The sequence below is a fragment of the Notolepis coatsorum genome (genome assembly GCF_963971535.1).
Source record: "Notolepis coatsorum genome assembly, chromosome: 18".
In the NCBI taxonomy this organism is placed as follows: Eukaryota; Metazoa; Chordata; class Actinopteri; order Aulopiformes; family Paralepididae; genus Notolepis; species Notolepis coatsorum.
The window spans coordinates 72,457,068-72,518,599 of NC_140182.1; the positions used below are offsets into that span (position 1 = coordinate 72,457,068).

The 61,532-nt window shown below is 43.0% G+C and overlaps 1 protein-coding gene and 1 long non-coding RNA gene across 2 annotated transcripts; both read left to right on the forward strand.

Annotated features, from left to right (window-relative positions):
* Positions 1-24,961: 24,961 nt before the first annotated feature.
* On the forward strand, positions 24,962-52,371 carry LOC311245621 (ADP-ribosylation factor 4-like). The gene is made up of 6 exons (XM_084335530.1): positions 24,962-25,173; positions 26,909-26,989; positions 34,579-34,688; positions 36,426-36,497; positions 47,467-47,592; positions 50,077-52,371. The coding sequence occupies exons 1-6, from the start codon at positions 25,107-25,109 to the stop codon at positions 50,161-50,163; spliced, it is 543 nt and encodes a 180-aa protein (XP_084191656.1). The 5' UTR covers positions 24,962-25,106; the 3' UTR covers positions 50,164-52,371.
* A 5,540-nt stretch (positions 52,372-57,911) lies between these two features.
* On the forward strand, positions 57,912-59,756 carry LOC311244756. The gene is made up of 3 exons (XR_014620718.1): positions 57,912-57,960; positions 58,133-58,241; positions 59,291-59,756. It is a non-coding gene; the product is annotated as an uncharacterized lncRNA (long non-coding RNA).
* Positions 59,757-61,532: the final 1,776 nt, after the last annotated feature.

Below are 61,532 nucleotides of genomic sequence, written 5' to 3' on the forward strand. Positions count from 1 at the left end.
GGGGAGGGCCTGGGGTCCTCACCAGGGGGGTCCCCATGGGCAGTAGGCTATCACACGTCACGTTTTTCACCGACGCCTCCCTCGCTGGAGACGCGTCGGGCCAACGCAGTAGGGGGCAGCTGGCAAACCGTGCTGCCCGGTCTGCGCTACGTTCAATGTGTTGGTATTGAAAGCGGTCCTTCTGGTCCTCAAACGGTGTTGATCAGGACGGACAATACGACGTCAGTGTCGTATATCGACAGACAGGGAGGAGTACGCTCCCCCCGTCTGCACCGGGCGGCGGGCGGCTGGCTATGGGCGTTCTCCATCTGCGCGGCCTGAGGGCTCTCCACATCCCCGGCAGGGTGAATGTGGGTACAGGTGTAATGTCGCGGGCGGTCCTCACCCTGACGGGTGGGGATTACGTCCGGACATAGTCAGGCAGGTCTGGGGCCGATGCCGTGCCGCCTGGGATTCTTTCCCCCATACATCTGTTAGGTCAGTTGTTGGGGCGGGTACGTTGAGGAGTGCAGGTCCTTGATCCTGATTGCGTCGGACCGGGGCGCAGCTGTGTGGTTCCCGGTCCTGATCCAGCTCTTGGTATCCCGTCATGGCCTGTTCCTTGGTCATCGCGGGCCCTCTCTCAAGCGCATGGGTCTCTGTGTTAGTTCCCTGTGCTGGGCCAGCTGCTGGTGGATTGGCTGGTGAGAGGGTGAGTCTGGAGAGGATGGATCCTTCTGTGGTTGGTACCATCCGGAACGCGCATGCTCCTTCCACTATCGCGGGTTACACGGGTAAGTGGCGTATTTTCCAAGAGTGGTGCAAGGCCACCCTCTTGTGAAGTGTTTCCTGCTTGGCGTTGACGCCTTAAGCCGGTGAAACGCTCTTTGGCTCCGAGCTGGGATCTTCAATTGGTCCTCGTCGGTTGTCCTTGGCCCCGTTTGAGCCTCTTGAGCAAGCACTGTTGGAACGGCTGTCGTTCGAAAACTGCGTTCTTGCTGGCCATCACATCCGCTAAAACGCGTGGGTGTGCTTTGTGCTCTCTCGGTACGGCCAGAGTGCCTGTCTTTTCGTTCCGATAGCGGTGCCACTCTGCGGCCTAATCCAGCCTTCGTGCCTAAAAATATCCTGAGTGTTTTCTGCTCCAGGGATATTATGGTTCAGGCGTTTCATCTGCCTCCTGACGCTAGTGAGTTGGAGGCGGGCCTTCACCTGTCATGTCCGGTCCGGGCTTGGGGGTTACCTCAGCCGTACTCAGGGCCTCAGGGCTACCGTTCAGTTGTCTGTTACGGTGGTTCTCGTGCTGGTAAGGCACTATCGAAACAGCGCCTGTCCCATTGGTTGTGCGAGGGCATTGCCCTTTGCTACACGTTGGCCGGGCTGGCTCCCCCTGGGGGCGTCAGGGCGCACTCCACTCGTGGGGTGGCAGCCTCTGCCGCTCTGCTGGGTGGGGCCTCGGTGGAGGACATCTGTGCTGCAGCTTCATGGTCCTCCCCGGTCCCTTCGTAAGGTTTTACCTCATGGACATGACCGAGGGTTCTGTCTCCCAGGCGGTTCTGAGGTCTGTGGCCTCTCCTGCTTCCCGTCCCTTGGTGGGGTAGCAGGGGTGTGTGGGTATGGGCCACAGTGTGTTGTGTCACACGTGGTTCCGCCTGTGCTGTGTGTTCAAGGGGTTCTAGTTCCCTCTTGTTCGCACTCGGGTGGAGTTGACTGCGCCCCCTCTTCATTAGGAAGGATGGGGTGACGGGACTCCCCTCCCCCTTGATGTGGGCTTACGGGTCCTCAGGGGGTGCATCTGTCGGGCCTCGCGTCCGCTCTACCCCATATCTCGGTATGGCTTAAGAGCGGGACGCGATGCCAATACAAAATATAACGACAGGTTATGTATATAACCTAGTTATATGAGTACTGGCTAAGCGTCCCGCTCTTAGCGTGCCCTGAGTTCCCTTGGGGAAACTTTTCTTTGGAAACGATTTTTTCCGAGGAAGAGTGAGTGGTGGCCATGCCCAGTACTAATATAGTACGGCAGTAGGGGCGGGGCCTGGCAGGTGCTGGGTGTATTTTGGTTTATTCGTTGATGGAGTACAATAGGTACATGAGATGAGGTATATCTCGGTATGGCTTAAGAGCGGGACGCTTAGCCAGTACTCATACAGTCGTTAATTGCCATGCGGCATGGCAGGTGTGGGGGCTTGATTGCCACCTGATTGGTGTCAGGTGTGCAGTGCCTTTAACTAGGCTTGGTTTCCTGTGTTCAGGTTATTGTTAATTTCATGTTTTCCCTCAGTAGTAGAGGAGTGTCCCAAGTACATGTTTCTAGGGTTTTCTCTGTCTATAGTGCTTTTGGTTTCTTGTTTGTTTACTAGGCAGTGGTGGTTATTTTGGGGTCTTTCCCCATTTATTTTATCCTGGTGTTTTGTGTTTTATATAGCTTTTCTTTTTATTTATTTCAGTGTTCTTGTGTTTTCACTCACTCTATCTCATCACTCTGCAATTCTAGTGGTTAACTTTAAGATGCCCTCCTTTTGTGTGTGTCTGCGTATGTATCCTACCACACATGCCCCCCCCCCCCCCCCCAATCCTGACAACCTCCTCTTTGCACTGCATAGGTGCTAACTACACTAACTAAAATGAAAAGCAACGAGTGGCTCTTAGGGTTATCGTTAAGCTCTGACTGTGTTGGAGATGGAATGAGACTGCATGACTGCATCTCTGTTGGAGATGGAATGAGACTGAATGACTGCATCTCTGTTGGAGATGGAATGAGACTGAATGACTGCATCTCTGTTGGAGATGGAATGAGACTGAATGACTGCATCTCTGTTGGAGATGGAATGAGACTGAATGACTGCATCTCTGTTGGAGATGGAATGAGACTGAATGACTGCATCTCTGTTGGAGATGGAATGAGACTGAATGGCTGCATCTCTGTTGGAGATGGAATGAGACTGAATGACTGCATCTCTGTTGGAGATGAAATGAGACTGAATGACTGCATCTCACCAGTGCCAACGGCAGGGTGTGTTCACAGATGGCTCCACGACCGACATCCAAACCCCCAGCCTTGTTCATAGCGCTGGTGAACATCAGGATAAGAACAGCCAGGAGGTCTGCCAGGGCAAGCTGCACCAGGGGTTGCACCTACACACACACACACACGCACACATTTTAATGATTTATTTAAAATGATTTATTTATATCCACATAAATACAAGTCTGTCAAGGACATAAACACTAATAATAATGATAATGATAATAATAATAATAATAATAATAATAATAATAATAATAATAATAATAATAATAATAATAATAATAATAATAATAATAATAATAATAATAGAAAACATTATTTTTATAGCACCTTTCACACAATAATAGCATCCCAAAGTGCTTCACAGCAGTGTAGTCACAAAATAGACATAAGAAAATGAGCATACAGTTGGCATAATAATGCAATCAGATATTGAGAGACAGTTAGTTACAAAGGGACACACACACACACACGCATGGACGCACGCACACACACACACACACACACACACACACACACACACACACACACACACACACACACACACACACACACACACACACACACACACACACACACACACACACACACACACACACACACACACACACACACACACACACACACACACACACACACACACACACACACACACACACACACACACACACACAGGGGTTGTAGAAATATCTGAAACCAATCTGAGAAACCTACCTTTTTTAATTTGTAATTTATATTCAATTTACTCAATATGGAATATTCTTTAAATTATGGGTTTCTGATATTGGAGATTTGGAGGTTTTAACGGTATATCTCTGTGGTGAGAGGAATGGAGGTGTTGTGTGTCTCTGTGACAGACTGTATGAGGTACTGTGTGTCTCTGTGTCTCTGTTATAGACTATATGAGGTACTGTGTGTCTCTGTGTCTCTGTGACAGACTGTATGAGGTACTGTGTGTCTCTGTGTCTCTGTTATAGACTATATGAGGTACTGTGTGTCTCTGTGTCTCTGTGACAGACTGTATGAGGTACTGTGTGTCTCTGTGTCTCTGTTATAGACTATATGAGGTACTGTGTGTCTCTGTGTCTCTGTGACAGACTGTATGAGGTACTGTGTGTCTCTGTGTCTCTGTTATAGACTATATGAGGTACTGTGTGTCTCTGTGTCTCTGTGACAGACTGTATGAGGTACTCACTGTGTGTCTCTGTGACAGACTGTATGAGGTACTGTGTGTCTCTGTGTCTCTGTCACAGACTGTATGAGGTACTGTGTGTCTCTGTGTCTCTGTTATAGACTATATGAGGTACTGTGTGTCTCTGTGTCTCACACACACACACACACACACACACACACACACACACACACACACACACACACACACACACACACACACACACACACACACACACACACACACACACACACACACACACACACACACACACACACACACACACACACACACACACACACACAGTGACTCACCTGTTCCTGCAGATGCTTCCATCTTGCAATAGAAACCACCAAGACAGAGAAACTCCCAATCAAACTGCAACATAAAACAATCCATTGTAAACATGCATGATAACTAACCATCTGCTGTAACTCTATGTTGTGTCTTTTATATCGACGGTGCATCTGTAATACATTTTGGATTTAATTTAATTGAATACAATACATAGGGCACTAAACCTTCAGCTGAAAAGGCTTTTCCATTCCAAGCCAAATCAAGATGATTTTATAGAATTAATCCGTCGGCGGACCGCAAATGACATCTGGTCATAAATCAATATCTCCAGATTGCCTCTTTAACACCCCGACCCGCCGAGGGCCAGAACCAAGGGTCCCCTGTAACGCTTGGGTTCCCTGGCCCCGCCTGAGAACCACCCACCATTCTGACACCTGTCACTGGGCTTTCCTGTCACTTATCTCCCTGTAACTTGTCATTATTATCTTCTCTCCTAGACGCCCTGCGTCAGTGTACTATCTGTTGCTATTACTCTAGGTGTACCGTTCTACAAATAGATAGAACCACCATTAACGAGTAAACAACCCTCTCTGCCTCTACTTATTACTCCACAAGTGGAACCTACCTATCTCCGTCGTAACAGTTCCCCCCCCACCCCGAGCCTGTGACCCTCCGACACAATCAAAGGGGGCCCAGAACACAAACATAATGGGCTTCCTGAGCCCCCTCCATCTCCAGGCCCGGCAGCCGCGAACCCCAACCCCGGAGGACCCGGAGTCCGGCGCCCCCGCAAGCCAAAGCATCACACCACTCTATACATTGTTAATGTGGTAAATTACTATTGGCCCATTTCCAGCAACCATCACTCCAGTGTTCTAATGGTACATTGTGTTTGCTAATCGCGTTAGAAAGCTAATGGATGATTCGAAAAACCTTGAAAACCCTTGTGCAATTACGTTAGCACAGCTGAAAATGAGTTTGCAGGGGGCGCCCTCGTGGCGCATACCATAGTGCCTCGCGCACCTACGCGGCCGACCCGGGTTCGATCCCAGCTCCCGTCGTTATTTGTCGCATGTCCTCCCCACCTCTCCTCCCGTTCGCCCTCTCCTCTGTCAGTCCTGCGTGGCCAATAAAAAAGCTGTAAAAATGCAAAAAAATTATAAAAAAAAAAAGAAAATGAGTTTGCTGGTTAGAGAAGCTATAAAACTGGCCTTCCTTTGAGCTAGTTGAGTATCTGGAGCATCCCATTTGTGGGTTCGATTATACTCTCAAAATGGCCAGAAAAAAAGAACTTTCATATGAAACTCGACAGTCTATGCTTGTTTTTAGAAATTAAGGCTATTCCATGTGAGAAATTGCCAAGAAACTGAACATTTCATACAACAGTGTGTACTACTCCGTACTCCCTTCAGAGAACAGCACAAACAGGCTCTAAACAGAGTAGAAAGAGAAGTGGCAGGCCCCAGTGCACAACTGAGCAAAGAAGACAAGTACATTAGAGTTTCTAGTTTGAGAAATAGATGCCTCACAGGTCCTGAACTGGCCGCAAAACGCCAGTGTCAACGTCTACAGCAGGGAGGGGCAACTGGCGGCCCGCATGGAACCGACGTTCCATGTGGCCCCAGGCCAATATAAAAAAAATAAATAAAAAAATTATAATATTTTTTTATTTTTTTATTTTTTTTAATTTTTTGTATTGTATTCGACTAAGAAGAGTTGGCAGTCGACTATGGCTCCTTTCGATTGATTAGTCGACTATTTGACTAATAGGGGTCAGCCCTAGTGTGGACATATGAAACGCTGTTGAAAGTGCCGTGCAGCAATATGGGGGTTTTGATAAACTGTCGGCTGTTGTTACCGATGGAGCACCGGCAATGAAAGGAAAACGCACAGGATTCGCCGGGCTTCTAAGGCAGAGTGGCGTTGAGTGTCCAATGCTGCACTGCATTATACATCAGGTAAGTTCGCTAACATAATTTCCATCTATTGTGGGTCACTATAATGACCAATGCGAGTCGAGTGTAGTCAAATTATATGCGAGAGTCGTTAAATAGTTTTTATTTTTTTTTATCTGATATAGGAGGCTCTCTGTGCCAAGAAGCTTGACTACTACAGCCATGTTATGGATTTGGTTACCAAGGTTACCAATCTAATTCGTGGAGGCAACAGGTCACTAAACCATAGAAAGTTTGTCTCCTTTTTGGAAGAGATGGACACTGATTATGGCGACTTGCAGCTACACACAGAAATCCGATGGCTGAGCCGTCGGAAAGTACAGGAGCGACATTGAAACACTGCAAATGCAATTCAATGATCGGTTTGAAGATTTCAACGGCATGCAGTCACGGATAGCGCTGTTTGCCGGCCCCCTCACCGCTACGGTGTCAGAGCAGCCCCCACCGTTGCAGCTTGAACTGTGCGAGCTACAGTCAGATCCTTTTTTTCAAGCAAAGAGAAATGAGAGGGGAATTTCGTTTTGGAAACTGCTACCTGAGCCCCGCTTCCCACTCCTCAGGGACTTTGCCCTCTCTATGGCCAGTATGTTTGGGAGCACATACATATGTGAGAGCAATTTCTCAAACATGAAGCACATCAAGTCAAAGTAGAGAAACAGGCTGTCGGATGAAACATTATTTCATCTGATGCAGATTGCATGCACAAACATTGAAGTTGACATTCCTGCTATTGTGCGCCAAATGGAGAGACCACAAGTGTCTCATTAAAGACAGGGGGGAGGAGGAGATGATGAAGAGGTGTAGAGGGGGGGAAGGAGATGATGAAGAGGTGTAGAGAGGGGGGAAGAGATGATGAAGAGATGTAGAGAGGGGGGGAGATGATGGAGAGGTGTAGAGAGGGGACCATTATTATTATTATTATTATTATTATTATTATTATTATTATTATTATAACCATTATTGACCCACTGTGGGGCGAGGGTGAATGTCATGCCAGTTTGATGAAGGGTCAATGGGAGGCATGTAGTATTGCACTTTACTTTACTTGCACTTTACTTGTTTACTTTTGTAGTGTTCAGATAACACTAATAACACAAACACAAAGCAGCATTCCTGCTGCATTTCACTACAACAGTAAATCAAAAGTGCAATAATAAATGATTTTGTTAAATGTATACACTTTTATCCTGCTACTAAACAAAACATTCCTGAGTGCTTCATATCCATAACATGCATTTCAGTGTTATAATGTTTTGTTTAGTAGCAGGATAAAAGTTTATACATTTAACAAAATCATTTATTATTGCACTTTTGATTGACTGTTGTAGTGAAATGCAGCAGGAATGCTGCTTTGTGTTTGTTGAGCAGTGGGCTTTAAGTTCATACATTTATTTTATTAGAAGCCTTAATTATAATTGATAATTTTTGTATATATTTGGGGTTACACAGCAATACTTTTAAATTCAGCTGTTTATAAATTCATAAAGTTGAAATTGCATTACTAAATGCATTTGAAATGGAATAAAAACAAAGTTACAACAAATTATAATTGTTTAATACCTTGTGACTATTAGGGCTATTTGAGTGATGGGGTACTACTGGCGGGACTGCCGATAAACAATGCGGCCCCCCAGATTGATTGTGGACATTTTGTGGCCCTCACCATATACAAAGTTGCCCACCCCTGGTCTACAGTGAAGAGGTGACTCTGGGATGCTGGCCTTCTAGGCAGAGTAGCAAATAAAAAGCCATATCGGAGACTGGCCAATAAAAGGAAAAGATTAATATGGGCAAAAGAACACAGACATTGGACAGAGGAAGATTGGAAAAAAGTATTATGGACAGACAAATCGAAGTTTGAGGTTTTTAGATCACACAGAAGAACATTTGTGAGACGCAGAACAAGTGAAAAGATACTGGAAGAGTGCCTGACACCATCTGTCAAGCATGGTGGAGGTAATGTGGTGGTCTGGGGCTGCTTTGGTGCTGGTAAAGTGGTAGATTTGTAGATAAAAGGGATTTTGAATAAGGAAGGCTATCACTCAATGTTGCAACACCATGCCATACCCTGTGGACAGTGCTTGGTTGGAGCCAATTTCCTCCTACAACAGGACAATGACGCCAAAGCACACCTCCAAATTATGCAAGAACTATTTAGGGAAGAAGCAGGCAGCTGGTGTTCTGTCTGTAATGGAGTGACCAGCACAGTCACCTGGGCCCTCATTCATCAACGTGAATTACGCACAGATATGTGCTTAAGCTGTGCGTACGACCATTTCTAAGCCTTGTGAGTCCCGCACACAAACATGATGGAATTCAAGTTCATGTATTGAAAGGCAGGCTACATCATACATGCAGTGAGATTCATTGTTCTTGTATATGCTCTCGTATTATTGTTTATATAGGCTACCCAATACTGACATCAAAATAGATTGTAGTATGCCTCTAGAAATCATATGCAGCAGGTAGAAAATTTACGGAAAATCCATCGCGATTTGGAATAAAATTGAGGAGAACTTTAATCCCTGGGTATTAATCAAACAAAACGGGAAAAGGCAGTCATATTCCAGCACGGTCTTTATTAGTGTTTGCGCTGCCCAGGCAGCAATGGTTAATAGATATCATATCCGACATCACCGTACGTGTACACGTCTGTCAGCCTGTCTCATAACACGCTTCCCTCGGCTTAGTCCATTTTTCCACATTTCATGGGGGTATTCCATTACCGTATTGTTAATCGGGGCGGTTCTGGTATGCAAATACTTAAAACAGTGCACGAGCTCAAACGTAGGATCAAAGTCATATTTATCAAGACAGGTGTGCGTAGAACCTGTGTACGCACGTGTGATAAATCCCGTTTTTTTTGTGCGTGCACAGATTCTAAATTCCGTGCTTAAGTATGGAAATAGAACACTTTCTACGTCACGTTGATGAATGAGGGCCCAGATAATAATAATAATTTAGGACCTGCTCAGAGGTCATCAATCGGCACACATGCGATGCATGCATGCAATTCGTATCTGCGATTAACCCATCCCGTCGTCCTTCCCCCCCAAGGGCAGCCGGGAGCAGACAGGCGTCAACGTGAGCCGCGCCAGGGGACCAATCCAAGTGCTCCTGTCCGTCTTCGTCAAGGACGCCACAGCGTTAGCGATCTATTGTTGTGCATGTTTTTCCATTGGGTTTATCTTATCGGGGGGGGGGAAACCCTTGCAAGCACGGGGAGAACATGCAAACTCCACACAGAAAGGCCTGGGAGATACCCCACCTGGGTAACTGGCATCATGGAAACCTGGTCCCCAAGCGGGAATCGAACCCTGGACCTTCTTGCTGTGAGGCAACAGTGTTAACCACTACACCACCGTGCCGTAGTGGTAGATCTCAACCCCATTGGTCTGCATTGCTGTAATTGCTGCAAAGCGAGCATTATTTAACGAAAGCAAAGTTTGAAAAATTGACAAAATTATGATTTCAAAATAAAAATCATTATTTCTAACCTTGTCAATGTCTTGACTATATTTTCTATTCATTTTGCAACTCATTTGATAAATAAAAGTGTGAGTTTTCATGGAAAACACAAAATTGTCTGGGTGACCCCAAACTTTTGAACGGTAGTGTATATACATGTGCGAATTAGCTATAATAAGGTCATTTATAAGCCTGCTATTCTACATTCTATAATAATACTGTATTTCAAATTGCATTGGTCCGGATGGGAGAATTCAGTACTGTATCTACAAAACCTTCTGTTTAATTATCTTCCCTTTATTAATTTCCTTCGATTTTTTGTACACATGATCTCAAGAAGGTACTGAACGGGATTTTTAATGTTTGGTCATTATTAGCATGGTGTTATTCACTGTCAAAGATGCAAAGAAAAATCATAATTCATATTCTCCTTTGTTTCATCACAATTTAAGGAAGCCTAGTAATAGACACAATATTTCTGACACTGGGAATACATTCACTGAGGTCCATAGATGTCCCTAGATACCAAGAATATGCAAATGGTCCTTGTAGAAGTGGAGCAATATTCCATTTACTTAGGTATGTATTTTAGGCGGATTTTCAAAAAATAGGCTCCGGGTGGAAGAGGTTAAATTGCCAAGTACATTTTTAGCATATGCCAGGAATTTGGCCTCTGCATTTAATTCATCATAAATATTTAGGAGCAGTGGGCGTTTTAATGCCAGTGCCTTGCTCAAGGGCAATGGCAGGAGTAAGATGAGATAAGATAAAATTCCTTGGGGAAATTTGGGCATCATACCAGCATGGGGGAAGGGGGAGGGGAGGTACAGGTATGGGCAGGGAAATAGTAGAAGACATAAATATAGCCAATAATTTAGATCTGAATATAAAAATTGAAACTAAATAAACAGTATAAACAATATAATTAACACTTTGGGTGCCGGGAACCGCCTTTAGACGTCATTCCCGGCCATGCTCAAGTTGCCGGAGGACGCTTTACGTCGTCCTTATATCAATATTTCAAAAATCTGCGATCGGATTCATATGTCCCCTCCGCTGGCCTGAGATCCACCAGCAGGACCCACTGAGCTCTCTGGCGGTTCAGGAGCGCCATCTGGTGGCCGATCGGCGCAATCGCTTAAACAGGATGTGCCATAGAGGTTGTGCTAGACGTCCGTATTGCTTCCGGCCACTCGGTACATGTCCCGTGACTCTGGCTCGTCACACTACATAGCGATCGATTGCCAATAACTCGATAAACAACATGATTTGGACGTATATACCATTATACAAGCTGGAGATGGACCGGGTAAATCGCCATCCCATAATGATAGAATTTCTACTCTACGATGATCGCCCAACGGCGCGCGGAGACTGGGGTGAGTTTGAGCGTGTAACGTTACCGTCTTCGATACTAACTGCTATTATCAACATTTGACCCACATTAGATGATTGGTATAACGCTGCCCACGGAATTATAAACGCCCCCTCGCCCATCCGGTCAACATCAGATGACGTGTAGTAACTTCTAGAAGTACGTCTAGTTGGAAATTTTTATATCGCGCTGATTGCCATCAAACTGTATTTCATCATCAATATAATGCATTTGGGGCTATATATCACGTTCTGGAGAAAGCTGCAGAAAGAGATGAAAACATACTTATACATTAGAGTAGACCATACTTTACTATGAATATGTGAATGAAAAAGTTTAACGTTGCTACACAATGAACAATACATATAGGACTTTGAATGGGCCCTAATAATGGCAATGTAGCAATAGAATTTAAAAAGTTATAGCCCTGCAAAGAAGGGGACTTTCTCCATAGACAAATAGCGCTGGCAATCTATGGTATATCATGAATTTAACCTTAGGCAGCCAAAGTGTTAACTCTGAATATTAAAATATGAGAAAAATAAACAGTGTAAACAAAGGTGCAGATGAGAGTCTGTATGCCCTATCGGTTATATTATACGTTACAATGAATATAGGCAATAAATACGTTGTAGTCCGTGCAGGTTTTGGAGAGTCAGACACTTAGTTGGTCAGACATTCCTAGTAGTTCTCAAGTTCTGCAGCCGTTAGTTGGCAGCAGTCCAAGCCCACGGTTGTGACACATTGATCTAGTATTGGCTAGACTTGATGCCTTGATGGGACATGCATGTTCATATTTGCCTTTATGGCACTAGTATGTACCTAGCAAGAATGTTTTTAATGTGTGGGAAGACACCGGAGTAGGCCCAGGGAAGGAAACCCACGCAAACACAGGGAGAGAAAGCAAACTCCACACGGACGGATAGGTGATAGAGAGGTTGGGGAGACTTGGGACACAGCGCTTGACACACACACGCAGCATGAGAAGAAGGAGCTAAGACCCTGTGAGACAACAGCCTCTTGTCCAGTAGCTAGTCACCAGGAACTGTCCAGTTTGATAGGTGCTGAAATCTAATAGCACAAACTGTCCTATGTGCTGATGCATGAGACATACATGAACACGCACATGAATGCTTGAAAATCTCAAGGACCTTAACCAAAAAGAGGAAAGTTTAGCCTTGTTGTGCTACCACCTACACCATCATTACGCGTATATATATACTGTATTATATATCTTTTTAATTTATGAAACATTATGACAGATGTCTGTTTACACTGCACCTATGCCTGGGTTTAAAATGCATGTTCATCACCTCACCATAAACATATCAGGAATATATACAGTATTGTATTTGAGGTTATGAATAACTGATAGCTGATAAAAGACACAAAGACTTACCTGGGAGAGAGAGACACTAGATACACAGTAGAGAGAGCACTGATCTGAAACACACAATTCAACTGTGATTTAGAGAATCTAATATTTTACTCAGTTACTATACAGCATAGGGTGCTGGATTCTCTACAATAGGCTTTACTTGTAAATAAACCAATATAGACATCATAGTGCAATATTATAGTGCTTACCTGATCTGCACTTAATCTACCTGTGTCGTTGGACGTCATGGTAAATATCCAATAATCATCAGCAGTCTAAACGTGCACTTTGATTTGGACAAAGTAACCTGTATCAGTGATGGGCTTTCATACACTTGTGTGCAACAGCAGAGCCAGCCCTCCACAAACGCCTGCACCTTGGACTTGAGAAGTCACATGCATTCGTCTATACAATCCAGATTAACAATGTTCACTCTCCTTTCAATGTGAATGTGAGTGTGTGTGTGTGCATGTGCATTAAGATAACACATAAATGGAATTTCATTTTGACATAGTCTTTGTTGACAAACTGACAAAAATGTAATAATAATAATAATCATGTAATGGTGATTTTTTATTGTTTAGCCTTGCAATGTTTTATTTTTTTTTATCCACTTTTTCTCCCATTTTCTATTATTCTCCCATCCCAATTTCGTATCGTCCAATTCAACCCTCCCCTATCTCGAATGCTGTTTCATGCCTCCCACAAGCCGGCTGTAATGTGGACGAAGCCATACATTGCACAAGTCCCCTCCGGTACTCGAGGTGGCAGCCATCGCATCTTTTCACCTGCACAGCGCGATCTTTCAGCGTCAGGGGTCTGCGCTTTTGGAGGGATGGCGCCCCCGTCGCTTCTTGATTCTACTGCGCAGGCGCACCAACCGACCTGTAGGAGTCGCTGTCCACAACGTCCGATCCCCACCCATCAGTTTCCCACCCCCTAATACTGCCAAATGTATTAGTACGAACGACCAGCCAAACTGAAAGCAATGTGGAGTGCTGGGATAGAACCCAGCGTCTCCAGCATTGGAGGTGAGCGCCTTGCCCACTGCACCACCTAGTCGCCCAGCCTTGCAATGTTTTTGAATCTTTTTGCAATACACGTCTTTTCATCTTTAAAAGCCAAGTCGTCATGTTTCTCTGATATAAGCTTATCCACTAGATATCTGATGGACAATAGCGCCCTCCTTTGTCTCTCATGCAGTATCTTGTTTGCTCATCTACTGCACACGTTTTCAAGGTGGCACAGAATGTCTGTCTGTCTGTCTGTCTGTCTCCCTCCCTCCCTCCCTCCCTCCCTCCCTCCCTCCCTCCCTCCCTCCCTCCTTTTCTGAAAATCTGCCTAAAATACATACAAGTAAATGGAATATTGCTCCACTTCTACAAGGTTGCTTTTTTTGACCTAGAGGCCTCTGACAAGCCTCTCAACGTTCTCTCCATCCACACCGACATGTGGCACTTCTGTAGCCACACATGGTAAAAATCGCAAAGCGGCCTCGCTGCCGACTGGCGCCAGCCCGCTAAGAATCGTGGATAGGTGGCCCGGTCCCTCCCGCTGTGCATTGCAAACCCTGGCTTCGCCAACAGTGCGAGCAAGGTATCTCGTGGGGTTGGGATTCCGCACCCTGACTCTACCAACGAGGCAATTGCACACAAGGGGGGACCCTGACAGAAAAGGGCAGTCTGAAACGGGGGGAACGACAGTCATCACTCCTGGTAAATGAGGTGGCACCCCCACCGAGCATTGACCCGTTTTAGCAAAGCGATTAGCTTGCTGGGGATGGCCTGCTCTACGGCTGGACATGCATGATGTGTGGCCCTCACCCTGTCCAGGGTGGGGGAAAAAACCACACACCGTAGCCCTGTAGTGATATTACTATCACCCAAATTACACGTGCCTGACGCACTGCCGCTGCTAGGACTGGTAGTCCGAACGGGGGGAGGCACAAGCGGAATACCCGGCCTGGCGAGGGCGGGCTGGGGGAACCCGCGCTGTAACGCCACAGGCCAAGGGTTCCCATTTTGACTAAATGTTTTTCTTAGAGACAGGGAACCTGCTCCGCCGTCACATACAACACCATTCCTGACAGTACAACATTCTCATAGACAGACCTAGGCCTAGATAGCTGCTGGGTATCAGCCCCTGTCTTCATGAGAAGCGATATGTCGGGCCGCCTACGCTTCACTGCGAAAACACGGCCCGACGCCAGAGGAGACAGAACAGAGCCCTGTGTCCCTTAACGTAATGGGGGGGAGTGAACGGAGAGCGTGCTAGACACAGCGAGATGGCGACGGTTACTCCTCGAAAGGAGGCGCGTCCATCTAATTCAGCCGATCCCTCGGCCTCCGGGGTCTGTCGGCACCGTGAGAGCCTGTCTCCCTGTGTACAGGTTGTCTCGGGTGGGGGACACATGGCCACCGGTCGGGGGTCTCGCAGCAGTCGCTGACGAGACCATGCTCTCACCCCTGGCTGTGAGGTGTGGGGCGGCGTGGGTCCCTGGCCATAGGGACAAACTAAAAGCCCATCCACGGAGAGGGGAGCCCTGAGGAGGAGAATTCTCCTCTCCTCCTCCAGGGGAGACTGCTCTAACCACAGATGTCTGTAAACAAGGGTCGACAGCGTCCTCACTCTCCCTGGGGTTATAGCTGCGTCAAAAGCTGTATAACCTCAAAACCCTGAGCGAGGGTCTTGACGTCGGCCGTCCCCAAGACCCCATCGCCCGACACCATTTTTGACAGAAAAGCAGCCAACTGAGCAATATTATTAGTTGCCGCTAATTCTGTACTGCAGCGATATAAGCTGCATCAGCCCACTCAACCACCTGCCAGGCCGATTCGCCCCTTGGCGTCGGCTTCCGGGCGGGGCGCCACTCTACCATGTCCGGGCAGAGGACCGAAACCAACTGATTCTCTAAGCGTGGCACACCAGTCCTAAACCCTGTCATCAGGCCGTCCACCTGTGTAAAAGGTAGATAAGCCTCAGCTAAACCCTGTTACACTGTAAAAAAATTAAAAAAAATCACAGGAAATTCACTGTACCATTTTACAGATTACCTTCGTTTTCTTTCTTTTTTTATCCACTTTTTCTCCTCCTTTTTCTATTTTTCTCCCATGCCAATTTAGCCGTGCCAATTCTCCCCTCCCCTGTCTTGATCGTTGCTTGCATGTGCCCCGCAATGGCCGGTTGTAGGGAGGATAGAAGCCCATCATGTCCCCTCCGATACATGTGGAGGCAGCCAGTCACATCTTTTCACCTGACAGCGCGGACTCTCATTGGCGAGGAGTAACGTGTAGGAGGCTCACACTGCCAACACCATTTTCCTGACTTTGCTGTGCAGGCGCCCCAACCGACCTGTAGGAGTCGCTGTTCACAACGACCAGACTACCACCCATCGACTTCCCTCCCGCTAACTCTGCCAATTGAGTTAGTATGACGGCCGGCCCAAGCCGGAGGCAACACTGACAGCCGGATTCGATACCGGTGTCTCTTGCGTTGGTGACGAGTGCAATGTCCGCTGCGCCACCCAGCTGCCTCACCTTTGTTTTTTTATACTTTAAGTGTAAATGCCATAAAAATACAGTAAATGACCCTTTATCAAAATATTAACCATTAAATAAAGGTCGTAATCTGCAAATGTATTTGATTTTACAGTAATTTGACAGTAAGTATATGGCAACCATTGATGCCAGACATTTACCGCTTTCTTGCAGCTTTATTTCTTACAGTGTAGACACCGTCTGCGATGTAATGGTTAAGTGGAGAAGCCCAGAGCACAGCCTCGGCGTTCCCCCGCACGGGAGTGGAGCCCCGAAAGCAACAGCATTTAGCATTAGTGGCGAGCGCCATGATACTGGGAAAAGCACTCAATAACGTTACACATTGCCCCCCGCGCTGCACACACACTGCCCGTTCGTCTCAAGGGACAGTGGGCGGCAGTGTTAATACTAGAGGATGCCGTCACCAACCCTACCTTAGCACGACTCAGCTCAACTACTGACCGTCGTGCAAAGTTGAGCATCGGGTCCTGAGCATCGGGTCCCCCCAGGGCTGTGTTCTGAGCCCCCTGCAGTATTCACTATACATGACTGTGTGGCCAAGTTCAGCTCCAACTCCATAGTGAAGTTTGCGGACGACACAGTGGTGGTGGGGCTGATCTCGGACAACAACGACGAGAAGGCCTATCGGGAGGAGGTTGAGGTACTGGAACGCTGGTGCCAGGCAGCCTGCTCCTGAACATTGGTAAAACCAAGGAGCTGATCGTGGATTTTAGGAGAAAACAGCAGGGGACACACACACCACTGAGGATAAACGGGGCTACCGTGGACAGGGTGAGCAGCTTCAAGTACCTGGGGGTCCACATCTCAGAGGATCTGACATGGACAACACACATAGACTCAGTTGTAAAAAAGGCGAAGCAGCGCCTCTACCACCTGAGACAGTTAAGGAAGTTCAGAGTATCGGGGAAGATACTCCAGTCCTTCTACTCCGGAGCTGTAGAGAGCATCTTGACTGGAAACATCACTGCCTGGTATGGAAACAGCAAGACACAGGACAAGAAGGCCCTACAGCCTACAGAGAGTGGTACGTTCAGCCGAGCATACTACGGGTATTGCACTACCACCCCTGCAGGTCCTATATAACAAGAGATGCAAATCCAGAGCCTTCAGAATAATGAAAGACCCTCACCACCCCAACAACAGCCTGTTCAAGCTGCTGCGGGCAGGCAAACGCCTGCGAACACCAGCAACTAGGACAGAGAGACTTCGGCTCAGCTTCTTCCCCCAGGCCATCAGAGCCTTGAACACTGAACTATCCACACACAAGCACACATGAGCACACACACAACACACACACTGTACACGCTCACACACTAGCAGCCACTTTAACATGCGCACACACACACTCATGCTGCACACGCTCACACTTATGGTCACTTTACAAAAGGAAAGATCACTTTAAAAATAGTATAGTATAACTTGAGATTGTATAATATAGCATTGTATAGCAGTGTACATAAAGACCCAGTGCCTCATCCGTAGCTAACAGTGTATTGCACTATCACAGGAGGACCTAGTATGTCTTATCATGCTCTGTAAAAACGCATGTACATATTACCGATATGCCCTACTTTGATTACTTGTATTATTGCACAATGTCGTTCTATTGGATTCTTATTATATTATTATTATTGTATTATGCACAATCGTTGCGGGCAAGACCCCCCGCATTTCACTGTATACTTGTATGCCGTGACAAATAAAACTCTTGACTTGACTCTTGACTTGACTTGAAGTTCACCCGACCACTGTCACGGAACTGTGAAGAAGTCCAGCGTCGAGCCGATATCCTGGACGCTCTGAGGAAAAACCCGGGGGGCTGGGGAATTCCGGCGGTAATCCGACGTGCTTTAATTCCTAAACTAAACAACAAACATGTCCACTGCTGACAGGTGCCTATGAGCAAGAAGTCACGTGTGAAAACAGACCACACCCTGTGTTTTATGGAAACATGGGAGCAGGTGTGGCCACGGGCAGATGCGGGTGCATGTGAACATTTCAACACGCGCACAATATGTGCACAAAAGATGATTATCTCAATAAGGCTGGAGTGAGACGCGAAAGCCAGGATGATATATAACTACAAAATGGCCGACTTTCGCAATAAAAACAACAGAAAAACGAAAACTAAAATGTATCTAATAACACTTTAACCTATTGGTATTTGGTAAACTAACGTATTGATGATAATATACATTATAACTGCTGTTAGGCAACTACCGCCCTGTTTCTATTCTTACCTCCATCTTGGAAGTAATGGAAAAAATTTTATACGAACAGGTCGAAAAAGTACCTCGCGGGAAAAAAATCGAATTTACGAATTCCAATCTTGCTTCAGAACATCCCACTCCACTGACACATGCCTTCTATATTTGAATGACCACATCAAACAAGAGGTGGACGCAGGCAAATATTGTGGCATGGTCATGCTGGACCTCCAAAAGGCCTTCGACACTGTTAATAACTCCATTCTGATTGACAAGCTAAAAGCTATTGGTTTTGATAGTCTATCAGTGAGCTGGATCGCCTGGATGCAATCCTACCTGGAGGGGAGAGAACAGATGGTGGAGGTAAACGATACACTACCCCCCCCCCCCCTCCCAGTGAGCTGCGGTGTTCCACAAGGAAGCATTAGGACTCCCTACACTGGCTCCCAGTCCCAGTTAGAATATATTTCAAAATCCTCCTCCTGACCTTTAAGGCACTATCGGGTACAGCACCCCTATACATCACCAAGCTCATCACCCCCTACTCAGCACCCAGGTCACTAAGATCCTCCAACCAGGCTCGGCTGACACATGCCTTCTATATTTGAATGACCACATCAAACAAGAGGTGGACGCAGGCAAATATTGTGGCATGGTCATGCTGGACCTCCAAAAGGCCTTCGACACTGTTAATAACTCCATTCTGATTGACAAGCTAAAAGCTATTGGTTTTGATAGTCTATCAGTGAGCTGGATCGCCTGGATGCAATCCTACCTGGAGGGGAGAGAACAGATGGTGGAGGTAAACGATACACTACCCCCCCCCCCCCCCTCCCAGTGAGCTGCGGTGTTCCACAAGGAAGCATTAGGACTCCCTACACTGGCTCCCAGTCCCAGTTAGAATATATTTCAAAATCCTCCTCCTGACCTTTAAGGCACTATCGGGTACAGCACCCCTATACATCACCAAGCTCATCACCCCCTACTCAGCACCCAGGTCACTAAGATCCTCCAACCAGGCTCGGCTGCCCCCCCCCCCCCGCACCAGACTCAAAAAGAGAGGCGATCGCTCCTTCAAGGCTGTGGCCCGCAAAATGTGGAACCAGCTACCCCTGGAGATTCGATCTGCCCCCTCGCTGGAGACATTTAAGGCCTGTCTAAAAACCCACTTTTACTCCCTAGCCTTCAACAAACCCTGATTTTCCCACACCCTAACTCACACTCTCATGCAATTTTATCCTGCCCCCTCCCCCTTGTATCTCTTCTTGTGCTCCTCTGTCCCCTGTGTGCTATACTGTACTTTGTGCTCCCCTATCCGCGTGTTGGCCTACTGTTGTCCTAATCTCTGAATGTACCGTCTTGTCCTGCTGTGCCTTTTTGTATTTTTGTAATTTTGTATTTTATATTATGACATTTTATGTTTTGATTGTACAGCACTTTGGTTGGCTCTTGAGTTTTTAAACGTGCTTTATAAATAAATGACTTGACTGTTACTGTTCCTAATTTATGCAAAAGTGTTCGCGGACGACTCAGCACTACTGGCCTCGGACAGGGACAAGTTGCAGGTTGAAAAAACCCTCAGCTCTGAACTCGGAAGAATCTGCACCTGGCTCGCTGATAACAAACTATCTGTGAGGATTGGTCCAATACCGCACGCTTCCAGGTACCAATTACCTTCACGCACCTGAAGTGAATTTCAAATCAGCTCGGTGGAGCCCTTATATACTCTGGGGTTCTGTACGTTCTGTGTCGGGTCGTTTTGCTTACCACTACCTGCTGCTTGTTCCTCCCGTGTGTTTCTCCGTCGTTTCTCCAGAACGTCTTTGGAAGTCGCCGCTCTTGCTCCTCTCTGCCATCCGTGGATCTGTGCCTCGTAGATCGCTTTGCGCAATTGCGCCTTGGTGAGTTTTTGGAAACATACTTTTTTGGATGCTCTGTTTTTTCCTCGCATTTTCTGTTTTTGTGTGTTTTGGTAAACACTGAAGATGTGTCGCTTGTGTTAGTACTGGACTCAGCTAATAATACTGGACTGCCTCGTATTCCATACGCTCGTTTGTTGACATTCTCTCTCTCTCTGTTCCTCCCCGAGTGGATCTGTTCCTCCCCGAGTGGATGTCCAAGTAGCTGCAGAGCCGCAGAGTCAGAGGCGCAACGCCACAGTGCCGTCTCTGCTCTGAGCCGAGCTGCAGAGCCTACTCTGCCCAAGGGCATTCTCCCCTTATGCTTTTTGTTGTTTTTGCTCTTCTCTGTTTTGGAAATAAATACGCCCTGGTTTTTGGCTAACTCTGAACTACCTGTCTGTGCCGTGCTGTTGGGGTTGTTTACAAACCATAACATTATCATTACATGATATGATTAAAGTATTATACAAAGACCCATCGGCCATGATTACAACAGGTACAATCATCTCCAAAATCTTTCCGGTATCACGCTCAGCCAGACAGGGTTGCCCTCTTAGTCCCGGACTATTCGATCTATCATTAGAGCCTTTAGCACAATATATAAGACAATCCCAATCCATAGAACCAATCATAATCAAGGGCACACAACACAAAATTAGTTTATATGCGGACGACGTAATACTGTTCATGCAAAACCCCAACACAGCATTGCCTCATCTTCTCAAGCTGATTGAGGACTTTGGAGATCTATCGGGATTTAGGATAAATTGGCCGAAGTCGGCCTTCCTCCCACTTAACGCCCCTGCAAAAAGAAACATAACCCTCCCAAAAGAGATACAGATGGTAAAACGATTTAGATGTTTGGGAGTTGAGATATTCCCCACCATAAGCCAAACGGTGAAGCACAATTACATAAAAATCCAAAACAAAATCAAATACGACCTTGTCAGGTGGTCGAAACTTAAAAACTCATTACAGGCACGTATATCAATAATAAAGATGGACGTCCTACCTAGAATCAACTTCTTCAGCTCAATGCTACCGTTACCCCCTCCAAAGGGTTACTGGAAAGAATTACACTCCTCCACATACAAATTTATTTGGAATAACAAACCACCACGTATAAAAAGATCCACCGCACAGAGAAACAAAGCAGACGGAGGTATGGCATTTCCAGATTTCTACCACTACTTTAAGGCGTACACTTTAAGACCACTAACAACATGGTTTGGTCCCCAAGCATTAGTATCCTGGAGAAATTTTGAAGAAAATATTGTAGCTCCACATAAGCTGAAGGGCATAGTATACACCAAATTACCAATTAAGCAATGCGAACGGAAATTTGGCCCCATAATCACTCATGCGATCCGGATATGGCGCGAAACACACAAAAAATATTCTACCCTACATAAATGGCATAATCATACTCCCTTATTCAATAACAATGCACTCTGGATAGAAAAACAACCTATAAGATTCCCTAGATGGGAAAAGCAAGGCATACACTCATTAGGAGACGTCTTCAATAAACAGGGTTTTTGTAGTTTCAATGAAATACGCAAAAAATTGAATCTCGCCAAGTCCACATATTACTTTTACGCACAGTTATTGGCATGTTTGAAGGCTCACGGTGTTCCATTAAATATACCAATTGCACACCACAGATACCACAAATTCTTCTATGAAAGAGAGACATCAAGAGGTTTTGTTTCAGATTTTTATCATCAATTACTAACGTCCTCATATGAAACCCTCCACCTAGACTCCGTCTGGAGGAGGGATATACCAGACCTGGAAAGTGATTTTGATTGGCAAGAAGCCTGGGCAAATATTCGATTCACATCAAGGAACCCGGACCATCAACAAATCAATCTTAACTATATTCACAGGACATACTTGACTCCTATAAGACTGAAAAAAATGGGTCTTATACAAGACTCCAAATGCTCCTTATGTACAAATGGGGACGAGGGGACATTTATGCACATGTACTGGGACTGCCCACCAGTTAAGATATTCTGGAAAGAGGTGACCCAGCAACTATCAAATCTCTTAACTTGGAATATACCTGTACACCCCTCTGTACTACTGCTGAATGATGTTTTTGAGTGTGCAGTACATCCACAGCTAAAGAGATTGGTTTTATCGGGTATCACAGTGACTAAAAAGCTGATAGCATCACGATGGTTCCAACCGGAAAAAATGTGCCGAAAGGTCTGGATTATTACATATCTCGATGTGATCTATCAAGAAATATCTACAGCAAGAATTTTGGGTCTCAATGAATCCAAAATGACATTGTGGTTAGAAGTGGTGGAGAAAATAAAAGCTAGCAATGGTAATGTCTGGTTAGGAGCGAGGGAAAATGGATGGATTATCCAATGGGGGGTCCGGAAGGGGGGGGTACGAGCTGGAGCATATGTGTGTAGGTTTTTAGATAACAGGTATTAAGGGTATATCCTATATAAGACAATTAACTAAAATGTGATTTCATTGGATGTGCACTGACAACTAATGCTTGTATATCTTATCGTGTGTTGTCATGTTTGTTTATGTGTTTGTTTAAAAAATTATAAAAAAATAAAATACAAAAAAAAACACTATCATTACACCTGGGCAAAACAGAATCCATTGTCTTCGGATCAAATAACAAACTCAGCAAGACCAACGGCTTCTCTGTTACAGTGGGTGACAATATTGTCGCAAGGAAAGATGAAATTACATGGGTTCCATCCTAGAGGCAAATCTTTCCTGTGACAAAATGGCAACCAACAAACAAGATTGTTGTACCGGATCTCCTCTCTGGTAAACAAGAATACCCTGAAGACTCTAACAGGAGCACTCATTCAAGGGTACTACGACTATGCCTGCACCTCATGGTACCAAAGCACCTCAAAGGCACTAAAAACAAGATTACAAACATCACAAAACAAACTGGTCAGCCTGCTGCTTGCTTGACCTTACTCCTAAAATCCACCTCACCCCTGCCCATTTTGACAACCTATGATGGCTTAGAGTAGACGACAGATTGATTGATTGAAAATTGTATTAACAGATTGCAGAATGGGTACAGTACAGTACAGCTCAATACATACAATTGTTAAGGGGATGCAGACCAGAGAAAGACTTTCGTCTTGTTTACATCAGGGTCCCCCATTTTCAATTCATCATAACATATATGACATACACGACATACAGATAGACAGTACTGCTACATCTATACATTTATGACATACCAGATTTGCAAATACAGTACTGTTTGTGATACAAAAAGAGTCCAGAAAAGAGAGTATATTTGACGTAGAAACTGTACATTGGAGGAGGTTGGGTAGGTGGGGTGGTACAGAGTACAGCAACTTGCAATGGGCCTGGTCTACAAGATACACTACACCACTAAGGTACCCATGTACACGTCGAAATACTTCCCAAAGGTCAGTGAATACCACGACCACAATACCAGAGGGAGTTCCACAAATCATGTTCAACCCAGATTCGGCTCAAACAAGGGACTAAACACATTTCGCAATTATGCCACAACAATGTGGAACGCCCTACCAAGAGCCGTAAAATAAGGTGAATCCCTCCCTAGTCCCTACCCACCTTCAAAACCGCTCTAAAAGAGCACAGCGGGAGGCTGCAATTCGAAACTGGCCCCGGTAAATGTCCAAAAAAATGAAACCACACAACCCCCTCCAATGTACAGTTTCTTCCCCCTCAAATGTATTATATTTTAGAAACTCTGTCTGTAAATAAACAGTACTCAGAGTACTGTATATTTGTATATCTTGTCTTAAGGTGTCAATGTCATAAATGTATGTCTGGATGTAACAGTAGGCCTACTGTATATCTGTATGTTGTGTATGTCATAAATGTTATGATGAATTGAAAATGGGGGACCCTGATATAAACAAGACGAAAGTCTTTCTCTGGCCTGCATCCCCCAATTGTGTGTATTGAGCCGTATACTGTATTGTACCCATTCTGCAATCTGTTAATACAATTTTCAATCAATCAATCAATCAATCAATATGTTTGCATATATTGTGTATTTGCACGGACCCCAGGAAGAATAGTCCTCACTCACTACGGTGAAGACTAATGGGGATCCTTAATAAACAATAAGCACACGCACACACACACACGATTGTACCTTCACTTTTGATTTGCGACAAAGTCAAAACCAAAGTTGGAGATAATTCCTTAGTTTACAGAGGCGTCTAGCGGCAGGGAGTTCAACTGTTGTGTCTAGGGTGACCAGATGCAAAAAGTCCAAAAGCAGGACAACAGTAAGATTTTGGTGGGACAAAGTGGGACAGATAGATAATGTAAATCTTTTTATTAGAATAACATGGTCTTCACCGAGACGAATGTTTTTTTTTTGCTTCAAAAAGAGGGACATCCTCTCAATATGTGGGACGTTCGGTCAAATGGTGGGACAGTACAACCAAAAGGGGGACACCTGGTCACCCTAGTTGTGTCACAGATATATCATCTAGTAAATGTTAAGTGCTAAATTAATCGACTCGATATATCGACTCAAACGTAATTACTGTTGTCCACGCCGAGCACTATTGATAAAGCTTCAGATTCAAGCTGATGACGTAGGCTTAGTTCCACGTTGGCCCGGACGTGGCAGTGACAGTGTAGCGAGACCACAGTTGTTTTTTTGGGAGTCCAAATAAGTAACGTAGCTAGGAAGCTACATGTACTGTAGCAGAAATTACGATATATTGCTTAGCTATTAACAGTAACGTTTGCATAGGTTCAAAACACCACAGTCAATCATGGGTCTTACCATCTCGTCAATCTTTAGCCGGCTTTGGGGCAAGAAGCAAATGAGGATCCTTATGGGTGAGTTTTAGTTACTAGCTAGGTGAGCTAGTTAGCATTAGCTTTAGCTTGGAGTTTAGCTTCATGTAATGGAACAATAAAACAACTAACTTAACATGTAAACGTTACACTTCGAGAAAACAGCGAACAGACGTGATCACATTTAGTCACTTAAAATAAACCAGCTCAAAACGTACCTTTTTTTAAACTAGCTTTTAAATTAATTATTATCTTTATTTTATTGTCTTATTTTATTTATATTTTTTAGTTAAATATTGTATTATCATTTCTATCATTATTTGGTGTAGTTTTTTTTAATCATTTTATTAGGTTGATTTTTAAAGTCTTATTGTTTACTGTCTAATTTAGCTATTTTCATTATTTTTAACTTCTTTTTTCTGGTAACTAGTTGGTTTACATTAACTGTCTGTGGCCAACTAGGCTAACGACGTTAGCAGCTGGGAATGTAGTGACTTTAAACCTGAAAAAACGCCCCAAAACTGAAGTTATGTTGTACTATTCCAGTGATCCTTGATTGTTCAGTCAATAAACTCTAAGTTGAACATAGACAACTGTCTCCCTAAACTGGTCATCAGGACCTGGATTTGTGACGTCATCAAGCGACACATTTTGGAGTTGTTCCATGAATGAATTAGTCACCAACTTTGAACTCAAGTTTTTAGCTTTTGAGTGAAATACGTGTTTAAGCAATTACATCCATATTAGTTTTCTGAAAAAGTTTGAATGTGGCGTTACAGGTCTGAATCATAGTTTACTGGGGGCTATAAATATAATATATTTAATATATATTGAATTATTATAAAGTGGCACAAGAAAAAGGCTGAATTGCTGGAGCCCTCTTTGAAATTACAAATGGTCTATTTGTCTGTTGTCCCTACTTCCTACCCTCCCACTATGTCTCTATTATACAAAGAAGCATCTTCTACGTGCAGTGTTTCAAAAGGAAACATTGTGGATCTGTGTTGAGATTAGAAACACATTTCAAGCATTTGTAACTTGGCTAATTACTGGTACAAATAATATTTTTCTTCCCAAAACAACTTGTTGATCTTCATACATTTGAGTTTTCTCTTTAAGGTTTTAAGCTAAAGACATTAGTTTTCATTACGTTAGTAAGTCACTAACTTAAAATGTTATCTACAGTCAGTGGCTGGCTAAGTTAGATTTAACTAGTTGGCTGCAATGGAGTAACATCTGTTGTGCTGCTAATCATTCGCCTATCTGTTGAGTTGACCCTTGTTATGCATAACTTATCACCAAGCCAGCTGTCAAACCAGCGGTTGCTCTGACTCTATTTGCATTGGACTCAAACTACTGTATTACAATTCTGTATTAGGGCTTGTATTTCATCACAGTGAAGCAATTATATAAGCCTAATTAATAAACAATGGACGTATTATGGCATCTTGGTCATATAAAAGGCAAATTAGTTTGTCAGTATGTCTGTCAGTATTTCTATTCAAACAAACCCTGTTGTGATTGGCCCCATGGAATGCTGAACTTAAGGTTCCTCCAGCAATTATCTTATGTGGTCTTTACAAGCAAAGCAGTAGACAAGTTTCCATGTGTTTGTCATTTCTGTTACCATGGATGCCTTGGGTATAAATAATATTTGTGAGATAGACAGGCTCCCTCTTAGCTATTGTGTACAGTAATGTCTATAGGCTGCCTCACTTTTCTATCTTTCTGTGGTGAATGTATGTTTTGATTGTATTCATTCTTTCCTTGCCTACAGTTGGACTGGACGCTGCAGGAAAAACGACTATCTTGTACAAATTGAAGCTTGGAGAAATTGTAACCACCATCCCAACTATTGGTAAGAAATATTCATACTTATATCTATAATGTATTTATTTATTTCCTTCTTGATTTCATGATTTGTGGTTTCCTCATCTCGTGTGCTCGTTAGGGCTGGGTGTCGTTTGAATATTTGATACCTGGGATTCAATAGCATAGTGTTGTCACGATAACAACATTTTGACTTCAATACCGATACCAGCCTAAGTATCACAATACCACGGCAAAAACCTAAAATATAAGGGAAAGTAATGGAATATATTATTAGATGACAGAACTTGGAACATTCTTCATGAAATTATTTAATTAATATGCTTATTGTCTCACCGACACTGTTGAGATGGAACTACTCTGGTCTCTACATTTTGTAATCAGGGTTATCAGCATTTTTTTATACTCAATACTAATAGTATTGAAGCAATTCGATCGATACCACGAAAGTATTGCATTTTGATAACCAGCCATAGTGCTCGTGTAACATGGTTGAAACTAGGGCTGTCATGATTAATCAAGTAAATTGTATAATTCAATGACAACAAATGATCAATTTGAAATGATTGCCTCAATGCTTTGAAACATTTAATTGGTGTATATGCTCCAAAGCATCTGCTAGAAATACAAAAGAGGAAGACAAATTATTTAATTTAGAGGCACTAAGGGTGCTTTCACATATAGTTTTGGTGGACTCGGTGCAGGTCTGGTGGTGAAGTTGCAACATTGTTGCATTCATCATTTGGTTTGTCTGCATTCACACAGAAATTTGTCAGGCGCACCAAACTTTATGAACAATGTCACGCGGTCGAAAAGGGCGCTCGTCTATTGGACACAATGGAGAGTGGAAATCCCTCCCCTTCAGGAAGTGAAATGCGCGAAAACACAAACTGCGTGATAGTAGCAGAGGGCGTGGCATTGATCCATCGTTCGATTATAACCCATTACCGCCATCCTCTAGCTAAACAACTTGTACACCTTGTTGTTTTTGTGAGTGCCCACAAGCAGCTGTTTTATTTGGTCTTCTGCCCATATGTCGATCCGCGGTAATAATAATAATAATAATAATAATAAGCTGCTGTGTTTTTCTTCCTTCTACCCAAGATGCACAGTTAGATATATAGATAGATGCAGTGTGCCGCGCGCCGCGGTAATAATAATAATAAACTGCAGTGTTTTTTGCTTCCTTCTACCCAAGATTTTATCAGGTGACTTCCTACGTTTGGTCCGCGTTTGGTCCGATGAAGCAAACCGAGACCTATGTTTTTTTGGCGGACCAGAGTTTGCGTGTTTGGTCCGCGGACCGAGTTCGACGCGCATTCACACAAACCCAAAAAAGCGGACTATCGAATTCTGGTCCGATAGTCCGGACCAAACAGCTCTAGTGTGAAAGCGACCTAAGATAAAAGAAAATTGTAAACACTGTTAAGTTTTAGCTAAATTTAGATTTGATTAGAATTAGATTAAATTGTATTGTCATTATATAGCACAACTACAGTACAACAGTGTGCACTGCAGGCATTAACCCTCAATGTTCTCAACAAAGAAAAGTCAATACCTGCACACACAATATCACCTTTGCATTGATTTATTAAAGTGAAGTCGAGGTTTCACAAGACCTAGCATTGATATTGTGTGTGTGCGGGCGGGAATTGATTTGGATTTTCAGGGGAATTGATTCCCTGCATCACAGAAGTGATGAAGCAAGTGGTGTCTTCTATGCATCAAAGTGTATCAAAAGAACAGGATGAAAACATTTACTAGCCAATGGTTCCAGGTTGCACAGCCTATAGACTAAGCCAATCATATTTATAATTTGTTGCAGTAAATATTTCTTAAAATAGTTTTTACGCAAGTAAAGACAAATCTGATTAAGTTGATTTAATCTTTGAATAATACATTTACATTCAGTCATTTAGCTGAACGCTTTTATCCAAAACGACTTGTAAATTGTAAACAACAAGTCAGCAGGAGGGGTACAACTCTGGCAGCTAAGAGTTGGTGGTATCAGTGTTTCCCATTAATTACATAGACTGTTTTTTTTTTTTTCAAAAAAAAATAAACCAGTTCAACACAGGTAACCACTTTTGTTTACTTTCTGTGATGGCTCAAATGTATGCTCTAGTCTAGTAGATTTTGAGCACAAAGTTCATCATAGATCTGGCCTCTTTATTTCGCTCTCAAAGTGCACCAGATTGTACAAAAAAATTTATTTCCGGGGAAGCACGCCCCCGGACCCCTCTAGAGGGTCTGAGGTTCACCCACCAGTCACAAAATCCTGTGGGAAACACTGGGTAGGCCTATTGTTCGTCAAATAGTATCGAGCTTGAGTGTTACACTCTTGCATAGTAGTATAGACATATTAGCATGATATGTAGTAGTATAAGTATAGTAGTAAGGTACATAATAGTAAAAAGGCAGTAAGAAGGTTATTACATTTTTTTAATGTCAGATATTGTTTTGAAGAGGTGTGTTTTTGGATGGGTAATCGATAGAATACTCTGGTTATCAAAATGTCAACAGTGACAGGCAGCCATAGTTGAAAATGTGTAGTAATGACCCCTTAGTGTAAACCAGGTCTCTAGACTCAGTCTAAATGGTTGCATATTGTAACGTGTCTGGCTGTGTGACATCAACTTGTCAGCATGAAAATAAACAGCACCAGGATAGTTTAGCAAGTAGCTAATCGGATGTTGTCGCTTTTGGGATTTACTCGACACCCATTTATTATTAAAAAAACATAAAGTTAGGCCTAGGCTATGACCATACGATGCCTGGTCATACGGCATTCATTCAATGTACATATATCAACAAATTGTTTTCACAGACACGAGCCACATGATATCGTTACTAGAGAACTAGACAAGTTAACGCTGTTGCCGGACGGCAGGTGGACAGGAAGTGAAGTGAGTCACTGGCTCAAGTTAAATCAAATTAAACCTGTTGCTACATAGGGGCGGCTAGGTGGCGCAGTGGGCAAGGCGCTCGCCACCAACGCAGGATATGCTGGGTTCGAGCCCAGCTCTCGGCGTTGCTACCAGCTTGGTTGGTCGTTCATACTAATACAATTGGCAGTATTAGGGGGTGGGAAGCTGGTGGGTGGGGATCGGACGCTGTGGACAGCGACTTCTACAGGTCGGTTGGTGCGCCTGCGCAGCAGAATCAGGAAGCGACAGGGGCGGTGTGTCCCTCCCACTCAGACCCTCGCCGCTGAGAGATCGCGCTGTGCAGGTGAAAAGATGCGACGGCTGCCTCCTCGAGTACCGGAGGGGACACGTGATGCAAGGCTTTGTCCATATTGCAGCCGGCTTGTGGGAGGCATGGCCAACAGCGTTCGAGACAGGGGAGGGTAGAATTGGACAATACGAAATTGGGGAAGGGAGACAAATTGAAAATGGGGAGAAAAAAGTAGATAAAAAACAAATAAACCTGTTGCTACATCAGGTACAAACAATGGAGCGCCACTTAGTGACTTAACATGGCACTGCAACTAAATAATAACACACAAATATGATGGGCACATTTGTGACTGTTACAATAAAAGCAAAGATGCAGTTGTGTAATTTATTTTATTGTAAGATTATATTTTGACATATTGCACTATTGCTTATCCTGCTATTAACTGAGCATGCCATGCATGTCTAACCCTACAGCCTATGATAACGTTCCATACCTCCCTGAGTAGACTGTTGGTAACTTTGCTGATTAAAAAAAGAAAGAAAAAAAGTATCCTTCCTATTGCCTACTTAACCCATTCAAGCAATCAAGTTTAAGTTTTTTGAAGATTTTAATTGAACCTTTATTTAACCAGGCAGGTCAACAAATTCCTATTCACAATGACGGCCTGGCAAGAGGACAAAAGGTTCTTTCGAAGGGTAACAGGGAAAGGGTAGATCAAATTAAATGGAAAATAGACAGATGATGCATACACCACAGAGGTAAGGGAAATAATTAAAACACACATCAAATAAAATTACAAGGTATGTAATACATGAAGCAGAACAGATTACAGTTAAAAAGGCTGGGTGACAGTTGCAGGTGTGTGTAAACAACGCTGCGATAAGAGTCCTTAAAAGTATCAGTTTGTCCATTTTCAGTCTTTTGCATCTCAACTGCTACAGCGGATTATTAAAAAAAAGCTAAATAAGGGCACAGGAGAGAGAAGATAATGATGAGGGAGAGAGCCACTGAACGAGGGGACTGCGAATGATGGCGAGAGAGCAAGCTGTTTTTACTCCCGTCTGTGTCGTCCCCTTACAACTTTGAGTCCTTCTCCTGTCTGGACCCAATCCTGTGACTAATTCTGGCTCTTGCCTTGTCCTGATCCTGGTTAAAATGACTCCTATCTTAACTATATGCAACAAACGTAAACCATGGCCCCATTCTAATGTCATCCTACAGGGAACAGCTATATATTAGATAGCGATAGGCAACACTAACCAAGATAAAGATTTGAAGCGGCACAACGACACACAAATAGATTGATGCATGACCCAAAACACTGAGCCTCTCCCAGCTGCTTTTCTGTGCTTTAATTAAAATAATCGCTCAATGGATGTCAGGAGAATGAAATGGTCATCCAGTTCAACACTGACGAGGAACATTCCTGTATTATTTACCTATCAGTGTATTTTTTAAATCTTTTATTATTTCACTCATATCAGTCACATTGTTGCAGAAAATAAAGAACATGAGAAGGAAATAGCATGCAATTAATGCCCTGAGTAGGCTACTGCATAGCAAAAGCCAAGTTAGTATTTGAATAGTTACCAGTGACTATCGAATACTAATTTAGTGAGTCCCTAGCAACCAAATCTTGTGCCACTATTATAAAAGATAGTCTAGAGCCCAGTGCCACTAGTGTAAAAGTTAGTAGTGTAAAAGTTAGTCTAGAGCCCAGTGCCACTAGTGTAAAAGTTAGTCTAGAGCCCAGTGCCACTAGTGTAAAAGTTAGTCTAGAGCCCAGTGCCACTAGCAGAAAAGTTAGTCTAGAGCCCTCGCGTAAACTCACTCCTGAGTTGAAATACCTCCACTTCCCTACCCGAATTGACCTATCTCGCTCTGCCCTCTTTTCTTGATCCTCCAATCACAACTGTTGCTTCACAGGGCGGAGCTTGAGATGGATAAATTCGATCCTTCTCTTACGGCAAACCTGATAAGTCTGTGGTATTAAACTTTGAGCAGAGGTGCAAAGTACCTGGGTCGGTCTCTGAACTTCTCACTAACAACAAGGAAAGCCACAAATACTAGGGTACAGCTAATGGCCACTGTACGCATTCCTTGTAAACAGCTTTCGTTTATTATTCACATTTCTATTATTGTTCTATGAGCTACAAGATGGATACATTCCCAGAACCATTGTAAAGTGCATTTTTGCTGTTTTCTTGCATTGTTTAGATTAGATTAGATTCAAATGTATTGTCATTATACAGCACAAGTACAGTACAACGAAAATAAGATTGGCATCTAACCAGAGTGCAAATGTAACAGTAAATAGTAATATACAATGTACAGGTGATTAAACGGGGTATAAAATATATAAACTAGTACTACTGAGTGTAGTGCTAATCAGATGTATGTACAGAGAGTTGTAGCATTAATATGTACAGTGATACCGGTATGTATAAAGACAGTATGGTAGTAAGTCATACTGGCCAGCAGCGTAACTAGTAAGAGTAGGTAAGGAATATATATAGATATAGTATCGACATATTTGTTTACATTATTTTTTGTTTCACTTTGTTTACATCCTTTAGTTTAGTTTCACTTTCAGCTCTGCACATTTGTAAAGAACTCCTTTTGTTTACAGGTAGAGGTGGTTGGCTTGTTAGATTCCGAGGGACTGAGGAGATTGTATCAGGCCAATGCATTCTTTTTTTAATCTACTTTTTCTCCTCCTTTTTTCTGTATTTTTCTCCCATCCCAATTTACAATTTAGTCGTTATGCAAATCCCCCCCCCCCTTCCTGGTCGTTGCACGCATTTTCCCCCCACTTGCCGGTCTAGGGAGGGTTGAAGCCTATCACATGTCTCCTCCGATACATGTGGAGGCAGCCAGCCGCTTCTTTTCACCTAACAGCGAGGACTCTCATTGGGTGAGTGTAACGCGTGGGAGGATCACACTACCTCACCCAGATCCCTTCCTTGCTGAGCAGGCGCCCCGGCCGACCTGTAGGAGTCGCTGTTTACAACGACCAGGACCCACCCCACCGGCTTCCCACCCGCTGACACTGCCAAGTGCCAACTGTGTCAGTATGGACGACCGACCAAGCCGGCGGTACCACGGCAGCGGATTCGATCCCACTGTCTCTGCGGTGGTAGGCAGACGCTTAGTCCGCTGCGCTACCCGGCCGCTCATTCAGGCCAATCAATTTAAAGCACAAGAGGGCACATGCTTACATGCCTTCAGTACACACCTTTTGTGTTTTCTATGTCATGCCCAATGCTTGTGGTGTGTTTGTACGTTCTTGTGTGCGGGCTGGAGGAACACGCCATTCTCTGGAGCCCTTGTCTCCTACTGTTCGAGCTGGAGGAACAGGGCATTCTCTGGAGCCCTTGTCTCCTACTGTTCGAGCTGGAGGAACACTGCATTCTCTGGAGCCCTTGTCTCCTACTGTTCGAGCTGGAGGAACACTGCATTCTCTGGAGCCCTTGTCTCCTACTGTTCGAGCTGGAGGAACACGCCATTCTCTGGAGCCCTTGTCTCCTACTGTTCGAGCTGGAGGAACACTGCATTCTCTGGAGCCCTTGTCTCCTACTGTTCGAGCTGGAGGAACACGGCATTCTCTGGAGCCCTTGTCTCCTACTGTTCGAGCTGGAGGAACACTGCATTCTCTGGAGCCCTTGTCTCCTACTGTTCGAGCTGGAGGAACACGCCATTCTCTGGAGCCCTTGTCTCCTACTGTTCAAGCTGGAGGAACACGGCATTCTCTGGAGCCCTTGTCTCCTACTGTTCGAGCTGGAGGAACACGGCATTCTCTGGAGCCCTTGGAACACTGCATTCTCTGGAGCCCTTGTCTCCTACTGTTCGAGCTGGAGGAACACGCCATTCTCTGGAGCCCTTGTCTCCTACTGTTCGAGCTGGAGGAACACGGCATTCTCTGGAGCCCTTGTCTCCTACTGTTCGAGCTGGAGGAACACGCCATTCTCTGGAGCCCTTGTCTCCTACTGTTCGAGCTGGAGGAACACACCATTTTCTGGAGCCCTTGTCTCCTACTGTGCTCACCAGCAGAGCCAGTATCTTTTCAAGTAGTGGTCAAAAACTCCCTTGGATAACTTTTTTATTACAGCCTTCTAGCTTTTGACAATTGTGCAATTAAATGCTATTTATAGACCAGTGTCCACTGCAGTAAAGCTAAATTAAAATAATCATAATAATAAAATCTTAAAAAAAATAAAAACTTTCAGTGGAAATATCTTTCTCTGATTCAGCACGTCATTGAAGCAGGAGAACTCTACTTCGATCTGAAGCATCACCTGCCACGTGGTCATTTGTAACCTTGCACGCCTGGCCGCTACACAGCGCTTTGTGTCACCAGCTTCCATTGAAAATGACGTGCCTCCTATTGTTTTGTCGCTCCTGACCTGAGCATCTCTCATCCCTCTCGCCCCTGTTCAGGTTTCAATGTGGAGACGGTAGAGTACAAGAACATCTGTTTCACTGTGTGGGATGTGGGCGGCCAGGACAAGATCAGACCCCTCTGGAGACATTACTTCCAGAACACACAGGTAGGGCAACGCACACACACTCACACAAATACACTTGCCTACTCTCTCTCTCTCTGTGTCTGTCTCTCTCTCTTTCTCCCTCTCTGTCTCTGTCTGTCTCCGTTAGAGCCATATGGAATCCGCGATCACGGAATCGCGGATGGAATCGCGGAATTGAGCAATAAAAATGGAATCAACTATCAAAATATATATATTTTTTTTTCTTTTATGTTGTGGGACTTGTACAGCACTTTGTTCAACTTTGTCAGTGCTGTAAAGTTTAAACCTTTTTAAATCTTAGACAAACAAAACACTTTGCTTTCATGAAATATTGTAAGCCGTCATTTGAGGCTTTATAAAAGCAGCACAATGAACACAAATCTGTCAGTGCCGAGTCCGACCTCATCTTAAATAACAAACAGCATTGCTTGTTGTAATTAACAAAGAGAGGCAGAGTTGAATTTGCAAATATATATATATATATATTTTTTTTTATTTTTTTTTAATAATCGAATTTTATTTTCATATTCGAATCCCATGCCCATCGAAGGAAGCTTCGAAGTATTTAAGACAGCCCTATTAAATGGACTGTTATATCTTATTAAATTGTGGACATTTATTCATTCCCACTTATTAGACACTATTTCTGATGGTAAAATGAGCGTACAAAGCAAAATACAGAATTCTGAAATATTAAAACGGAAAAAACGGAATTTGGAAAAAAATAAAATGGAATTTGGAAAAAAATAAAACGGATTCCATATGGCTCTAGTCTCTGTCTCACTTTCTCCTTCTCTCTCTCTCCCTCTCTGTCTGTCTGTCTCTCTCTTTCTCCCTCTCTGTGTCTATCTCTCTATTTCTCCCTCTGTCTCGCTCTTTCTCCCTCTATCTGTCTCTTGCTCTCTCACTCTCCGTCTGTCTCTCACTCTTTCTCTCTCCCTCTCTGTCTGTATGTCTCTGTTTTTCACTATTTCTCTCTCTGTGTCTATCTCTCTATTTCTCCCTCTCTGCCTCTGTCTATTTATCCCTCTCTGTCTGTCTTGCTCTTTCTCTCTTGCTCTTTCTCTCTCTCTCTTTCTCCCTCCGTCTGTCTCTCTCTCTGTCTCTTGCTCTCTCACTCTCTCTGTCTGTCTGTCTCTCACTCTTTCTCTCTCCCTCTCTCTCTTTCTGTCTGTATGTCTCTGTTTTTCACTATTTCTCTATCTCTGTCTGTCTGTCTTGTCTGTATCTCACTATTTCTCTCACTCTTTCTCTCACTCTGTCTCTCTATCTCTTATCTCTCTCCTCTCTCTCTTTCTCCCTCTGTCTGTCTGTCTCTGTCTCCCTCTCTCTCTGTCTCTATCTCTCTCTCCCTCTCTGTCTGTCTGCCTCTCCCTCTCTCTCCCTCTCTGTCAGTCTCTATCTCTTTCTCCATCTGTCTCTATCTATTTCTCCCTCTGTCAGTCTCTCTCACTCTCTCTCCCCCTCTGTCTGTCTCTCTCTGTCTATCTCTCTTTCTCTGTCTCTCTCATTCTCCTTCTGTCTGTCTCTCTCACTCTCTGTCTATCTCTATCTTAGTGTCTGTCTCTCTCTCTTTCTCTTTCATTTTCCATCAGCCTATTAATTTCACCAAATTAACTTTCAAAATGCAGGATGTTGAATCTTATCAAGTTGTGTCTTTCTCTGTATGACCACCAGTGTTTCTATGCCTGCCCTGTTGATGAGCAGGAGGACGATGACTGTGTGCTTACAGCTGATTGGTCTCTTCTCTTAACGCAGGGTCTCATCTTTGTAGTGGACAGTAACGACAGAGAAAGAGTTGCAGAGTCTGCAGAGGAGCTCTCGAAGATGGTACGTATTTAAAGCTTGAGCAAGGCACCCCCCAAGCTGGCTACCCCCCCCCAACTGCTCCAGTGGAGTTGCTCTGTGGCCAACAGTGTCAGACTGTGGCTGGTACTGGGCGGCTCCCAGGTGTGAATGTGAAGCAGGGCGTTCCTCAGAGAACCTACCCTGGGTAAATAAAAATAAATAAATTGATGAGGTACTGTGTAGCACAATGGGAAACATTCGCTGCCAGGGTTTAGGGCAGGGCTGTACAGTGCGAGATATATATCGCACGTGCTACAGCAACATCCGTCTGTGCGATGAATGGATTTACTTCAGTAGCACTGGTGCGATAGGCATTCGGTTCATATCGATACTCTTATTTTGAAAATCCTGTGGCGGGTCGCATTTCTGCCCAAGCGCAGCTCCAGCCATAATAACTGGCTCTGGCAGCTAGCAACGCTCAGTTCATTTCGATACTCTTATTTTGAAAATCCTGTGTGTCGTGACTCATATCCGCTCGGCTCCACAGCACACAACAGTACTCGTCTCAGTAGCAGCAGTAGCGTCTGGAACGCGGACATTGAAACAGAGCAAGGATAGTGTGGATATTTCGCGACCCAAAACAAATCCCTGCTGTTTTATTCCGCAACGGGTCAAATGCATATAACATGCTTTGCAATCCTCGCCATTCCTTTATGACCACGTCGTGTTTAAGAACGGAATTAACGTTGCATTAGCATAAGCTAACAAGCTAAAACCCTGTTCAGAGCGACAGAACAGCAGAGTGGGGACTGGGAAGGAGGGGGGGGGCGGCATTCTCCCTTCTGTGTGTGTGCGCGTTTGAAAAGATCAGATGAAGTCAGACGAGTATATTATATTGATACTAAATGTACTGAGGGTGCACAGAATCAGATAATGTTCATATTTAAACATAAAAAATACAATACATACCGGTAATAAATGTATTCATGATCATCATGCAACATAAAACAATTGCAGGAATGGTTTGGGAGAGGAAGGGGGTTTAGGTTGCGTGTTCCAAAAAAAAGGTACTTAAAGTTTAAAGCTTAATATATCAAAACGTGGCACTTTATAGTGAAAGTCTATTTGGTCTATTTGTATTAAAAACAATAAATAGTTTTTCATTTAAATGTCTGGAAGAGCTCAAATATTTTTTTTCAAATTATATTTTCGTTACCTTTTTTGAGTTGATCTAAATGTTACTGATTGTGTTAAATGGGCTTATGATATCATCTCATATCGATTGCAGGCACCTGCATTGTATCGTATCGTGGCAGATATCGGCAAATATCGTATCGTTGTCCTAAGAATCTATATCGTATCGTGATGAAACTGGTGATTCCCACCCCTAGTAGAGTCCATACACCCAACACCAAATCCCATAATTCCTTACACGTAACGTGTAATGGCGGTGTGACGTCAACTTGTCAGCATGAAAATGACAGCCAAACATGGCACTGCAACTAAATAACACAAATACAATAGGCACATTTGTGACTGTTACAAATATAACACGTTTTATACTTGTGCTACAAGATTTTGGCCTGTGCTACAAAACTATCAACCTCTGTAGCACCAGTGCTATGTGCAAAAAAAGTTAACGTACAGCCCTGGTTTAGGGTGCGAATCTCACCAGGGCTGGCCACCTATATGTTACATAATGCACTCATGTTGCTTTGACACTTGATGCCCACAAAATGGTTTTAAAAATAAATTATTTATAATCTGTAATAACATTTCAACACATCCGTGTCTTCTATTAGAAACATAGACCATTTAGCATCCCCAGTGGTGCTAATGGTTATGTCAGAAGTGACATCATCTGGATGAAACACCGTTACATGATAATTACCTCTTCAACTGTATCTTAACTCCATTATCTATGTTGATTCACTTTTTAACATACATAGTTAATCTGCTGTCTTATTTATGCAGATGCCAAGTTACTGATCACTATTTATGAATGTGGTAAAGGTCATTGTTATCTATATGAATAGCTGGTCAAGCCTCACCCTCCCTGTCTTTAGCCTATAAGCAACAGGCTTCCAATTGTGGGAGGGGTTTAAATGGTCTGTGTTTCTATTGTGTAACTAAGCCACGGATGTGTTGAAACGTCAGTGATTTCTTTGCACCCTATTAAATATTTGTCTAAAGATGATCTGTGTCTCCAGTACCTTCCTTCTTGATGACTATATGGTCCTTATCTCAGTAGCACCAGTAGGGTAGGGTAGGGTTCGGTATCAGTAGTACCCAACGGTACCCTCTCTCTGTAATAACAATTTTTTTTATTTCAGTTATAAAAAAAATAAGTCAAAACTTCTCAATTTCAACAGTTATTTATTGTTGTAACACACCACACAAAATAAATCGCATGATCATGTATTACGTTTTTAAATGTTTAAATATCAACATTATCCGGCCATCAGAAAATGTGGTATCGTTTGATCTAGCGTGATCGGTCGGTACCCTTAACACTTTGGATGCCCAACCCGAGTTTTCTCGGGTTTACCCCCTGCGGGTTGAATGCCCATAACGAGAATATTCTTTTTTTTTCTTTTTTTCTTTATTAGCGATCTGAATTCATATTTCATCAACCGAGTCTACCGTTGGTAAATCAGCCACTCCAGGCGCTCAGATGTGAAAAAAGCGCCCCCTATCGTCTCCCAGATGGTAATTCACCCTTTTGGATTGGACTCAATGAAAAGGCATGAGAAAAAAAGACCCGGACTCCACATTTTACTTCTCACGCATGTGACCGGAGTCGATCAGCTTCATTCTGGACCCTCAGAGCAGCAGGGATTATGTGTTGTACAGTATACGCGGTGGATCAATAAAAGGATTGATTTTCGGAATGGTGATCAGGAATTGGAATAATCCATTTGGATACCATCTGATCTCCGGTAAGGAATCTATTTTACCAGTATTAGGATAATCAGACCCGTTTTCACTGAGATATAAGCTTTTTCTTTTTTTTGTGATATGGCTGTTTGACTCTTAAGAGCGATCAGGAACTGAGAGAATCGATTTTCAGCGCGCTGCACTAGCGTGCACACGTACACATATACTATCGATAATCTAGCGTTTTTTTGAAAACTATTCATAAACACGTTCTAGAATATTACAGTACGGGGCGATTATCATGGAATCCTCTTTTTTTTCTCGTGAAAACGAGGGGTTTTCTAAATGCTATGAAACGGAAATGAACCGATAAAAAAACAATCTGCTTCGACAATGTTGACTGGAAATAGGTCATTGATAATGCGACGGGCAGATTAGACACATAGCCATAATTTAAAACATAGATTAGGCGCCATAATTTAAAACATAGATTAGGCGATATTAATGCTAACATTGAAGTGGATGTGGGCATTCAAGCACTACATGTGCGCCCCCTGCTGGGCATTCAAAGTGTTAAAAGTATAGAGTTTGGTGCCCAACCCAGGGTTCGCACAAGGTCCTTGAAGTGCTTAAAGTGCTTGATTTGACAAACATTTCAAGGCGTGGAATTCCTTGAAAACAGCCAATTTTTTTACGAGGTGTTTAAAAAGTCATTGAAATTCAAATCAACCAATCGCATTGAAAGTTTTGTTCATCCATTATAAAAAAAATTCTGAATCGAGAAATTTTATTTTTTTTATTTAAACTAACTAATTGTCGGAAATTGGTTTTAAGCCATAACTATTGGATACAATTTTCTTTCTAGAAAAAACGGCATTTAAAAGTGAATTGTATCCTTTTAAATGCCCTTTTAACCCTTTATCTGCCAGGGATTATTCTGATCTTAATCCACTGTCTGCCAGTACTGTAAGTCTATGGAGATGTTCCCCTTCTTTGCAGGGCTATAACTTTTTAAATTGTATTGCTAAATTGACATTACTATGGCCCATTCAACGTCAAGTATCTATCGTTTAGGATGTAGCAACGTTCTACTTTTTCATTCACATATTCATACTAAAATACGGTCTAAAGTATAAATATGTTTTTATCGTTTTCTGCAGCATTCTGCAGAACGCGAGTTATAGCTATAAATACATATATTACATCATCAAATGTAGTTTGATACCGATTGACGTCAGATTAAAAATTTCAATTGTACAAGGTCCTAAACGTCATGCCTCATCATCTGCTGGTGACCGGAGGGGGGGGTGGGGGGTATAAGTCCGTGGCCGACATTAAATCATTCATGTAGTATGGGCGATACATAGATCACAGCAGTTTATATGGATCATAATAATCAAACACGCTGAAACTTACCGCAGCTTCCTCTGACCGTTGGGTGGTCAGCGTGGAGCAGAAAGCTCGCGATTATGGGATGTTGATATATGCAATCCATTTCCAGGTTGTATAATAGTATATACGTCCAAATCATGTTGTTTATCGAGTTATTGGCAACGGATCGCTATCCAGTGTATCAAGCTCGAGTCCCGGGAGCAATAGCGAGTGGCCGGACGAAATATGGTTGAGCACCACTTCCTGCCTTACGGCGTCATTGACAGATTACGCATGGCGGAGAATGACGTGGTAACACGTCATTGGCGAATAAAGGGTTAAAATAAAAAATAGTGCCTAGAAAAGTACTTGAAAGTCCTTGAATTGGACTTCCGGTATGAGAGCGGAAGGGTAGCACGCATGCGGTGAGGCTCCTGGTCAAAAGAGTGAAAAACGGAGAAATAAAGACCCGAAAAGTGACAAAGTGATTAAAAATGAAGATGCAAATGAGAAGGAAGGAGGAGAAAACAATTATGAAGGAAAGAGAAATGGAGGACTCGCAGGAAGAGGAGAGTTCGATGGAGCAGAACCCCCGAGGCGAGACCGAGAAGGGGCAGGCGGAGGAAGGGGGAGTTTCGGCTGAGACGGACAAGGGAATGCCAGGATGGGCCGTGCTCATGCAGGCCGGGATATTGGCGACCATAAAATTTAACTCGGACACGATGCAGGCGACCATAAAACTGAACTCGGACACGATAAGAAATTATATTGGGAAGTTACGGGAGGAATTGAGGAAGGAACAGGAGGACTTCAGAGGTGAAATGAATACAGAACTCAAAAGGGTGGATGAGAAGATGGCGGAACAGGACAGAAACGTAACAGAGGTACAGACTAGAACGGCGCAAACGGAGGAATGGAACACAGAGATACACGAGGTGTTAACGTGTGCGATTCAAAAACAAGAACAGATGGAGACAAAGATATCGGACATGGAGGGGAGGTCACGGAGAAATAACATCAGAATATGGGGATTGAAAGAAGGAGTCGAAGGGGAATCGGTGACCCAATATGTGGAAAAGCTTATCAAGGAACAACTGGAGGAGACGGGACTGGAAAAAATTGAGATACAGAGGGCCCACGTTGGCTCCGAGACCGAAACCGGACAGACCTCCGAGGGCGGTGATTATTAACTTTCTGAGATTTGAGATTAAGGAATTGATACTCAGAACCGCGTGGACCAAGAAGATAGAAATCGAGGGGAAAAGACTGTCGTTTGATCACGATTACTCGACAGCGGTAGCAATAACACGCAGGTCCTACGCGGGACTGAAGAGAATTCTGAAAGAAAACGGAATGAAATTCCAATCACCCATGACCTCGCTAAGGATTCACTGGAAGGAAGGGACGGTGACGTACGCGACGGCGCGGGAGGCGGCGGAGGAGATGAGGCGACGGGGGATGCAGATGGCGGAGGACGGAGAAGGAAGGGGACAGGAGGGCCAGACGCTGAGCCTGCAGCAGAGATTGGAGAAAGCACGCAGATGGACCAGAGTAGGAGATCGAAACCCGGGAGAGGAGGGAGGAGAGAGGAGAAGGCCGAGGTGGGACGTGACAGACCGAAGGCGGAGACGGACGAGGAGGCCAGAGACGGAGAAGGAGGGGAGAGGAGGCGGGAGGAGACGAACGGATGAGTACACACACAAGAGATTGAAAAAACTATCCAAATAGAGACAAAATATAGAAACTGAAATAACATATACATAAACACACATTCCCAGGTAGAGGCAGGATATAGGAACGAACATAATGTATACATGGACACATAATACACATGCTGATGGAGGAAATAAATGGAAATATAATTAGGTATGATAGACGGAACACAGAACATATTGAAACAAATACATAATCACACGCTGCGAGTAACACAGTTGGAAGGGATTAAGGGGATAAATGGACATCACATAGAAAATAGAGGGGAGGAAGAGAAAGTAAGAAGGGGTACACAGAAGACACCACACACGGGTTTGGGAGGAAGGAGGGACATTGGAACATATGAGCCACATTGAGAGGGACCTAGGAAATGGGGGTCTTTGATCAGAATGAAGGACAGAGCGCTTTTGACCAGGAGCTCGACAGCAATAAAAACAGTAAGAAGGCTGGACAAATATGACGAGCGGTTGGGCGTAAAGGTTTCAAACCCCCAAGCCGTCAGGAGGAGGCCTCTCACTAGGAGAGCAATTACTCCTCACCCACCAGCAGGGGACAGGGGGGGACACAGGGACCCCCCCGAACGCCTTGGGAGCACTTTATGTAAAGTTTATGTTTTTTATTTATGTTAAACATTATATGTATTCGGTGAAGAGAGCGGAGGCTACAACCGGAGGGGGGAATGAATGTGACATGGGGGGGACTGACAGACGAAAGAAGAAGAAAGATGACGATGGTTAAAGGTATAAAAATGATGTCGTTAAACGTTAATGAATGAATAATACGATAAAGAGGGGCAAAGTGATGTTGAAATGTAAAAAAAGTGAGATGGAAGTGATTTTTCTGCAGGAGACACATTTGGTAGCACAGGATCATGAGAAACTGAAGAGATTTGGATATGAAAATGCATACTATAGTTCCTTTAAACGGAACCTGAGGAGAGGAGTAATCACGTTAATCAAAAACACAGTCAAATTTGAATTGATCAAGGAAGTAAGAGACAAGGAGGGAAGGTTTGTTCTGGTGAAGGGAAAAATGGAGGGTCAAATGATTACGTTAGTGAATGTTTATGCACCCCCAGAGAGTGAGAGGGATTTATATGAGACCATTTTTGATATTATAGTGATGGAACTAGAAGGGATATTGATATGTGTGGGAGATTTTAATGTAGTACTGAATCACGACCTAGACACCACGAGTACTAGAAAAGGACGGGCACCAATCAGTAGATATATGAATATTCAGATGACGGAAATGGGAATTACAGATGTTTGGATGGGGATGCACACCATGGACAGGGAATACACACATTACTCACACCCGCACGTGACATATGCGAGAATAGACTACTTTTTGATGACGACGGGGGACAGTTACAGGGTACGGGAGAGCAGAATAGGAGTAGCGGACATATCGGATCACAGTGCCATATATCTGACAGTAGATCTAGAAGGGAGAAGGAGGAACACGATCTGGAGACTTAAATGTAGGAATATTAAATAACAAGGGGGTGGTGAGTCAGATCAAGGAGGAGATAGCCAGGTATAAGGAAGAAAATGACAACGGGGCGGTAGACCCGAACATTCTATGGGACACACTGAAGGTGGTGATAAGGGGGAAATTGATGGAGAAGACAGCAATGCTGAAGAAGGCCAGAACGGAGACATATCACAATCTGATAGGGAAGCTGAAGAAGCTAGAGGGGAGACACCAGATATCAAAAGAACAGGAAACGCTCGGAGAAATCAAAGAAGTAAAGGCCAGGATAAATAGGGAATTATTGACGGAAATAGAAAAGAAAGCGAGGTTCATGAAACAAACGTACTATGAAGGGGGACCAAAAGCGACCAGACTGTTGGCTAGGAGAATTAGGACGCAACAGAAGTTGAACACGATACACACAATAAGGGATACAAAGACTAATGAAATATTGAGAGACCCAGCTGAAATAGAGAGGACATTTAGAGAATACTATGAGAAACTATACACACAGCCAAAAGCAGCGGGAGAAGAGGAAATAGAAGCATATCTGGAGAAGCTAGAGTTACCATCGATAGGGAAAGAACAGAATGAAGAATTAAATAAAATAATTACGGAACGAGAACTGGAAGAGGCAATTAGTAGAGCTAAAAACAACAAAACTCCGGGGAGCGACGGATTCCCATCGGAATTCTACAAGACATTTAGAACGGAATTAGCACCCATGTTAGGGGCGGCGTTCAGACACACAATGGAAGAGGGCATAATGCCCCCCTCGTGGAAGGAAGCCATAATCACCACGATACCGAAGGAAGGGAAGGATAGAGAATTATGTAGTAGTTTCAGACCTGTGTCCATACTCAACGTGGATTACAAGATGTATACATCGATAATATCAAAGAGATTTGAGACGTTTATGCCAGACATAGATGAAGATCAAACTGGATTTATTAAAGGGAGACAGACACAGGACAACGTGAGAAAGACATTACACATAGTAGAGGAGATACAAAAACAAGGTGGTAGCGCGGTACTGATTAGCCTAGATGCAGAAAAAGCATTCGACAGTGTGAGCTGGACATTTTTATATAAAACATTGATGAGGTTCGGACTGAACGGGAGGGCGATGAAGATGATCAAGGCGCTATATCAAGAACCGACAGCGAGGGTTAAGGTGAATGGCAGCCTGACGGATAGAATCAGATTAGAGAGGGCTACCAGACAGGGATGTTGTCTCTCACCAACGCTCTTCGCCGTTTTCATAGAACCACTGACACAACTGATCAGACAGACCGAGGACATTAAGGGAGTAATGATAAAGGGAACGGAATATAAACTAGGCCTATTTGCGGACGACGTGATAGTATACATGAGGCAACCAGACAAGAGCTTCCCGGCACTGATGGATCTACTGAAGGATTATGGCCACTACTCAGGATACAAACTAAACGTGACAAAGACACAGACCTTAGCATGGAACTATACCCCAACGACGGAAATTAGGGAACAGTACGGGATAAGATGGGACATGGACAAGATTAAATACTTAGGGGTGAACATCACGAGAGGGGTGGGGAAACTGTTTGAGGCGAACTATACACAGATAAATCAGAACATCAAGAGAGACTTAGAGAGATGGACAGTAATGCCCTTGGACTTCAATTCAAGAATAGAGGTCATTAAAATGAACATACTATCAAGGTTACTGTACCTATTCCAGTCACTACCGATACAAATACCACAGAATCAATTCAGGGAGTGGGACAGACTGATATCGAGGTTCATATGGGCGGGGAGAAGACCACGGGTCAGATATAAAACACTACAACTACCAAAGGAAGAGGGAGGGATGGCAGTACCCAGCCTACAAGATTATTACTATGCAGCACAACTGAGAGCAGTGACGTGCTGGTGTAACGACAGATATGAGGCAAGATGGAAAGACATTGAAAAAGAAGGGGAGGGATACAAGGTACAAGCTCTGGTGGGAGATAGGGAACTATTTAAAGAAATAGTTCCCTATTAGATCCAATCACCAAATGCACCTTGACCATATGGAACAGAGTAGTAAAAACACACAAATTGGAGAAGCAGTCAGGGGTTCTGAGATGGGTAGCACATGACAAGAGATTCAAACCAGGGAGGTTAGACCATGGATTCAGAAGGTGGGAGAGGGGGGGGGGGGGGCAACAGCGATATGCAAAATGATAGAGAAGGGGGAAATGCAAACACTACAAAAATTAAAGGAGAAATTTGGACTAGAAAACAAGGACCACTTCAGATATCTACAGATTAGAGATTACTATAATAAAGAAATAAGAGGGGACAAGGAAGAAGAACAGAATGGAATAATTAGGATGATAGTAAGGGCATACGAAGGAGGGAAAGGAAGGGTAATATCAGCACTGTACCGGGCTATAATGACCAGCAAGGGACACACGACCGATTATATAAGGGAGAAATGGGAGAGAGAACTAGAGATAGGAATAACAGCTAAGGAATGGGGGAACATATGCGAGGTGCAACATTCAACAACAGGATCGAGGATATGGAAAGAGTTTGGATGGAAAAACATAATCAGATTCTTTATAACCCCAGAGCTGAAGGGAAAATATGCACCAACACAAAGAGCATGCTGGAGGATGTGTGGGAAGGAGGGGGCAAATCACACGCACATATTCTGGGGATGTCAGAAGCTGAAGGGGTATTGGGAGGAGATAGGGGAGGCAATGGCCAGAATAATAGGATACGGGTTACCACAAACGGGACTGGTGCTTTACCTAGGGGACCTGACGCACGAGGGAATACAAGGGGGGGACAATTATTTAATAAAGATAATGTTGATATCGGCCAGAAAAGCAATAACGTGACTGTGGTACAAAGAAGATCCACCAACAATAGCACAATGGGTAGGAATAGTAGAGGAGATACAGGATATGGAGAGGATAACACACATGCTGAGGCTACAGGAAGAGACATTTGGGGAAAGATGGGGAAAGTGGGAGGATTATAAGGGGAACGAAAACGACATCACAGAGGAGGAACTAAATGCAGCACAAGAGGGCGAAGGGTAAAGGAGGAAAGAGGTTCAAGGAGGGTCTCTGAACCCGTGTCACACACCTTTGTTTTAGTTAGTTTTTTCTATTTTTATTTCTGTTGGGTATGACAATTGTTTTATGTTTTTTGTACTTTATTATTTAGGTCTGTTTAACAGTGTTGTTTTATTGTATGTTTATTTTTAATTTCATGAATGTACCCGTATATGTATGTTGATATGTTATGGAGATCAATACAAATGTTATGTTGTATGTCCATAAATGTTGAATAAAAATTTAAGTTAAAAAAAAAAAAAAGTCCTTGAATTTCATTTTGCAATGTCTGTGGGAACCCTGCCAACCCTAAGCACCGGTCCTCATCTGAACAGGTTTAGCGTGTGAACCCTCCAGGTTAAACTGCATGGGGAGGATCTGGGTGTCGGCCACGGAAAGCCTCTTGAGGAAAAGCACACTCCTAGCTCTCTAGTTAGGTTTGTAGTGTTTGTGTTCTGAACTCTCCTCTTCCTCTGCGCCTCCAGTTGCAGGAGGATGAGCTGAAGGAGGCGGTGTTGCTGGTGTTTGCTAACAAACAGGACCTGCCCAATGCCATGTCTGTCAGTGACCTCACAGACAAACTGGGTCTGCAGAGCCTGCGCAGCAGAACTGTAAGTAACGCAAACATTTTGCACCCTGAGATTCATCTCCACAGACGGGATGTGGTTCCCGGTGTCATATGAAATGTTGACTCTGCGTGTAAAACGGATCGCTTCCCGCAAATGTAAGCTATTTATAAATAAGACACAAGGTACTTGTGCCCTAGTGATGAGGGTAAGCGCTCAATGAAGAAACCCAATCCCCTTTGCCAAACATCTATGCTACACATAGTGGTCAAATAAAAGGTGTGTGTGTGTCAGTCACATAATTATGTCTTGCTTGATTGATTGAAAACTTTATTAACAGATTGCAGAATGGGTACAATACAGTACAGCTCAATACACACAATTTGACTGATATGTCATGTCAAATTCTGATTCTAGCCCATAATGGGACCAGCATTATGATACCCTGCACAGCCCAAGGCCGGGTGCCACTCAGTGGCCGATGAAAGAACCAACCTTCACCCCACACCGCAAGATGGCTTCCGTATATATATATATATATATATATATATATATATTAGTGCTGTCAGGCGATTAAAAAAATTAATCTAATTAATTACAGGGTTTGTAATTAATTAATCTAATTAATCGCATTTTAATCGCATAACATTTTATGCCTGATATTCTATATTCTATAATCATATTTCAAATTGCATGTGTCCGGATGGCAGAATTCAGTACTGTCATGCCACTGTCCTGATGAAGGCTGAATAGCCGAAACGTTGACGACAATAAAAGCAGAGAAAAAGTGAGTGCGGGAATTGTAAATTTTTTCATCTGATGACAATTAAGGGGAGCAATTCCCAGCGCAACAATATTTTTTGAGAGAGTGCATGTTGATTTTTCACTATAGAATTCAGTACTGTATCTACAAAACCTTCTGTTTAATCATCTTCCATCTATTAATTTGCTTAGATTTTTCAGGTCTGGTCAATTTGAGCATGGTGTTATTCACAGTCAAAGATAAAAAAAATGTATTGATATTCTCATTTGGTTCATTACAATTGACTAAAAATAAAATTTTCATTCTATCAATCACAGCGCAGATTGATTGATTGAATGAAAATGTTATTAACAGATTGCAGAATGGGTACAATACAGTACGGCTCAATACACACAATTGTTAAGGGGATGCAGACCAGAGAGACTTTCGTCTTGTTTACATCAGGGTCCCCCATTTTCAATTCATAATGAATTGTAAGTAAGGGTGCAACTTGCACCGTGCAATCCATTCTTTGTGGATCTAGCCCACAGTATTTCTGACACTACATTCCCTGAGATTCATAGATTTCCCTAGAATCAGATACCAAGAACATGCAAATGGACCATATTAAAAATAAAGTATGTAAATGTGTATTCTACATTCTTATGGAATGAATGAGATACAAAAAAAATTATATAAAAAAAAATTTGTAATTAATTTTGAGTTAATTTTCATAACGCGATAATTTGCTGTGTAATTAATTAATCTAATTAACGCGATAAACTGACAGCCCTAATATATATATATATATCCACATCTGTCTACATACCTGCATATAATCCTTTTTACATACCTGTAGATACTATATCGATATCTGTACATATCCCTTATCTACTCTTACTAGTTACGCTGCTGGCCAGTATGACTTACTACCAGTGTCTTTATACCTGTATCACTGTACATATTCTACTACAACTCTGTACATACATCTGATTAGCACTATTACTCAGTAGTACTAATGTATATATTTGAGACTCAGTTTAATCACCTGTACATTGTATATTACTATTGCACTTTACTATTACATTTGTACTCAAACCTTTTTCTGCTGTACTGTACTTGTGTTGTATAATGATAATGACAATACATTTGAATCTAATCTAATCGGTTTGAATTAGGGGTGTAAAGGTACATGTATCCGTACCAAACCGAACCGTTTCAGTGTGTACCGTACCGAACGGCTGTGTAGTGTACCGAACGAATACAACGTTATGTTAACCACTAACGACCGCCCACCGGGGGCTGTTTTTTTTCACAAAATATTATTATTATTTTGTCGATTTATTAATTTCAATATAGAATATTCATTGACAGCCCTACAAGTACAATTAGTTACTGCACACTACATCACCCCTGAGTGGAACATGGAAAGCCAAACTTTCCCCCACTGTACCTGAAAACCCGTACCGAACCGTGACTTCAAAACCGAGGTACGTACCGTACTGTGGCTTTTGTGTACCGTTACACCCCTAGTTTGAATATAACCTTAAAGCCTGTAAACAATATTGTGTATTGGCTAGCTAGTTGGCTAGGTTAAACACCAATGTTATTTAATTAATTTCTACATAGTCTGTAACCCCAGTGTCATTAACTTGGGCAACAGTCCACGTTTCACTGAGGTCAACCAAATGTCACGCAGAGCCATATTTCACACGCCGCCGGTGTTGCGCATATTCCTCTCTGTTTACCATCAATTCTCTGTGCCCCCTCCTTCCTTCTCTCCACAGTGGCATGTTCAGGGAACCTGCGCCACAACGGGCACAGGGCTGTATGAAGGACTGGACTGGCTGTCCAACGAGCTTTCCAAGCAATAACGACGGACAGACTGGACCGATGAGAGAGAGAGAGTGAGAGAGGGGGAGTGAGTGAGAGAGAGAGGAAGAGGCAAAAGATACGCCAGAGAACAGGACAGAAGACTAAGTCAATTCAATCAAGAAACATTTGGTCTCGAAGCACCTGTTTTCATGAAAAGGACAGAGCCGGTGGACAATGCAATCAATATAACGGAACATCTTATTATCCCTATTTTGTTTTTCATTTTACTTTATTATTATTGTTGTTATCCCTTCACATGGTCTCTATTTACACCTGTCTGTTTCCCCAACATCATATACGGTATGGCGGTGAGTAAAACAACGCCTTCAGTTGCATGGTGAGCCAATGGGCCATTAGGAATTAGTCATGCAAGCGGTGAAGAGAATCATGGGAGTTTGTATTTCTCACGACCCCTCGGCCACCGCTCGGCTCCGTAACGGGAAGAAATTGCCGTATTTGTTTTACCCATACTAACGGTCAAGGTAAGGGGCGGGGGATATGATAATCTGACCCAAGAGATTTGGTTCGAGGACAACTTGTAGGCTACCTCAAGCTGTTCAGCTCCCACGAGACCCCTCATGGACATTTTGACCTCCGCTGACCCCCCCTGACCCTTTTTGCTCTTTTCGCTGCCACGTGCTAGCTCTCATTTCAGTCCGTTTCTCGCAAGACAAAAAAGTTGTCTTTATAGAATGAGATGAAGGAAGGCCTACAGTGGTTTTTGAAGTAGTTTATGGATGCAACTAAGTGGAACCTCTCGGTCCCAAAGGAACCATAAAGGATCGATGTGCCTTCTGGTCCCTTTTTACACTAAATTTATGTAATCCTTTCTTATCTCATTCGCTGTTAGGACCGGTAGAACTCTTCCCTCTGACGCTTTAGTGTTAACGTTTAGTTTTTCCTCTCGTGAGACAAAACGATGAACATTTCCTCCCGGTGCTCTTGGTTCATAAGCTGCGGTGAAGCGAATCCACAGACGAGTGCGGGTGGGGATGTTGTAACCGATCACACCCTGGAACCACGCTCTGATGTAACCGATCACACCCTGGAACCATGCTCTGCTGTAACCGATCACACCCTGGAACCACCCTCTGTTGTAACCGATCACACCCTGGAACCATGCTCTGTTGTAACCGATCACACCCTGGAACCACGCTCTGTTGTAACCGATCACACCCTGGAACCACGCTCTGTTGTAACCAATCACACCCTGGAACCACACTGTTGTAATCCACAGACGAGTGCGGGTGGAGACCGCTCTGTTGTCACCATCACACCCTGTAACCACCAGGACCCCCGATTCAATACTTCTCACCTTCGTCTCCTCCTTCCCGTCTTCCGAATAGCCCCGTCTGGAACAACGGCGTTTGATTGAATGCTCTTGCCTTCTCCTATCCGTTCTCAAATGGGAAGCCAGGTCCATTTTCCCACACGGATTAGTGTCATTGACTGGAGGTTTTGTAATTGTGATCATTTACCCGACGGCTTCTGTAGTTTAAATCGGTCACGACTCAACTTTTCTTTTGCCAAGTCCAGAAGGTAGAAAATCCGGAGCAGTTGTAATCAGGAGGACGTTACATGGATACCCGTCCTTCTGAGCGGTCTGGCTGGCATTTCACACAAACATTACATTACAGTGCCCCCTGGTAAAACAAATCCAGTTCTGAATTGGGACTATAAGTCTCATGGAAGATCAGTCGTGACCTCAAGGAAGAAAGGAAGGAAAGATTCACCTTCTTAAGCCGATATCAGTGCAGTTTAGTTAAGTGGCATGTTGTTCTTGTTGTTGTGGTTGTTCTTGTTTTTTCCATTTTGATTCAGCAGTGCTTACTTGTGCCTGAGCTTGCTCTGCAATCTGACGGCTGACGTCATGCGTGTAATTAATCTACCCCCTATCCCAACAACCGGGAGGGAGGGGGACGCACACAAACTGCCCCCCCCCCCCCCCCCCTTGTCCCTTTTGCACACAACCACACCTGCCCACCCAGCGGGGTGTACATTCCAGACCTGGGCTTTGTGACGCTGCATGGAGCTGCCACTCTTAAAATTATGTGCTGAATAATATTTTACAGAAAATGTCTAAATAAAGAAATTCACAGTTAAAAGAAACCCTGGCTAACTCCTATTACTGTTGGAAACAACAAGTGTCATCTTAGAAGAACTGAAGCCCCCCCCCCCCATGCACCTGGTTTCACTGTGTATGTGCTCTATTTATAAAAGGGAATAAACCAGGCTGTTGGTGTCACAGTTATTTTACTTAAACTTTTTTTTAAGATGTTTTTATTTTATTTTATTTTTTACCTTCTATCTCGTTATGCCTATCTCCCGGTCGTTGTAAAAGGAATACAGTACAAATATACAGAAGTCTACAGTAAGTGTAATATTGCACAGTGTTGTGCATTTATAATCAGTAGCTTAGGCTACATAGTAGGCTAATAACAGCCTATTCTAGTCTAGCAGGTGCTGGTATAGACGTATAATATATGACATATATGACATTTTTTGCCTAGATGTATATCTAGGCAAAAAATGTCATAGATGACTGAAAATCAACATTACTAGTCTATACCAGCACCTGCTAGACTAGAATAGGCTGTCATTAGCCTACTATGTAGCCTAAGCTACTGATTATAAATGCACAACACTGTGCAATATTACACTTACTGTAGACTTCTGTATATTTGTACTGTATTCCTTTTACTGTATATTTAATTCTATCTTATCATTCTCACAACACAACACCCCCTCTAATGCCCCTCTAATGGAACATTCCAGGTGGATGTGCGTTGCGTCACACTCCGTGGCCAATCTGCGCATGTGCATGGGGAAATCGATGCTTAAAAACTGTCTTTTTCGCTGCCAATTTAGTTCTGATCGATTAGGAATGTCTCGCGCCGTGTTCAGGAGACTCAGGCGCATACAAGTCTATTCGATCATGTCTCTAGCACCCCCACAGCCGTATCTGCAATCACTTAATGTCAAGGCTCTCATCCACATTCATTCATTTGACCCCCCCCCGCAATCTCCTCCCCAATTTCAGAATACCGGAAGTGTTGCGGTGGTCTATCGGAGGGAAGGCCTCGTGATTTACTTCCACATTCTACATGCTGTTCGCATTCTTTTCTTGTAAAATTCAAAAAAAAAATCCAAAAACTGTAAACGTTTTAAAACAATATGTGGTTGGTCTGTTTTTTTTTAATATTTATACTTAAATGCTGTGTTTACATATAGAGGGTTAATTTATTAGGTGGTGATAGCGTTATCGTAAATTCAGGTTAAAAAGATAAGTCAATTAAAAAACCATTCCTTTCTAGATGTTAAACAAAAATTATTCTTTAACTGGAGGGGAGCTGGCATTTAACCTACATTGAAGTGCACTTGAGCAAGGCACTAAACCCCAAACTGCTGTAGGTGACTAGGGCTGTCTTTGACTAAACATTTTTAACTAGTCAGTGACTAATCAATTAGTTGACAAATATGTTAAATGTTTTCGTCATGTTTTTATGTTTAGTCATTTAGGTGACATTTTTATTCAAAGCAATTTACAAATTGTGAACAAGTCAGCAGGAAGGGTACGTAAGAGATTGTTTGTGAAACGGTGTTGAACTTGAGTGCTATACGTTCAGACTGCAGACGAAAGTGGCCCAAATCTGATTTCTTTGCTCATGTGACTCAGATCAGATTTTTTCACAACAGTGAACAGCATAAATCGCGTGAAATGTATCTTTTCAATTCTGATTTGGGCCACTTTCATATGTGGTCATACTGTATATCAGATACCGGTCTGATTTTTTCCAATGCAACCTCTGTTGCACTCAGTCTAGATTGACATTTGTAAAAAAAAAAAAAAAAAAAAAAAAAAACTTCCATCTTCTTTATTGTTCATTTGCACTGATGCAGGTCAGTTCAGGAACATGACCATCTGATATTGGCCACAAAAAATAAATTAACAGACTTAACAAAAAAATCTGATCTGATCATTAATTCAGAATTAAGCGCTATGGCTTGCAGTGTGAACGTAGCCTTAGACATACAGTATCAGCATGGTAATGTAGGTAGTAGTATAGGGATAGTAGAGATCGTAATATAGACATTGTTTATAAATAAAAAATACGCTGAAAAACTGATCCATGCCTTTCTTAAGCCGACTTGACTACTGTAATGCACTCCTCACCGGCCTCTCCCCAAAAAACAGAACGACTCCAAATCATTCAAAACTCTGCATCTAGGCTACTAACTAGAACCAAGAGGATCAGTCCAGTATTGGCTACCCTGCACTGGCTTCCGGCTCTTCCTCTGCCTCGCTTGCCTTGTGTGGGGATCAAACAGGAAGAAAGACTGTCCGGTTTTTAAAACTGGAGGACCCAGGCCTAAAACTGCCCTGAGAGGGAACTGTGCCCTGAGAAGGAGGTTCGAAGGGTCAAAGTGGGTATGAAACGGGAAGGACTGTCTGGTTCTGAACTGGATTTCAAACAGGGAAGGTAAAGACTGTTTTAAACTGTTAAACAGTAATTCAGAACAATTTGACTGCACTGCACTATTGCATCATTTTACTTTGATGCAAGCCATTTTCTGAAGAAGGTGTTTATATATTTATTATTAGTTTATTTATACGGGACAGAGCATATTAATGGACACTACAAATAAATGTAGTGTAAATACACCAGATTTAGCAAGGATGCTAGTTTTCATCCGCAGTCTCCACAAAACAAAAATGAAACAGGCAGGCAGTGAAGCATATCATGCTATGAGACAAAGCATAAAAACATACAAAAAACAAAGTACGAGATAAAGTTGTAGGATGTTGTCAAGGTGATTGATTGAAAACTGTATTAACAGATTGCAGAATGGGTACTATACAGTACAGCTCAATACAAACAATTGTTAAGGGGATGCAGAAAGACTTGTCTTGTTTACATCAGGGTGAGAGTCCCCCATTTTCAATTCATCATAACATTAATGACATACGCAACATACAGATATATATCTTGACATTTCTGACATACAGGTATACAGTACTGTTACATTTGTGACATACAAGATATGCAAATAATAATATACAGTACTGTTATCCTAACTGAAAATATATACATATACGAGGGGGAGGAAACCCACAAATTGTAATTGTCTTGTGTGATTGTCAACGTAATCTTCATAGTGTCAGGTGAGAAAGGTAAACTATATATAAGATATATATAAGACAATCCCAATCCATAGAGCCGATCTCAATTAGGGGCACACAGCATATTCGTTTATATGCGGACGATGTAATATTGTTCATGCAAAACCCTACCACCTCACTGCCTCATCTTCTCAAGATGATCGATGATTTTGGCAATCTATTGGGATTTAGGATAAACTGGCCAAAATCGGCCTTCCTTCCACTTAATGTCACCGCAAAGGCTACCTTCCTTCCAGAAAATATACAACGACCGGGAGGGGGGGGGGGGGGGGGGGGGGGGGACGCACACAAACTGCCCCCCCCCCCCCCCCCTTGTCCTTTTTGCACACAACCACACCTGCCCACCCAACGGGGTGTACATTCCAGACCTGGGCTTTGTGACGCTGCATGGAGCTGCCACTCTTAAAATTATGTGCTGAATAATATTTTACAGAAAATGTCTAAATAAAGAAATTCACAGTTAAAAGAAACCCTGGCTAACTCCTATTACTGTTGGAAACAACAAGTGTCATCTTAGAAGAACTGAAGCCCCCCCCCCCCCATGCACCTGGTTTCACTGTGTATGTGCTCTATTTATAAAGGGAATAAACCAGGCTGTTGGTGTCACAGTTATTTTACTTAAACTTTTTTTTAAGATGTTTTTATTTTATTTTATTTTTTACCTTCTATCTCGTTATGCCTATCTCCCGGTCGTTGTAAAAGGAATACAGTACAAATATACAGAAGTCTACAGTAAGTGTAATATTGCACAGTGTTGTGCATTTATAATCAGTAGCTTAGGCTACATAGTAGGCTAATAACAGCCTATTCTAGTCTAGCAGGTGCTGGTATAGACGTATAATATATGACATATATGAAATTTTTTGCCTAGATGTATATCTAGGCAAAAAATGTCATAGATGACTGAAAATCAACATTACTAGTCTATACCAGCACCCTGCTGCCCTACTGTTGGTCTGGGGAGTGTGTAGAGTATACTACCACACGCCTCCTCCGATACACCAGCCGCTGTTGCAACAACTAGGACTTGTACCCCACCGGCTACCCATCCGTGAACACCGATTGTGTGTTCGTAGGGACGACTGACCAAGATCGGATTTGAACCCCAGGTCTCCACGGTGGTAGGCGAGTGCTTAGACCTCTACACTACCCAGATGCCCCTAGTCACAGGGTATCTTACTGTATTAAACATAAGATACCGTATAGACTGTAGCACTCAAGTTCGGCACTGATGAACAATGTTACTGCCAGAGATGTACCCTTCCTGCTGACTTGCCGTACAGAACGTTGGATAAAAGCGTCCGCTAAATGTAATTATCTAGATTGCTCAGCTAAAGAATTCTCTCAGCTGATGTCCTAGATTTGAACCATTCTATTGAAGAATTAGTGGCCTTCAGAGCTTGAGAAGATTCTGTGAAGGCCTACAACTAACGCACACCTGTCAAACTCTAGCACACACAACTTGTCTCTGGCATCTCACTAAGTTTATTTAAAATACAAGCATCCTGCCACAGCTCCTGTTGATGATCTGTAAACTTGGGGATGGCCTCCAGTTGTGTGCAGAGTAGTTATCTTTCATGTGTCGTCATGAATAGCTCTTCTATTGCTCTTCCTGGAAATTGAATCTCCGTGGTCCCCACAGGATACAAGGACATACGCCTAAAGTCCACTATCACAGATTTGCTGCAGTAATATTTGGATACACCAGGGGGAGAAGGTGTCCTGTATGATTGCATCAAGGCCAGAATGTGATTTTATTGTAGTCCTTTATTATACTTCTCATAACTCTATAGAGATAATGAGTTTAAGTTCTCAACCATGGCCCCAAACAAAAAGCAACACAACAAGTCAACAAGTGAACCCCCCTCTCCAACATGGTCAAACATAAATGGTAAATAAATAAAATAGCATAGAAGTAATGGTGAATTCAACCCCCCTCCCCAACATGGTCAAGCATAGAAGGAATGGTGAATTCAACCTCCCTGCCCAACATATAGAGATGTATTCCTTATTTCCACATGAAAAAGCATACACTATGCGCCATTAGATATCAAGTTCCACCAGTGAGGAGTAGGCCTAATGACCTTGTAACTCCTAGTATGTTTGACATTGGGAGTGGGTATTGATCATGTTGTGAAAAAGATAATTGCACTGCTAGTTTCAATGCTTTAGGGTGAAGAAGAAACATGGTAATATTGTAAATGTATGCTGTAGGTTGTCTACAACGTCACTATAGCTATTGTTACTGATGATTAATATAGTATCACTCCACATAGGTTCAATCTGTGGAGTAAATGCAGAAGGAGAAAATGACACTGAAAACAGAATTAGCTTAATTTTGCTTGTGTTTATTGGTTCCTCCTATGCACCATGTACATCCCTGTGTGTAAGGTTTCTAACCAGACATGTTTATCTGAGAAGGGGTGGTGCTTAGAAGAAACGAAAGTAACACAGGCAAGGATGGACACACACTCACGCGCAAACGCACGCGCGCACACACGCACACTTCCTGGACGGGCAGGCGGTACTGAGGGGCGTAACTCTTTGTTAAACTATAAAACCAGGATTCAAGGTTGATCTGTCTTTTCTATCCCGTCCACTCATGGATACTGAGGTGAGTTGCTGTTGCTTTGCAAGGTTTACGGTCATTTAATTTAATTTTACATTTTAAAACCTGTGTAGATGAGATCGTTTCAGCATTCACAGCATTTTGTTAAACGTTAGTCCTCCTCCTCACTCTACTTGTAAGTACAACCATTGAGATCTCTTCCTGCTTGTTCCCTCAGGACGTGTGACCTGCTTCCAGGTCGCCACTGGAGCCTTCCCTCCATGGTGCCTCACTCTTCTCTGCTTGCTCTCAGCTATGTGATCGGTGTCTCATCTTCTGTCAAATCGGTGAGAAAGTCCTTCTTTACCACACGTTCAGTTGTGTGTGTCTCTAAAACCACATGGGACGTCGTCCTAGAGACTCGAATCGTAAAAATGGGGGACCCTGATGTAAACAAGACGAAAGTCTTTCTCTGGTCTGCATCCCCTTAACAATTGTATGTATTGAGCTGTACTGTACTGTACCCATTCTGCAATCTGTTAATAAAGTTTTCATTCATTCATTCATTCATTCATTCATATTCAGACTGAAGGGGGACGATGGAACACAAAGCAACCGTTGCCAGAACACGTGCACACGGACACAACACACGTGTCAAACTCAATGTGAAGCAATTATTGTATGATCATCATGTGTCGCACTTTATTATGTGCTCATTTGAACTCATGTACTTTTGGTAATTATGATACAGTATGTAATGACTTAAGTAGAAAAGCCTAAACGGGGACAGGGGTTGCAAAGGGAGCATGCCAATGATCCCACAGCCCTATGTTCCCACATTTCCTTTTTTCCATACATTTTTATCTGATTTTCTCTTAATTTGGTTTACACCCAACCTATTATCCAATTGTCCTCTGGTAGTAGATGGTTCGTCCGGAAACATAGGACTATGTATGGGAACATGATTGGGCCTAATTTTGAGAATAATCTTGGGAACATATAGGGCTGACCCCGTTGCAAATGAGCCATGGCTAGAAATCGTACATGCAATGCATCTGTATTGTTCAGAATCAGAAAGGTCTTTATTGCTAAGTAGTTTACACATACAAGGAATTTGATTTGGTCGTTTGGTGCGATATTAACGGACAGACAATTAAGGTAGAATAAAATAAAAAATATGAATATAAACTAATTTAAAATAGAAGTATAATATAATGGAATAATAAAATAGGCCAGAGCTGTACAATTGTGCACGATGCGGTCGAGTATATACACTAATTAGAATAAAAATGGCAATACAGTGGGATGGAATATTTAAACGTACTACAATGTTTTTTTTGCATTAACCGTGGATCCCCCGCACCCCTCTAACTATGATCTCTTTTCCACTTTTCAGGAGGAGAAAGACATCTTATATCCACACTAACCCAAGGGTGTGGTCCCTTCTTCCCCTTGGTAGTCCTGTCATACTGTGGCAGCCCTGCAGGGGGAGATGTGGGCAGTGCCAGTTTGCTGCAGAAATGCAGTAACCTTGAAACTACGACCCCAAAAACCCAGACTACTTTAAGCTAACCAAAAGACAACCACTCAACTTACTCCTATGGACAACTCCTGGTTGTCTGCGTTGCTGGGGTCGGAGGCTCGAGGGCCTGCCGATTTACACATAGAGCTCTTTGCATATTTTCCTGTCAAGAGAATGAGAAATGAAAGAATGCGCAACCGAGACGACACTGTTTGTCTGCATGGCTGGGAATCGGACGGAAGGCCTCGTGATTTACTTCCACATTCTACATGCTGTTCGCATTATTTTCTTGTAAAATTCAAAAAAAAATCCTATAAAAACTGTAAACGTTTTAAAACAATATGTGGTTGGTCTGTTTTTTTTTTATATTTATACTTAAATGCTGTGTTTACATATAGAGGGTTAATTTATTAGGTGGTGATAGCGTTGTCGTAAATTCAGTTTAAAAAGATAAGTCAATTAAAAAACCATTCCTTTCTAGATGTTAAACAAAAATTATCCTTCAACTGGAGGGGAGCTGGCATTTAACCTACATTGAAGTGCACTTGAGCAAGGCACTAAACCCCAAACTGCTGTAGGTGACTAGGGCTGTCTTTGACTAAACATTTTTAACTAGTCAGTGACTAATCAATTAGTTGACAAATATGTAAAATGTTTTCGTCATGTTTTTATGTTTAGTCATTGACATTTTCATTCAAAGCGATTTACAAATTGTGAACAAGTCAGCAGGAAGGGTACGTAAGAGATTATTTGTGAAACGGTGTCGAACTTGAGTGCTATACGTTCAGACTGCAGACGAAAGTGGCCCAAATCTGATTTCTTTGCTCATGTGACTCAGATCAGATTTTTTCACAACAGTGAACAGCATAAATCGCGTGAAATGTATCTTTTCAATTCTGATTTGGGCCACTTTCATATGTGGTCATACTGTATATCAGATACAGGTCTGATTTTTTCCAATGCAACCTCTGTTGCACTCAGTCTAGATTGACATTTGTCAACATTTTTACACCCATCTTCTTTATTGTTCATTTGCACATGCAGGTCAGTTCAGGAACATGACCATCTGATATTGGCCACATAAAAAAAAAGAATGAACAGACTTAATCTGATATGATCATTAATTCAGAAATAAGCGCTATGGCTTGCAGTGTGTCTGCAGTGTGTGCAGCCTTAGACATACAGTATCAGCATGGTAATGTAGTAGTATAGGGATAGTACATAGTAGAGATCGTAATATAGACATTGTTTATAAATAAAAAAGACGCTGAAAAACTGATCCATGCCTTTCTCAAGCCGACTTGACTACTGTAATGCACTCCTCACCGGCCTCCCCCAAAAAAACAGAACGACTCCAAATCATTCAAAACTCTGCATCTAGGCTACTAACTAGAACCAAGAGGATCGGTCCAGTATTAGCTACCCTGCACTGGCTTCCGGCTCTTCCTCTGCCTCGCTTGCCTTGTGTGGGTATCAAGCAGGAAGAAAGACTGTCCGGTTTTTAAAACTGTAGGACCCAGGCCTAAAACTGTGCCTTGAGAAGGAGGTTCGAAGGGTCAAAGTGGGTATGAAACGGGAAGGACTGTCTGGTTCTAAACTGGATTTCAAACAGGGAAGGTAAAGACTGTTTTAAACTGTTAAACAGTAATTCAGAACAATTTGACTGCACTGCACTATTGCATCATTTTACTTTGATGCAAGCCATTTTCTGAAGAAGGTGTTTATATATTTATTATTCGTTTATTTAGATGGGACAGAGCATATTAATGGACACTACAAATAAATGTAGTGTAAATACACCAGATTTAGCAAGGATGCTAGTTTTCAAGTCTCCACAAAACAAAAACGAAACAGGCAGGCAGTGAAGCATATCATGCTATGAGACAAAGCATAAAAACATACAAAAAACAAAGTACGAGATAAAGTTGTAGGATGTTGTCAAGGTGATTGATTGAAAACTTTATTAACAGATTGCAGAATGGGTACTATACAGTACGGCTCAATACAAACAATTGTTAAGGGGATGCAGAAAGACTTTTGTCTTGTTTACATCAGGGTGAGAGTCCCCCATTTTCAATTCATCATAACATTAATGACATACGCAACATACAGATAT

Bases quoted from the DNA above. Each gene is read 5' to 3' on its own strand.
- LOC311245621 (XM_084335530.1), top strand. From the start codon at position 25,107: ATGGGTCTTACCATCTCGTCAATCTTTAGCCGGCTTTGGGGCAAGAAG. The intron at 25,174-26,908 runs GTGAGTTTTAGT...CCTTGCCTACAG, and splicing joins GCAAATGAGGATCCTTATGG to TTGGACTGGACGCTGCAGGA. The intron at 47,593-50,076 runs GTAAGTAACGCA...TTCTCTCCACAG, and splicing joins AGAGCCTGCGCAGCAGAACT to TGGCATGTTCAGGGAACCTG.